Source organism: Blennius ocellaris (genome assembly GCF_963422515.1).
Source record: "Blennius ocellaris genome assembly, chromosome: 7".
Taxonomy (NCBI): Eukaryota; Metazoa; Chordata; class Actinopteri; order Blenniiformes; family Blenniidae; genus Blennius; species Blennius ocellaris.
This window is the reverse complement of record NC_137656.1, coordinates 27,167,448-27,237,910: the sequence shown is the minus strand read 5'-3', so window position 1 is coordinate 27,237,910 and position 70,463 is coordinate 27,167,448. Positions and strand designations below refer to the sequence as shown.

Sequence of the window (70,463 nt, the reverse complement as noted above, 5' to 3'; positions counted from 1 at the left end):
AACTGCAGGCTGTTGATGGCACTGCGAACGTCTCCTGAGCTTCCTGAACACATCTTCTCCAGCTGGGCCGGGTCGGGGGCGCTCAACCTCCCCCCACTCTGGCAGGAACACACAGACGAGGCATTGACACTCTGTGGGCCCAAACAACACCCGACCTGATGATGATCACCTTTCCTGCCTCCAGGGTGGAAATGCTGGCCAGGACCTTCATCATGGTGGTGGGGGCCACTGGGTTAAAGCTGGAACATGGGAGAACAGAAACAAGAGCTCTGAGTAATCTAGTACCACTGAACTACCCCCACTAGTCTAACAACAGTTGATCTTATTTCAGGGTGTGGTCGTGGGTGTCTGGTGAGACCTGATGCTATGGACACCCAGCTCGTCCTGGATCTCTCTGGGAAACAGGAAGCGAGAGCTGCTGTCTCCACTCAGACTGTCAGACACGATGAAGACCAGAGGACATCGACTGGTCCTCGCAAAGCGTCTGCGACGGAGCAGCCACAAGAACGGGGACAACTTGGCTTACTGCGCTCAACTCAACAAACTGTCTGCATTAAACTGCTGTGGGACAAAAGCCGCACCGAAAGGACAACTAGAACAAGAATGCAGGACCTGAAGAATGTAGAATGAAGGCGTGCAGCTCTCACCTCAGGATGTCATGCAGGGCAGCAGGCTGTCGGTAGAACTGGTTCGGGAAATCCTGCAAAGATGCAAGCAAGATTCAACTCAAGATTCTAAAGTCAGGACCAGTGGGGGCATGTAGATGTTAAACAGAAGTGGGCCCAGGATGGAGCCTTGGGTAACCCCTAGTGCTGATGGATCATGAAAAAAAAAACATAATCATGATTGTTTTGAGCAATATAGAAATCACGATTATGTCTTTGAATTTGGACATGTTTAAAAAAAAAAGACTCTCCTGTTAAATATATAAAAATATTTTGCAATGTAGTAGTAAAATATAAACTGTTGTACTGCACTCAACCTTTTTAAAACAATAAATAAATAAAATACAATAAGAGATAGGTATACTTCAACATAAATACTTTGATAAATTGTTCCAACATAAAATGTTGGAGGTGTAGAGCCAATGAGCGGGAGTCGGACGGGGTATGTTCAGCAAAGAATTCCAAACTTTATTCTCCATTCGAACACACTTCTCAGAAACGCTTTTCTTTTCTCTCTTTTTCTTCTCTCATATCTCCAACAGAGCGCACACACGGTGGAACAACGAAACTACTTCCACTCTACAAAATAAAGGTCCCCACCACCCCACACTAACTGGGTGAACTATGACCTTAACTGATCACCACAGTGGGGATCTTTATTTTGTAGAGAGGCGGGGTTTCCGGTCGGTAGTATTTTGGTGTACCAGTGTGTGGCACTGTGCTCTCATGTTGGGGAGAGAGAGCGAGAGAGAGCGAGAGCGAGAGAGAGATAAAGAGAGAGAGAGAGAGAGAAGTGTGGATTCATGGAGGATAAAGTTTAAAGTTCCTTGCTGAACCTCCCACTCCCATTCATCAGCTCTACAACATCATCATTTTTCCTCCTGCAGAGGAATTTTGACATCGTCTGGAGCCAAAATCATAATCACCATTAAAAGTCCACTAATTGAGCAGCAACAAAGGTTTGAAATTACAGGTTGACACAAAGAAGTCCGGTCGGTTCCAGAGGATGTGACAGTTTAGGTGTTTGTAGCAGAGCAACAGTGTCAGAGGAAGCAGTACGATCAGCAAAAACCAGGACTGAGGATGTCCTACTGTGTTCAGGGACATCTAACCAATCTCAGATCCATCCGGCAGCACACATCCTCTAACCTCATGTCACAACAGAGAACAGGGACATGAAAACTCCCCTTGGGCTACTGTGAACATGTGAAAAGAGAAAACAAGATACAGACACACCTCCACCAATATGAGCTTCCTGTGTGGAGCTGGTCCTTCTCCCGCCATGGTCAGACCGTTGTATTTGTTGGCTCTGAGGAGAAACTCCTGGAACTGAGCTGACTGTGAGCTGCTGTAGAAGCCATTCGTCCTCCATTCTAGTGAAGACAACAGTGACAGGAAGAGACACAAACAGAATAATGTTGCTGCAACAAGAAATCCACAGACATCCGCTGTTGGCATTTTAATGTGAAAAGATATATTCCCATAGCGGAATGTCTTCCTGGTTTACTCCACACTCGCTGGTTGGCTGGGATGAATGGCTTAGCTGGACTTCCTGGTGGCCATGTTTGAGTTTGAACCAATACCCACGACTCGCTTTGCTGAGCGATGACTCGCAAGTCATGACATCCAATGACTCACTCACGTGTTCCAGTCAGGCTCCAGTCAGCTCACATGACTATTCAAAAGATTTGGTCACCTCGGTACTCGGCAGTACATTCCTTTAATTCAAAATGTTCTGATGAACATGTGAAAAGCATAAAACAACTGACTGTACAGGAAGCAACTTTCACCTGCAGCAACCACATGGAGCAACTAAGCTGCTATCAACTAGCTGCTAGCGGCCGGCTGCTGGCTGCTAGCGGCTGGCTGAGGAGCCATGCTCAGGCTGGTTGGTCAGGACGAAGGTCGAAGAAGACACCGAGTTCTTCACCACGGGGAGCTCAAAGATCTGCTTCACTTCACTTCCTGAAGCTTTAAGGCTGCAGGAAGTTTCTGGAAGGCTGAACACACGGAACATTGACAATGCTAAATGCTAACCTGTTGAGTGCTGCAGGGAGCAAATGGCCTCCAACGTCAGCAGCTTCATCAGATAATGTAGCTTTAAGTTGCAGGTTACCAGCAGTTTTCAGGGTGAAATGTTGAGAGTCCAGTCAGTGTCATACCTTGGTCACTGCTGCTGTACGTCTCCAGGTTTGAAGGGTTGGTCCACTCCTGCACTCTCAGGCCCAGCTCCACACTCACAACACGCACTGTGGCAGTCTTCCCACAGCCTGATGGGCCGGTAAGGAGCAGCACGCCACCCTGTGGACGGGACGAGGACAAGGGATGAGGAGACGGGACGAGGACAAAAGATAAGGAGGCGGGACGAGGAAACAGGATGAGGAGGCAGAACGAGAAGATGGAAGAACAAGGTACAGGGAAACGGGATGAGGAGACAGGACAAGGAGACGAGGAGGCAAGACGACAAGGGAGGGGGAGACAGGACGAGGAGACGGGACGAGGAGGAGGGAGGAGGAGACAGGACCAGGAGACGGGTTAGAGGAGAGGAGTTGAGGAGACAAGATGACAAGGGATGAGCAGACGGGATGACAACAGATGAGGAGATGGGAGGACAAGAGATTAGGACGAGGGAGGAGGAGACGGGAAGACAAGGGACGAGGAGGAGGGATGAGGAGACAGGAAGAGGTGGGAGGACAAGGGATGATGAGGAGGGATGAGGAGACCGGGCAAGCAGACGAGGAGGCAAGACGACAAGGGAGGGGGAGACAGGACGAGGAGACGGGACGAGGAGGAGGGAGGAGACAGGATGAGGAGGAGACGGGAGGAGGAGGGAGGAGACAGGATGAGGAGGAGATGAGAGGAGAAGAGGCAGAGGGATGAGGAGACAGGACGAGGAGCCAGGAGGACAAGGGACGAGTAGGAAGGATGAGGAGACAGGAAGAGGAAGGAGGACAAGGGACGATGAGGAGAGATGAGGAGACCGGGCAAGGAGATGGGAGGACAAGGGATGAGGAAACAGGAGGACAAGAGACGAGGAGGCAAGACGACAAGGGAGGGGGAGCGGGACGAGGAGACGGGATGAGGAGGAGACAGGATGAGGAGGAGACGGGAGGAGAAGAGGAGGAGGAGACAGGATGAGGAGGAGACGGGAGGAGAAGAGGAGGAGGAGACAGGATGAGGAGGAGACAGGAGGAGAAGAGGAGGAGGGAGGGAGGAGGAGATGGGAGGAGAAGAGGAGGAGACGGGAGGAGGAGACAGGATGAGGAGGAGATGGAAGGAGAAGAGGAGGAGGGAGGAGAAGAGGAGGGAGGAGGAGACAGGATGAGGAGGAGACGGGAGGAGACGGGAGGAGAAGAGGAGGAGGGAGGGAGGAGGAGACAGGATGAGGAGGAGACGGGGGGAGAAGAGGAGGAGGGAGGGAGGAGGAGACAGGATGAGGAGGAGACGGGAGGAGAAGAGGAGGAGGGAGGGAGGAGGAGACAGGATGAGGAGGAGACGGGGGGAGAAGAGGAGGAGGGAGGGAGGAGGAGACAGGATGAGGAGGAGACGGGAGGAGAAGAGGAGGAGACGTGAGGAGGAGACAGGATGAGGAGGAGACGGGGGGAGAAGAGGAGGAGGGAGGGAGGAGGAGACAGGATGAGGAGGAGACGGGAGGAGAAGAGGAGGAGACGTGAGGAGGAGACAGGATGAGGAGGAGACGGGAGGAGAAGAGGAGGAGACGTGAGGAGGAGACAGGATGAGGAGGAGACGGGGGAGAAGAGGAGGAGGGAGGGAGGAGGAGACGGGAGGAGAAGAGGAGGAGACGGGAGGAGGAGACAGGATGAGGAGGAGACGGGGGGAGAAGAGGAGGAGGGAGGGAGGGAGGAGGAGACAGGATGAGGAGGAGACGGGAGGAGAAGAGGAGGAGACGTGAGGAGGAGACAGGATGAGGAGGAGACGGGGGAGAAGAGGAGGAGGGAGGGAGGAGGAGACGGGAGGAGAAGAGGAGGAGACGGGAGGAGGAGACAGGATGAGGAGGAGACGGGGGGAGAAGAGGAGGAGGGAGGGAGGAGGAGACGGGGGGAGAAGAGGAGGAGGGAGGAGGAGACAGGATGAGGAGGAGACCGGAGGAGAAGAGGAGGAGGGAGGGAGGAGGAGACAGGATGAGGGGGAGACGGGAGGAGAAGAGGAGGAGGGAGGGAGGAGGAGACAGGATGAGGAGGAGACGGGAGGAGAAGAGAAGGAGGAGAAGGAGGAGAGAGCTGACTTTCAGCTTGTGGCCTGCAGCCCAAACAGGACGAGGCTGGTCTCACCTTGGAGGAGCAGGTCAGTCTCAGCCAGTTGAGCACCTCCTCCACCTTCTTCTTGTGGACAGCCAGCTCCGCCTGAACACATTCAATCACACCTCTAGGACCCAGGGAAAAAAGTCACTGCTGGAAACATTCAAAAGAAGAAAACTGCAACAAGGCTAAATAGATTTGGAAAAAAAAACTGCTTAAAAAACTAAAAACCTTCAACCTTAAACAGTTAAATTAGCTGCAACTGCTCGAAATAGGGACAAATTTAAAAATGTTTGAAAACTGTTAAAACTGTTGAAAAAGCTTAAACTGCTTAAACCATTTGAAAAGAGTCAAAATGGATCAAATCATGAGAAAAGGTGAAATAGCTCAATCCACTAAACACCATAAGCCCAAACAAAATGCAGGAACTTTAAAAAAGCAGCCACAGTGGCTGAAAAAGCTCAACGCAGTGAGCTGATAGTGCAGTGAGCTGATAGTGCAGTGAGCTGATAGTGCAGTGAGCTGATAGTGCAGTGAGCTGATAGTGCAGTGAGCTGATAGTGCAGTGAGCTGATAGTGCAGTGAAACGTCGAAGCAGCTGGAACTGTAAGGACACGCTCTGCAGTCCTTTACGTTCACCAAGTGTTTCCATCAAGTCAAGTGGATGTGGCAGAATGTTCTCCAGCTCAACCTCGACAAGACAGAAACGATTGTTTTTGAAAGGTCAAAGGTCAGTGAAAGCTAAAAATCCAGCCAGAGATCTTGGAAGTGATTGGCTCAGACCCGAACCTGAACAGGAGTTGAAAGCTGTTCCTGCCTGTCAGCAGCTGAACCACAGAGCCACAGGAAGCTTGTTCAGGCAGTGTCAGTGTCTCTTCAGGTCTGAACAACAAATCAGTCAGGCAGCTTCAGCTGATCCACAATGTCTTTACAAACACCCAGAACCTGGACCACATCGCTCCGGTCCTCCAAACACTCCTCTGGCCTCCTGGGAGTCACACACACATTCGACAACCTTCCTGCTGCTCCACAGACCCCTGAAGGGGTTTGGACCAGCCGCAGCCCCAAAGCGCAGAACGTGCTTCATCACATTCACATTCATTTCCAGTCACCAGCGTGCCAGGAGGAACCACACTGATTGGGCGTCGAGACTTTGGGGCGGGGCTGCAGTCCCCTCCCCCTTTACACACACGGCCCTCAGCCAAAAGCAAACCAGTGAATCCTGATGAACAGAGATGTCCTCCTCCAATGGCGTCTCACCACAACCAGACCGTCTCCTGTGGTCAGTGACCTCTGACCCTAATCTTCACTGTGGTCAGTGACCTCTGACCCCAGGGCTTCACTGTGGTCATCTGACCCCGAGGCTTCACTGTGGTCAGTGACCTCTGACCCCAGGGCTTCACTGTGGTCATCTGACCCCGAGGCTTCACTATGGTCAGTGACCTCTGACCCCAGGGCTTCACTGTGGTCATCTGACCCTGAGGCTTCACTGTGGTCAGTGACCTCTGACCCCAGGGCTTCACTGTGGTCATCTGACCCCGAGGCTTCACTGTGGTCAGTGACCTCTGACCCCAGGGCTTCACTGTGGTCAGTGACCTCTGACCCCAGGGCTTCACTGTGGTCAGTGACCTCTGACCCCGAGGCTTTACTATGGTCAGTGACCTCTGACCCCAGGGCTTCACTGTGGTCAGTGACCTCTGACCCCAGGGCTTCACTGTGGTCATCTGACCCCGAGGCTTCACTGTGGTTAGTGACCTCTGACCCCAGGGCTTCACTGTGGTCATCTGACCCCGAGGCTTCACTGTGGTTAGTGACCTCTGACCCCGAGGCTTCACTATGGTCAGTGACCTCTGACCCCAGGGCTTCACTGTGGTCATCTGACCCTGAGGCTTCACTGTGGTCAGTGACCTCTGACCCCAGGGCTTCACTGTGGTCAGTGACCTCTGACCCCGAGGCTTTACTATGGTCAGTGACCTCTGACCCCAGGGCTTCAACATGGTTACAGCTGCAGTATCTTGCTGAAATAAATTCGTCATTCATGCACACAGAATGAACTTTGGTTACATAGTTGAGCAACAGTTAAAAGAAAGTTGAAGATGATGTAGCTTCCTCAGTACTCTTGGTGGGCAACGCTAAGCAGCCTGCAGGATACATAAACTGAGATAACGTCAACGTTTGTCAGCAGTGTTCCTCCAAACAGTGTTTCGTCTCATATTATCCAGAGAAAGGTGGGAGCACTCATGGATTATTGTGTATCGATCTTCCCTTAAGAGATCCTGATGGAGTATCAGACTAATAATATTGAAAAAAACCTACTTTAAACCTTGCTGCCAGTACAGATGTAAGTATTTTATAGTCTATTCAGGAATGTAATAGATCTTTGTTTGCTCAATAATCATTTGTCTTTTCCTTATTTTGGTATTAAATTAATTCTACCTTGTTTCATGGTCTATAATATATTATTGCCTCAAATAGAAACGTTTTAATTTCTTTTCAGAAATGTTTGTCGATATTTGCAGTTATTCCAGCTGAGCCTGGAGATCAGCCAGAGGCTGTTTTTGATGATATGTTGAATTCTTCAATTTTCAAATCATCTTCCTCACAAACATTTCTAAAGTTTCATCATTTATAGGAATCACATTCTTTATCTCATTAAAAAGTGATTCAGCATTTTGTTGAGACTAACAAGATGAATATGTCTTGCTAAAGAAATTCAAGACCTCCTTGGCTATACTTTGGGTCTAAACATTCTTCCCCATTCGTCATGGCAGCTTGAATTACATTTCTTTCTCTTCTGTGTTTTTATAACTTAATGGAATATGATGTTTTTTGTTCTCCCTCTTCAACCCACTTGGCTCTGGACCTTTTAAAAGCTCTCTTAAATTAAGTCATGACTTAAATTAAGTCATGACTTAACTGAAGCCATGACTTAACTGAAGCCATGACTTAACTTAAGTCACGACTTAACTGAAGCCATGACTTAACTGAAGCCATGACTTAACTGAAGCCATGACTTAACTTTAGTCATGACTTAACTGAAGCCATGACTTAACTGAAGCCATGACTTAACTTAAGTCACGACTTAACTTAAGTCATGACTTAACTGAAGCCATGACTTAACTTTAGTCATGACTTAACTGAAGCCATGACTTAACTGAAGCCATGACTTAACTTTAGTCATGACTTAACTGAAGCCATGACTTAACTGAAGCCATGACTTAACTGAAGCCATGACTTAACTTAAGTCACGACTTAACTTAAGTCATGACTTAACTGAAGCCATGACTTAACTTTAGTCATGACTTAAGTTAAGCCATGACTTAACTGAAGCCATGACTTAACTTAAGTCACGACTTAACTTAAGTCATGACGTATCTGAAGTCATGACTTAACTTAAGTCACGACTTAACTGAAGCCATGACGTCATTTCACCATTTAAATATGGCGGCGACCATGTAGAAGTATGTCAGCACCTCAACAACGCCATATTTTGCTACCACACTGGCGGGACTTCAATTCTGGAGAAGTGTGGCGGCACTGTGGATCATGCACAATCGCCTCTCACTGACAGTGGCGCTGCGATGGTGCTTCCGAACAAAATGGCGGCAATCACCAGAAGCGGCCACATTGTCGGCCATCTTGGATTCCCCACTGGCAGCCTCTCACGTTATGAGCCGTGTCATCCTGATTTTAAAGGTTGAACATGTTTTGAGGCTTCTGATGACTAAAAAAACTCTGAAATCAATCAATCCTGTGTGGCCTGACCAGTGAGCTGGGGCGGTACCGGTCCACCCAGGGCTGGTCCTGGTCCTGGTCCTGGTCTCTGGGGAGCTTCAGAGAGCTCTCAGCCTTCCTGCTCCTGGACTTCTTCTGCTCCCTCCTGGAGGACTCAGACCGGCTCATCTTCCTCTTCACAGGCACAGAAGAGTCTTCCTCCATCAGGTCCATGAAGGACGGCTCCACCCACTGGTGAGCCTGAAGAACCTTCACGAATGACATCAGACGAAAACACAAAGAAACTGAAGGATGCACTGTGATTCATTCATTTGCTTGTTTACGCTTTTTTTTTTCTTTTGCATCTGTTGTCCTCAAATCTTCCAATTGATTGCAAGAAATCCCACATTTGTCTGCACAGTCGACATTCTGTCGTTTTAGATCGACACAGCCTGAGTGAGTTACACACTGGATAATAACTCAAATAACGTTTGTCTCTGAGAAAAGAGAGTACCATAAGACAGTGCTGATGGGAAGAGTCATGACGAGTTAGGGGTATTTCTATATCTTATTAGTTGAAAGAAATTATATCATAGCCAAATTCTCACTTTAATGTATGACTTCTGAGGGTTTTTGAGAGTGAGAACAAGTAAACTCAGCTACAATAGGGACATTTGAGAAGTCCACGGGAAAGTGTGTTGGACTTTTTTAAGGTTTTTTCAAATTCTATAAATCCTACAAAACTGCAGTGGTCTTGAAGTTTAGCACGTTCCATCATGTAACCTGCCAATACTATCACTTTACCACAGTTAGAATTGGGGGCAGAAAGAAATGCTCCAGTTAATGTAGCATGAAGAGAAACAACTGACAAACCGGATCGTGTAATAAACATATTGACATGCAATTGTTGTTGTTAAAGTGGGAATAAAGCAGATACTTCAAAACTTTGGTTTAAAATGAAGAAAATGGGAGCCTGCATTATGATAGCAAGTAAAGTGAGATATTTATCTAAACGCAAGAAGAAATGTGCAGTGGTTCAATGAGTTTTAGACACTTGACTTCTTTTAAGTGTTTGTGCCTTTCGGTGTTGCTGTCATTTGCATTTGCAAAGAAAGTTCGTTCATGTGTGCGCATTTTGAATAATAAAAGATGTATCCATGTGAAGATGTAAAAGTCTAAATTGGTTCAGAAATCTGACGGTTTGTTCGCTTCACCTTGTCTGACCGCTTCATGTCAGAGGTTGAATCCTGCACATCACCGGCAGGATGAACTTAAATCAGCAACGCTCGCAAACAAAACACGACTTCAACTCCGCGAGTCCCCAAACACCGAATCCAGCTCCGTGTGCCGTCAACCACCCGCCCACTGCCGTAAACACCGTCGTAAACACTGCCGTAAAGCCGTGACGTCACGACGCCAGGCGGTAGCCGCATGCAATCGAGAACAAGAAAGCTCTCGTTTTATCAATTTCTTTCTTCTCCAGGTTTGTTTTTTTTCCACCTCACATAGAGATTAAAACGTGTAAATCGCTGTGAACGTTATGTGATAACATGACGCTGCTGTTTTAGGTCATTCGGGACTTTTAAACACACGTGTTGGATGCTAACAAGCTATGAAGATGAAGAAGAGACCCAACATTCTGTTAACAGGTGACGTATTGTCTGTCCCGTCCTGCGGTCTTCGGGGTGTCTCTGTCACACCCTGGGGTCTTCAGGGTGTCTCTGTCACGTCCTGGGGTCTTCAGAGTGTCTCTGTCACACCCTGGGGTCCTCAGAGTGTCTCTGTCACGTCCTGGGGTCTTCAGAGTGTCTCTGTCACGTCCTGGGGTCTTCAGGGTCTCTGTCACGTCCTGGGGTCTTCAGAGTGTCTCTGTCACATCCTGGGGCCTTCAGAGTGTCTCTGTCACGTCCTGGGGTCTTCAGGGTCTCTGTCATGTCCTGGGGTCTTCAGAGTGTCTCTGTCACATCCTGGGGTCTTCAGAGTGTCTCTGTCACGTCCTGGGGTCTTCAGAGTGTCTCTGTCACATCCTGGGGTCTTCAGTGTCTCTGTCACACCCTGGGGTCTTCAGACTGGACCTGATCCGGGTCTACGGAGGCAGATATACCTGGATTTGTGTCTGTGGAAGTGGACATGTTTGACTTTATGTGACTGAATCTTTGGTCAAACTGAGATTTGAAGTTGCACAATATTTGACAAATCTGTTGTCATGGTGACGTCAACATGTCACCATGACAACCATTCAACACTCTTGAGTTGTCGGTCATGATCTGATTTGGTGTCTCTTTCTCTTTACTGCTCCCATTTAAGCCACTTTGTGATACATTTGATTGAATAATTCTTTATTCTAACTTCCTGCATTGAACTTTTCTATTCACACATGAATGAAGGGTTCATTCTATTGGTTTAATGAGACATTTCTGAGTTATTGACAGCTTTCAATTATTTCTCACCTTTTCCAAAAAGAGGTGGGGGGGGGTTATACTCTGGTGGTTCTCGGAATCCTCTGCTGATGACATTGGGATTCAAGCTCCATGTTAGTTAACCTCAAAGGTTTTGGAGGACGAGAGCGTTGGTACTTCTAACACCTCGTCTGAACGCTGTGCAGTTTGAGCTGAGATGGATCATCCTGGTTCTTCTTCACTCTGAACTGAACTTTGTTCTCTTTGTCCTTCTCTCTTCATGCTGCATCATTTGTTCTACGTCTGGTGGTGCCTTCTTCTCTCTCCTCTCCATAGCCTCTACTTTTCTTCCTCTATGATTTCTCCACTCCATCCTTTCCACAAAAAGGACAAAAGAAAACGCTTGCTGACATTTTTTTCTCTCCCCGCTACTTCCACCTGAATCTGCGCCTGTGGACTGAGGGGTGCTTTGATACAGCACTTAAAGGGTTAACTCACCGGGAGCAGGCAGACCACACACACAAAACCCATCATCTCACTTTGCGAATCTGTGAGAGTGATAGGGATGTTTCCTGTCCTGCAGGGACCCCTGGTGTTGGGAAGACCACTCTGGGGAAGGAGCTGTCCCAGCAGACCGGCCTGTCCTACGTCAACATTGGAGACCTGGCTCAGGAAGGTAGGACGTCCTCTCATCCCTCTTCTTTCAGCTTTGAAATAATGTACTCACCACTGCAATCCTCTTTGTCCAGGACAACTCTACGACGGCTTTGATGACGAGTACCAGTGTCCCGTTTTGGACGAGGACAAAGTGAGTGGGACTCCTCTGGCATGAGACGGAAACGTCTGCCTCTTCGCATTCCACAGCCGTAGTCACAAACACAGCTGTACAAACCAAACTGAGCCTTTTCCTCCTTAACTGGTCCGTCCTCATCTGTGGGACGACATCAAGAAGACGGGAAGTTCATGGCATGAAAACAGACAAGTGCTTCTTTATACAAGAGAAACTGGTACTTATTCACCCAGCGCCTCACCGAGGGGTGATCCACACAGCTCCCTTTAGCCCCATCTCCACCGCACACAAGTGCCGGGGCGGAGCGGAGCGGTACGGAGCAGTTCGGAAGCACTTAACCCCGACCGAAATTTTGGGTCGTGTCTCCACTGCAGAGAGGAGCATGAAAAGTGGGCGGGGCTTATGAGCTCCGCAGAAATGTTATATGACATTATAACAGAAAAGAACGTCGTCAGATGTAGATCTTATGAATCCTCTGTTGTTGTTTAAATTCTCCACTTTGCACTTTAATTTTATTACATTTTTTGTAGTGGAAAAAAAAAAAGTTACTTTTTTCAGCAGTCATTTTTTGCAGTGGAGAGCTGCAGCCGCAACTTCCGTGTTTGTTGTGAGAGAGCCAGTCGCTCGGGCCACTTGCCGGGGACTTGGGGCGATGTGCCCCGCACTCGAGCGCTCGGGTGCGGGGCAAGTGGCCGGAGCGTTCCCCCCGGTTGGCTGAGGCACAGACACGGGAGTCTGAGGAGGTTCTCCACTCCTGCGCCTCCGTGTTCCGGCAGCACAGCGCTCTTTCACAACAAACACTAAAGTTGAGCAGCAAAGAAAAGAAAATGAAAATAAAAACAACCAGAGCACAGCTGACCACACTGACAGCAGAGGCTTCATCCAGCCAGCACATTAAAATATTGAGGGCGTGTAGTAAATCACTGACCAATCAGCAGACAGCAGCTCAACCTCAGACCCGTTCCGTGGTCCTGGTACCCCAACGGAAGGGGAGCGGAAAAGCGGTCGCCTTTGGAGCGGTTTAGACCGCATTCCATGTCGTGACACGCGAGCCGGAGCGGTTTAAACCCGTCTAGGCCGGTACTTTTTGTGCGGTGGAGACGGGGCTTTTGTTTCAGTCCCACCACACATTTCTTTACCTTTTTTTGGGGGGCTCCTTTCATTCCTGAGCCAAAAGTTACATGTGTTTTTACATGATGTGTCTCTGATGTGTCTGGGATCAGGTGGTGGACGAGCTGGAGGACAGGATGACAGAAGGCGGTGTGATCGTTGACTACCACGGCTGCGACCTGTTCCCGGAGCGCTGGTTCCACATCGTCTTCGTCCTCCGCACAGACAACACACAGCTGTACACTCGTCTGGAGAGCAGGCAGGTGCCAGCAGACCGTCCAATCAGTGAGGCTGCATGTGACCAGCTGACACAGTCCACTAGTAAACAAACACAAGCAGAAGCTTCAGTCGTCGCTTTCAGAAGATTGATGTGTTCGCCTGACTTTATTAAAACAAAAGGAATAACAGGTTTATTTTCAAGCAACACATCAATTCATCTTTCAAAGTATTTTAGAATTCTTTGAAAGAAATTTCAAAAACAAAATTGCAAAATAAACTCCTATTTTAAGCTCTTAGGTTTTCAGTCATTAATAAATATGATCATATATAAACATTAACAAACCTGGACACATTTGCTTAATTCAGAAAAAGTTTTGACGCCGTTTGTCTGATTTAAACATGCCTGTAATGGAGAAAGTTGAACCTGCAGCTTTTCAGACAATTATCTTCTTTTAAACAGTGAATTAGAACAGAAGTGACAGAGTTAATAATCAAACAGTGAATTAGAACAGAAGTGACAGAGTTAATAATGAACCTCACCACTTGTTGTCTTCATGTCAACATCTGGTAGAAACACCAGAACAAACCAGAACTTACTTTCAGCCAATCACTGAGCCAGGGGAGGTTCAAAGGTCACCCAGAGTCTCAGACATCAAATGATCTGATTGGTTTCATTTCACGTTCGTCACTCTGTGTTGATCAATGATTGGTGAAATTGTTACTAAGGCTCCGTTTCCACGACAACCAATACGAGTGTATCCCCTAAACCTTCTTCACTGTGGGGGGTCTGTTTCCACGACACTGGTGTTCTGATCCACTGTATCATGAAGTTTTAATCCCGGCTCCCAGGGTGGAAAGATTCTTTCACTGTCACTAGTCCCTCCTGCAGAGACTGATGGAGGCGGAGCCTGTTACTGCTCATCTCTCCCCTCCCTCTCCCTCCTTCTGCTCATCCACTTCTAAACCAACATGGCCGACCCGTAGTGGTTTGACTGGCACTCCTATTCTAGTTTTATCCTCCATATCAGTAGTTTATAGTTGAGACTCTCCCTGATAGCATCTCATTCCTCTTCAGTCACTAGAATGTCGGCTTCTCTACATTTTATTCACCTTTATAGCATTTTGTTCTCTGCACACGTCTGTGTGGTTTCTTTACAAGAACTAGCCACAGCGCCCTCCTGTGGCCCAGCAGACAAGCTACATGGTGTCAGTGTGTCCTGCTGCTGCAGTGGAAACACTCCTTGTTTTTAACGCATTAGGGGTTGTCACGTGAATCGTTGTCGTGGAAACGGGGCCTGAATCAGAACCTGCAGCGTGGCTGATTTAACATGTAAATTAACTTGAACGCACGCACACACACACACACACACACACACACACACACACACACACACACACACACACACACACACACACACACACACACACACACACACGTGCATTACGAGAGGGAGAAATCAAGAAATCTTCTCTTTTATTGAAGATCATCTACAGAAAATGAAGTGAATAATGTTTAGGGCTCTTTGTTAGTCTGTTGACATCAACATATTTTGACAGTATTACAGTTTATTCATATATTTAATTTTTTTTAAATCCTTCTTGCTTCCACCAGGGGGGGCAGCGCCCTCTATTGGCCAGCCACCAGTGGCGGCTGAATATCAATATGATGTGCAAAGTGTTTTTATATCGTGAACATTGCCCCTGGTGTCCACAGAGGCTACGCGGGGAAGAAACTGCAGGACAACGTGCAGTGTGAGATCTTCCAGACCATCTACGAGGAGGCCATGGAGGCCTACAGGGCGGAGATCGTCCACCAACTGCCCAGCAACACGCCCGAGGACCTGGAACGCAACCTGGACCAGATCGTACAGTGGACTGAACAGTGGATGAAGGACAACAACTAGCTCGGAGAATCCCACCTGGCCTGTTACAAACGGCGCCCAGCGAGAGCAGGACTCTGTCCAAGCTTTCACACGTTTTGATAAATAAAGGACTACTGGCAAAATGTCTTGAAGCCATTTTGGATGTTTAGCTAACACCTACAGTAATTGCTGCAGTCTCCCTGTTCTGCCCACTATTAGCTTAGCATTAGCCACCGTGATGCTATTTCTCCCATTCCCATTTCTGGGTGAACGTCTCATTTCAGAGCCTGAACCACGAGGAGCATTAGATGTGATTAGCATCAGCGGCGTTTACTCTGTTACCTTCTGTCTGAGGCCTGTGTGTTTCACAGATTATAGAGCATCTTCCCCCTATAACACCAGATTAAAGAGCATGTTCCTCTAACACCAGATTAAAGAGCATCTCCCTCTAACACCAGATTATAGAGCATCTTCCTCTAACACCAGATTATAGAGCATCTTCCTCTAACACCAGATCATTAAGCATCTCCCCCTAACACCAGATTATAGAGCATCTTCCTCCTCTAACACCAGATTATAGAGCGTCTTCCTCCTCTAACACCAAATTATAGAGCATCTTCCTCCACTAACATCAGAGTATAGAGCACCGTTCTCTAACACCAGATTATAGAGCATCTTCCTCCTTTAACACCAGATTATAGAGCATCTTCCTCCTTTAACATCAGATTATAGAGCGTCTTCCTCATCTAACACCAGATTATAGAGCATCCTCCTCCTCTAACACCAGATTATAGAGCATCTTCCTCCCCTAACACCAGATTATAGAGCACCGTTCTCCTCTAACACCAGATTATAGAGCATCTTCCTCCTTTAACATCAGATTATAGAGCATCTTCCTCCTCTAACACCAGATTATAGAGCATCTTCCTCCTCTAACACCAGATTATAGAGCGTCTTCCTCCTCTAACACCAAATTATAGAGCATCTTCCTCCTCTAACATCAGAGTATAGAGCACCGTTCTCTAACACCAGATTATAGAGCATCTTCCTCCTTTAACACCAGATTATAGAGCATCTTCCTCCTTTAACATCAGATTATAGAGCGTCTTCCTCATCTAACACCAGATTATAGAGCATCCTCCTCCTCTAACACCAGATTATAGAGCATCTTCCTCCCCTAACACCAGATTATAGAGCACCGTTCTCCTCTAACACCAGATTATAGAGCATCTTCCTCCTTTAACATCAGATTATAGAGCATCTTCCTCCTCTAACACCAGATTATAGAGCATCTTCCTCCTTTAACATCAGATTATAGAGCATCTTCCTCCTTTAACACCAAATTATAGAGCATCTTCCTCCTTTAACACCAGATTATAGAGCATCTTCCTCCTTTAACACCAGATTATAGAGCATCTTCCTCCTTTAACATCAGATTATAGAGCGTCTTCCTCATCTAACACCAGATTATAGAGCATCCTCCTCCTCTAACACCAGATTATAGAGCATCTTCCTCCCCTAACACCAGATTATAGAGCACCGTTCTCCTCTAACACCAGATTATAGAGCATCTTCCTCCTTTAACATCAGATTATAGAGCATCTTCCTCCTCTAACACCAGATTATAGAGCATCTTCCTCTTTTAACATCAGATTATAGAGCATCTTCCTCCTTTAACACCAAATTATAGAGCATCTTCCTCCTTTAACATCAGATTATAGAGCATCTTCCTCCTTTAACATCAGATTATAGCGCATCTTCCTCCTTTAACATCAGATTATAGAGCATCTTCCTCCTTTAACATCAGATTATAGAGCACCTTCCTCCTTTAACATCAGATTATAGAGCATCTTCCTCCTTTAACATCAGATTATAGAGCATCTTCCTCCTTTAACATCAGATTATAGAGCATCTTCCTCCTCTAACACCAGATTATAGAGCATCTTCCTCCTTTAACATCAGATTATAGAGCATCTTCCTCCTTTAACACCAAATTATAGAGCATCTTCCTCCTTTAACATCAGATTATAGAGCATCTTCCTCCTCTAACACCAGATTATAGAGCATATTCCTCCTTTAACATCAGATTATAGAGCATCTTCCTCCTTTAACACCAAATTATAGAGCATCTTCCTCCTTTAACATCAGATTATAGAGCATCTTCCTCCTCTAACACCAGATTATAGAGCATCTTCCTCCTTTAACATCAGATTATAGAGCATCTTCCTCCTCTAACACCAGATTATAGAGCATCTTCCTCCTTTAACATCAGATTATAGAGCATCTTCCTCCTTTAACACCAAATTATAGAGCATCTTCCTCCTTTAACATCAGATTATAGAGCATCTTCCTCCTTTAACATCAGATTATAGCGCATCTTCCTCCTTTAACATCAGATTATAGAGCATCTTCCTCCCTTAACATCAGATTATAGAGCATCTTCCTCCTTTAACATCAGATTATAGAGCACCTTCCTCCTTTAACATCAGATTATAGAGCATCTTCCTCCTTTAACATCAGATTATAGAGCACCTTCCTCCTTTAACATCAGATTATAGAGCATCTTCCTCCTTTAACATCAGATTATAGAGCACCTTCCTCCTTTAACATCAGATTATAGAGCATCTTCCTCCTTTAACATCAGATTATAGAGCACCTTCCTCACACTAAACAACATTTTGCACTTGCCAAAACGAGTTCCTTTCAGAATAACAAATTTGTGTTTAATTAACATAATTATTTGAATGACCCTGGTATGTAAAGATAGTTCAGGTGTGACGCTGCACGAGCAGCGTTTGCTCGGGGCAGTGGCGTCAGGGCGTGGGACGGCACACCTGTGTGGAGGTGAGGATCAGGGCGCGGGATGATCAGTTCTTCAGACACCGAGGAGCCGTTCAGGTGAGTTTTATGAACGACTGAGGTCCGAAACAGGAGCTGTCACACGGTGAGACGCCACTTTTAGTCAAGCTGCATCGCTGCTTGACCACAAGTGTCTGACGTAGAGGGGAAATCCTGCGAGCCACAGGCAGCGAGATGACGTAACACGTCGCATTGAGCATTTCTGCGTGAAATCTGAGATAAAATGTATTGTATGCTGTATTAGTGTCCTCATCTCATTTTATTTTGAGCTAAAATGATTGGATATTGTCATTGGTAACATTCATCAAACACATTTAACACCAGCGAAATATACCATACTGGTATTGTAGTATTTAATGTGTCAGACTTTTTGTACATTTTGACTGTTCCGGGTCAAATTTCTCCACCAGCTGTTAAGTTTCCATGCTGTTGTGCTTGCTAATAACATAAATATATATGTTACATCAGAAATGAGCTAAAAAATACTTTTCTCCAGTTGTGTGAAACATTTATTGGATTCTTCATTCATTTATTAATATCTGAGATTATTAATATCTGCTATTTTAGTTGTTCTAATTATTAAATGTGAATTTCTGTCAAGCGCCGAGAACAGTGTGATAATTCGGAATCATCAGGTTTTTTGATCGAATTTTCATTGTCACATAAAAAAACCCCATGAACATATATTGAAAGCAGAGAGCTGCTCACAGATAGTCCAGTGTAATTACATAGTTACATTTCCTACATATTATTTCACAACGTTACCAGGCATGGTTGTCCACTGTGATGCCAACTCTTATACAACCCCTGGCAAAAATGATGTAATCTCCAGTCCTGGAGGTTTTTCTGTTTTGTAGAAAACAAGCACATCACAGACATGCCACAAAACTAAAGTAATTTAAAATGACAACTTCCTGGCTTTAAGAAACACTAAAAAAAATCAAGAAAAAAGTTGTAGTTGTCAATAACAATTGCTTTTTTCGATCAAGCAGAGGGAAAAATGATAGAATCACTCAATTCTGAAGAATCAATGATCAATCAATCAATCAATCAAATTTTATTTGTATAGTCCTTTACAATAACCCAGTGGTACCCAAAGTGCTTTACAACAAAGCTATAAAAACAATACATTAAGAAATAAATACAAGAATAATACATAAAAACAATAAATAAAACACAGGTGCTGACTGTGGGAGGAGCGACGGTGCTGCAGGTTGGTGAAGCCTTCCAGAGATTCATAAAAACAGAGCATACAGACTAAATACACTGCCCTAGGCAGAGTTAAAAGCCAACCTAAAAAAAATGATGGAATCACACTGTAAATTTCCATTGCCAAAAGCAACACTGCATCAGATGAAATGTGCTCATTTGTCTGCACTTAAAAAGGAGAGCTCACACCATGGAGAGCTGCTGCACCACATGGATTAACAGGAACCATGGCTCACAGTCAGCTGTCTAAAATCTGGCCCCACAGGAAGAAGGTGGTGGGTTCAAACCCAGCTTGGGGCCTTTCTCTATGAAGTTTGCATGTTCTCTCTGTGTGTGGGTTTCCTCCAGGTACTCTGGTTTCCTCCCACATCCCCCAAAACATGCACCGGGGATCCCTGAGCGAGTTGCCATTTTAAATTACTTTAGTTTTGAAGCATGTCTGTGAGCTGCTTTTTTTCTACAAAGTTAAACTGAATGAACTTCTAGGACCGAAGATTCCATCATTTTAGCCAGGGGTTGTATACTGCATCGTAAACATAAAACAAACACACTCTGGACTGTGTCTAGACAGTCCAGACTCTGTCTGGGCTGTCTGGACTCCATCTGGACAGTCCGGACTGTGTCTAGAAAGTGTCTGAACTCCATCTGGACTATGTCTGGACTGTGTCTAGAAAGTGTCTGAACTCCATCTGGACTATGTCTGGACTGTGTCTAGAAAGTGTCTGAACTCCATCTGGACTATGTGTGGACTGTGTCTAGAAAGTGTCTGAACTCCATCTGGACAGTCCGGACTGTGTCTAGAAAGTGTCTGAACTCCATCTGGACTATGTCTGGACTGTGTCTAGAAAGTGTCTGAACTCCATCTGGACTATGTGTGGACTGTGTCTAGAAAGTGTCTGAACTCCATCTGGACTATGTGTGGACTGTGTCTAGAAAGTGTCTGAACTCCATCTGGACTATGTGTGGACTGTGTCTAGAAAGTGTCTGAACTCCATCTGGACTATGTGTGGACTGTGTCTAGAAAGTGTCTGAACTCCATCTGGACTATGTCTGGACTGTGTCTAGAAAGTGTCTGAACTCCATCTGGACTATGTCTGGACTGTGTCTAGAAAGTGTCTGAACTCCATCTGGACTATGTGTGGACTGTGTCTAGAAAGTGTCTGAACTCCATCTGGACTATGTGTGGACTGTGTCTAGAAAGTGTCTGAACTCCATCTGGACTGTGTCTAGACAGTCTGGACTATCTAGATTGTGTCTAGACTGTGTCTGGAGAGTCTGGACTCTGTCTGAACTGTGTGTGGACTTTCTGTCCACCCTGTTGGCCTTGTAGACGGTATTTTGGATCATCAGACTGACTTTAGGAATCCCTGTAAGAGATGGATGGTATTGTGGGTCCGACATATTGTAAGTAAAGATCCCAGACTCAAGAATACATCCCACCTTGAGTGAGATTACAAGTCATAAGTTCACTTGGATTGTCGTCTCTGAATATATTGTGTCCTGCAGTGTCCCCACTGAGCCAAAACTGGTGTCCTCCAGGGACACAATTGGGCACAAAAAGCCACAATTAAAGTTCTTTGTATGAATTCCCAGGATGTTACATGGACATTTTGTCTGGAAGTCATATGAACGTCAATGGGGGAAAAAACACTCCACCAGGAAAACAAATCAACATTGAAACTTCTGAAATACTTTAACAGGCATCAACAAACCAATAACTGACACCAAACACACATGACCATCAGAATTATAAAAAGGTCCAGACAAGTACCATCATGTACTACACAGTGCTGAATACTACATACTACACCAATAATACACCATCCCTGGAGTATCCTCTCGCATCCAGGAGTATCTCACCTGGAGTATCTTCTAGTATCCAAGAGTATCTCACCAGGAGTATCTTCTAGTATCCAAGAGTATCTCACCTGGAGTATCTTCTAGTATCCAAGAGCCTGGAGTATCTTCTAGTCTCCAAGAACCTGGAGTATCTTCTAGTATCCAAGAACCTGGAGTATCTTCTAGCATCCAAAAGTATCTCACCTGGAGTATCTTCTAGTATCCAGGAGTATCTTCCAGTATCCAAAAGTATCTCACCTGGAGTATCTTCTAGTATCCAGGAGTATCTTCTAGTATCCAAGAGTATCTCACCTGGAGTATCTTCTAGTATCCAGGAGTATCTCACCTGGAGTATCTTCTAGTATCCAGGAGTATCTCATCTGAGGTATCTCCAGCACTGACCCGCTACATCACCTCTTCACCCTGAGCCACCGAAGAACCCCCAGAAACCGAACCACTATTTATTGGTCACCCCGATGAAGACCATGGTCAAGATCATGTTGAAGACCATGATCAAGACCATGATCAAGACCATGGTCAAGATCATGTTGAAGACCATGGTCAAAACAATGATGAAGACCAGGGGGCAGCTGCTGAATACCTGATACCAGATTGTGGATATCTGCAGATACCGATATTATTCTGATATCAGAGCTCTTTTTTCTTTATTGTTATCATTATTATTATAGTTGCTTTTATATAAGGCAGTAATAAACTCTTCTCTACAGTAAAGTAATAAATGTAGGAATGTTTACATGTATTCTCTCAAAAGACAACTTGAGGTTAGTAGAAGGTCAGAAAAACAAGCAGTACAAAGTATTTTAGTTCCATGTGGACAATGTGGGGGTCTGAATGATGTCATCATCTCATAATAAACTAGTTCTATCTTTAAAAGCTCACAATCACTTCATTAATCCCTGGAGAAATTATTTATCAATGCAGTAGCCACACAATGTTTCCAGCTCTAACGCAGCTCCAACCATTGGGACTATTTTCAGGGATATTTTTCTATCTATCTATCTATCTATCTATCTATCTATCTATCTATCTATCTATCTATCTATCTATCTATCTATCTATCTATCTATCAATCTATTCACTCACTCACTCACTCACTCACTCACTCACTCACTCACTCACTCACTCACTCACTTACTCACTCACGTGTAGGAGTCTACCCGTATGGGAGTCTGAGTCTATTTGTATATCTCTATGAGTCTATTTGTATATCTCTATGAGTCTACTGCTCCTCGTCTACATGTCACGTGCTCCTCGGTGCTTGCAGTTCCCAGCCGTAGGACAGAACGCTCCATAACACCACTCCAGTTCCGGGTCTCCTCCAGCAGGGGGCGGGTCTTCTCTTAAAGCTCCGTCATTACGGCTCGCTTGTCGGAAGTACGGCGTCTCTCCGCCGCGGCCACGCGGCTTCGGACGTAAATGGACTGACGTGTGGGGACACCATGGGTAAGAAGACGTTCAATGTCGCTCTCTTCCTCGCTGTGTGCTGTGGGACCCCCCGCAGGGCTGTTACCGACGGGAAGCCCCCCTCTCCCGGTGACAGCCGGCCGGGCGTGGTGACGTAATGGAATGTTAGTTGACGACGTCGGTGTGAGAGAGATGAATGGAGCCGACTTGACCACGTGTGGAGGACGAGACACCACTAGGAGTGAGATTGTGGAGGATTAGAGACCACCAGGAATGAGATTGTGGAGGACTAGAGACCACCAGGAGTGAGACTGTCGAGGACAAGAGACCACTAAGAGTGAGACTGTTAGGATGCTTCCTCATAGTCCCTCCTATCTCGTTTCCGTAACCCCGTGGATGACGTCACGGGGTTAAAGAGTTAAGGAAAAGTGTTAGGAGGCTTCCTAAAGGAATTGAGGAAGGATGTTAGGAGACTTTCTAGGCTCCATCAGGTTTATGGAAGCGTCAGTACAGACATTGTGAGACCTCTGGTCGAGTCTGGCACTGGTATGATGATTCTGATCCATGAAGCCTTGTCTGCTTTACTGTTGCTGGAATGACTCCACAGTGTTTCCCTGCCGCTGCTCTGGTCGCTGCAAACTATGAAATGGATTTCCTGAAGGGAGGTGGGTCTCAATGAGACGTGGAGTAATGAGCCAGGAAATCCATTCCAGTTTGCAGCCAGCCAGCAGGCTAACGAAGTAGCACTGTGCTATCCAACTGTTCATGACAACATGTTGCTGTTTGGATGGATTTTACACTCAAAACACCACAAAGCAACGCAGTGTAGGGATTTCTTACCTCATAAGGATCACTATTTATGTTGTGGTTGGCTATCGATAAAGATTAATAATGATCAAATATAGTGATTGATTATGTTATTGAAATTTAATCTGATCTGTATCAGATACCTCGGAGCTCCACCTGTCTAAACAGGAAATGATAGCCAATTCAGTTTTATCAGTCTCATAAGATATACTAAACAGTTAATCAGGAATTTGAATTAATAGTTAAATTAATTACAATTACCAGAATTAACAATATAGACTGAAGGATTTCGGAGTTCTTGACACAGAAGAGGTCGACATTTCATTCACCTTTGTGCTCATTAATAACACAGCATGTATGATTCCAAATTTTATATTTATTTACAATGAAAACAAATAAACACAGATTCTAACTACTGATGTATACAGCTTGGTGTGTGTAGGTGTGTGTGGGTGTGTCGAGAGAGAAAGAGAGAGAGGTGGAGGGAGTGTGTGTGTGTGTGTGTGTGTATGAGACGTGTGATGGAACTACAAAACAAGATGGCGGATCACAAGAAACTACATTCAAATGGAGGTTATCAGAGAGCAGGAAGTCTGTCCTGGGTCTCGACCATGTGCTGGAGAACAATGGAACATGGAAGCTAGTCTTTAGCATCTGCTTCCTGTGTATCTCTGTTAAAGGACCATTTCTAGAATGACTTTATGTGAGTATGACTTGCTTTGTAAAACGTCAGGAGTCGTCAGATGGTGTTCAGTTACGGTGTGATGTTGTCTTTGATGTGATATGTGTAGGATTGTGAGTTAACTAGTTAGTAAAGCAAAGATTAGCATGCAGACCCTGTGTCTGTGGCAGAGCTAACGTTGGTTTACAAGTTGATAACGGCTCCTAATATCATTATCAATAGAACTCAATCACTGTAACAGAATCAACACATCTTCATGAAGTTAAACAGTTCTATAGCATCAGGTGGGTGCAGTGGATGCAGAGGATGCAGTGGGTACAGTAGATGAAGGAGATACAGTGGATGCAGGAGATACAGTGGGTGCATCGGATGCAGTGGATACAGTGGATGCAGGAGATATAGTGGGTGCAGTGGGTACAGTGGATGCAGTGGATGGAGGAGGTACAGTGGATATAGGAGATGCAGTGGTCGCAGGAGATGCAGTGGGTTGTCCATGATTGACAGGAGTCTGTCCAGTGCCTGTCACTCAGACACAGATGTTAGACTGTCCAGTTCTGTGCCCACCACACAAATCACCTGCAGAAGCTGGGACCACTCCGACACACCTGACCACACCTACACGTCCCGTCTGAACATACCTGGAAAACATGCATTCTGATTGGACAATGTCGCGTAATTCCTTGAATGACGTAGTCAGGGAAACTCCTCGTCGTCTGCCAATTTGAATTTTTCACTTCCGTCAACATTCAGATGGGTACATATTAAAAACTCGAATTCAACACATAAAAAAAACTTAAACTAAAACAACGTATTTTTGATTATTTTGAGTTAAGTAAAAAGGCATAAGCAACGTAATTTGTGTGTTACCGATACCTATGTATTGTATTGCTCAGGCAGCTCGACGCAGTCTTCTCTCTTTTATCCAGCACTTTATTAGCAAGAACAGGACATGCTTATCGCTACAACACATGCTCAACTCCCCAAAACTCCCGGCAACCCCCTCTCTCCTTACGTTTCCGCTAACACCGCCCCATCCCATACCCACGAACAGTAACACATTAAACACAGTCATTACACTGCCCCCCCCCCCCCCTTTATGAAACCCCTCGCCCTCGACGGGACATGAAATAGTCCCCAAACCGACGGGGTCTCCGCCTCTGTCTCTGTGGCCTGTGAAGAACTGGCCTCGGTTCATTTTCAGCCGTCACCAGAGGCTGACTGAGTATCACAGGAGGGGAGGCAGAGGGAACTGCATCTGCTGAGTGTTCTGGGCTTTGCGGCGGGGTAGAACTTTGTTCAAATGAAGGGAGGGCCCCTCCTTTATAGGGTGCCAGTCTATCTCGATGGAGGGCTATTTTCCGGCCCCTGGGGGGAACCTGAACCCGGTAAACCACCTCCCCCACCCGCTCAAGAACTCTGCACGGGCCATCCCAATGACTGTCCAGCTTTGGGCAGCGTCCTTTCTTTCATTTGGGTGTGTAGACCCCAACCAGTTCACCGGCCTTGAAGCTTCTGCCTTTGCTCCTCAGGTCGTAGCTCCGCTTTTGCCTCAAACCAGCTTTCTCCAGCTGGTCCCTGGCAAACGTGTGAGCTGACTCCAGGCGGTCCTGCAGCTTCCTCGCATACTCCAGCCCTGGTGGATCCCCAACAGTGTCAGGTGGTCGTCCAAAAGCCAGCTCAGCTGGCATCCGAATCTCCCGCGCCAACATCAGCATGGCAGGGGTACAGTTCGCGGAGCTCTGGACAGCAGAGCGATAGGCCATCAAGACCAGAGGAATATGTCTGTCCCAGTCACGCTGGTGGGCTGCGGTGAGGATAGCTAGCTGTTGCTGCATCGTGCGATTAAAGCGCTCCACCAAACCGTCACTCTGTGGGTGCAACGGTGTTGTGCGTGTTTTTTGAACATTCAGCCGGTCGCACAGGGCAGCAAAGACCCTGGACTCAAAGTTCCATCCCTGGTTGCTGTGGATGATGTCGGGTGTTCCAAACCGGCTGAACATGCCCTCCAACAGCGCATCAGCCACTGTTTCAGCTTCCTGATCTGGGAGAGCATAGGCCTCTGGCCACTTAGTAAAGTAGTCCATTGCACACAGCACATATTTATTTCCTCTGTCCGAAACAGGAAATGGGCCCATAATGTCCACCGCTACCCTCTCCATGGGTTCCCCCACTGCTTGCTGCTGTAGAGGGGCACATGACTGGTCCTGTGGGCCTTTGTAGGCTGCGCATTCATCGCAGCGCCAACAGAAGTCCTCCACATCACGGCGGTGCTGCCCCCAGTAAAACCCCTGCTGCAGCCGTCGAAGTGTCTTCGTGCTCCCAAAGTGTCCTGAACCTGTGCTCCCATGGCAGGCCTGGAGTACTGCCTCTCTGAGGGTTTTAGGGACAACCACCTGACACCTCTCCTCCCCGGTGGCTGGTTCCTTCCATGCCCGCTGAATCACGTCATCCAGCACGCGCAGTGTGCTGAACTTACTCCACAGGCTCTTCACTGTTCCAGACAGGCCCATCCCTGCTTCCCAGGGTGGTCTCTGGCCATTCCGGACCCACTGCCGGACAGGTTTCAGCTCCTTGTCATCCTCCTGGTGAGAGGACCAATCTGCAGCCCACACAACCTCCAAAGAGCAGCATGTCTGTTCAGGAGCAGGGTTTTCTCCCCGGAGCTCCATTTCTCTGGCGTCCCTGCGGTCGCAGTACCCACAGCCAGTCAGTGTACAAGGGCGCCGGGACAGGGCGTCAGCGTTGGCGTGTTGGGCCCCGGGGCGATGCACCACAGCGAAGTGAAAAGACTGCAGCTCCTCCAGCCATCTCGCCACCTGGCCCTCCGGCTCCCTGAAGGACATCAACCACTGAAGGGCTGCGTGGTCCGTCCTGATGGTGAAGGGCACGCTGCAGAGATAGTACTTGAAGTGCCGGGCAGCCAGGACAACAGCCAGTAGCTCGCGTCTGGTCACACAATAGCGTCTTTCACTCCTGTTGAAGATACGACTGAAGTAAGCCACCACCCGCTCCCTGTCGGGACCCACCTGTCCCATCACTGCTCCCATTCCAACGTCGCTTGCATCTGTATCCAGCATGAATGGCAAGGTGGGGTCCGGCGTGGCTTCAGAGCAGCAAATGCCTCCTGGCAGTCTGCTGACCATGTGAAAGGCTGGTTGTTTTGAAGGAGGCGGAAAAGGGGGGAGCTCCAATGCAGGAAAAACCCTTGACAAACCTACGATAGTAGGAAGCCAGTCCAAGAAAACTTTTGAGCTGCTTCTGGTTGCATGGGATTGGCCAGTCCCTGATGGCCTGGATCTTCTCCTGCAGAGTGCTGATGCCATCTCCGTCCACTTTGTGTCCCAGAAACTCCACCTCCCGCTGCATGAAGTGGCACTTCTCTGGGTGCAGCTTTAATCCAGCAGCTGCAATCCTCCCGAGCACCAGCCTCAGAGAGTCCAGCGCGCTCTAAATGACCTCCCGTGAACGAGGACATCATCCAGGTACACCAAACACTCCTGTCGAGGCACTTTGGTGAGAACACTGTCCATGAGCCTCTTAAAAGTCCCGGGCGCATTACACAGTCCAAAACTGAGGACTTTGACATGCCAGTGCCCCCTGTTGGTGCTGAATGCGGTCTTTGGTCTTGATTGTTGGGAGACGGGTATGCCAGTACCCACTGCGCAGGTCAAGCAATGAGAACCATGAAGAACCGGACACCAAATCAAGGGTCTCATCAACACGAGGAAGGGGGTAAATGTCCTTCTTTGTCACCTTATTGAGGGGTCGATAATCCACACAAAACCTCCACTTGGTGCCTTTCTTTTTGGGGACCATGACAACAGCTGATGACCAAGGGCTGTCCGATGGCTCAATTATCCCCGCCTCCAGCATGGCTTGGACCTCACTGTCGGCAGCCTCCTGACGCACGAAGGGCAACCGGCGAGGCCGGACCTTGATGGGCCGTGCATCCCCAGTGTCAATGTGGTGTTCCACCAGGTGTGTGAGTCCAACCACATTTTCATTTAGGGCGAAAATGTTCTTAAATTCCCACAACACTTCCCACAGTTCTGTCTGCTGCTGACCATCCAGACCGGCACAGCTCCTTTGCCAGATGCTGCGGACAGCCTCCATTCGCTCAGCTGGAATATTCACCTGCTGCAGGGGAGGGGTTTTGACATCTGGAGGAGACACAGCTGGAATGGGGCCCGGAGGTGGACTGGACTGGGTGTCGGCCAGGTGTGGGTCAACCAACTCAGGGTGTGTAGCCGCACATAAAATGGGCATCACTGGGGGGGCCTGATTGAAGGGCGGGATCATTTGGATGGCTTGCCCACCAGGCAGGATGAGAACACCCGCCCCGAGGTCCAGTATGCACTCCAGGCTTCTGAGAAAGTCCAAACCCAGAACACATGGGTCTTTCACTTCAGCTACCCATGCTGAAAAAGTCACTGCCACCCTCCCAACAGTGAAGACAAATGTTCCTCTGCCTTTTATTTCAGCTGTCTGGCCAGTCACCGTCCGCAGCTTAACTGAAGTCGATTCCAAGACGGTCCCCTCTGGAACAACGTCGGGCCTCAGCAGGGTGGCAGTGGATCCCGTATCCACGAGGGCTGGGCAGGAGACTTCTCCAACCACAACGGCAACATGGCAGTGGTGACCTGCCTCTGTCCAGCCCACAGCCTCTACTGCGTCAGCATGTGGCTCCCGGTGAATGGATGATGGGGTCCGTGTGATCCGGGTTACACGGACCCCCTCCCATTTCCCTGCTGATCTTTAGCCCCCGAGTGTGTGTCCTGGCTGACCACACCCCCAGCACACAGCAGAAAGGTTGCGCTGTATGCCACTCTCTCGGGGTCCTACTGACAAGTTTTTCACTGCATGCACCAACTCGTCTGCCCACGCTGGTCTCTGCCCTGGCAGCTCCTGTGCAGCAGCGGCCATTTTGGGAGTGGAAGCTGCTGGCGTTAAGGCACAGGTGGCTATCTCCCTCTCCAGGGCCAGGTCAAGCGCCTCGCTCAACGTTGCAGGGTGAGCGAGCTGCACATGCAGGCGTAGCTCCACAGGTGTCAGTGCATGTATGAATTGGTCACATACAAGTTCATTGAGGACTGTGCTTGGCATTCCACAGTAGGCACGTCTGCCCAGGCTCTCAATCTCGTGTGCCAGGGATCGCAGGTGCTCACCTGGGCGTCTGACACGGTGCTTAAATTCACATCGCAGAGTCTTTTAGATTGAACAGTCCGAAACGCCTCTGCAGCGCTCCCACCAGCATGGAGTAGTCCTCTCTGTCCTCCGGGCTCAGGAGCAGGAGGCAGTCAGCTGCTTCCTCAGTCAGTGAAAGTGCAAGCTGCACGGCTTTAATTTTTTCAGACCATCCTGCTGCGGTTGCTAACAGTTCAAACTGGGCTCGATAAGCTTCCCAGCTCCCTTTCCTGGAGAACAGCGGCGCTGGGGTTTCAGGCGCTCCGGGGCCACCATGTCATCGTCCGGCATGTTTATTGCACACTCGGCGCCTTCCGTCTTTACCTGCCGTCGGGTACCTGAGCCGGAGGACATTTTCAACCTCCGATCCAAACAGCGGCTCGTGCGGTGGGCGGATCTCGAGCTTCTGACACCAATGTAATGCTCAGGCAGCTAGACGCAGTCTTCTCTCTTTTATCCAGCACTTTATTAGCAAGAACAGGACATGCTCATCCTACAACACATGCTCAACTCCCCAAAACTCCTGGCAACCCCCTCTCTCCTTCCGTTTCCGCTAACACCGCCCCCTCCCATACCCACGAACAGTAACACATTAAACACAGTCATTACAGTATATTTACAGGCACTGTTCGAAAAAATCTGCAATATGTACGGTATTTGTTTATGTTACCATGCTGATTAAAGTAAACGTTAAAAAAATCCTCTGGTGTAATATCTTTCTGTGTAAATATCTCATTTTATAAACGTGTTTTTGGTTCTCTGTTGAGACTTAAAAGTGAAAAGAATAGATGTTGCGCTTTAGCTTTCTGTTGGACGGGTGACGTGACTTCCAGCACCTGACGTGTCGCAGGTGCTGGAAGTCACGTCACCCGCTCTACTCTTTTCACTTTTATGTCTTAATAGAGAGAACAAAAACACGTTTACAATAGTAAGAAGACACAAACGTTTTTGAGCTAATATCTCATATTACAACGTGGGACACATGCGGCTTAAAGTCCGGTGCGGCTTGTACAAGAACAAAATGTATTTTCTTTCCAAAATTAGAGCATGCGGCTTTTAATCAGGTACACTCTGTCGTCTGGAATTTACAGTAATTTAATTGAAATCCTGCACTGACCTCAATGACGCCTTCTCTCTGCTGCCATCAGGCAAAAGATACAGAACCCCACGAGCCCATAAAAACATCTACAAGAAATCATTCATTCCATCTGCAGTCGCTATACTAAATAGTGCTGGTAGTGCTGTACTTTATGTTTTAGATCTGTTATTCTTTAATGATGTTGGGTGGCTTTTTACTGAATGAGTCTTATGAGCTGTTTTGAAAGACAAATTTCTGCTCTGTTGACCAGACAATAAAGTTCTATTCTATTCTATGTTTAACACAAATATTTCAACTCTGCATTTCACATTTAATGAATGAATTATACGCAATCGTTTATGACCTTTGGATTCAATTTTTGAAATTGTATTTTACCTTGATTCTGGTTTTTCTGATTGATCCTGAAACCATTCTCTTGATTTCCTGACTTTATTTCTATCAGGAGAAACTGTTTGGAGACTATATGACCTGCAGGACTGGAACTGGGTTCTATGTTGGAGAGCAGGCTGATGGACCGTGTCCTGTTGTCCCCCTCAGAGACCTGCAGTCATGCCTCAGCCCAGGATGATGCTGGTGGTGACCGGAGACGACTTTGGCTACTGTCCCAGGAGGACGCGAGGCATCGTGGACTGCTTCTTGTCCGGAGGCATTTCAAACGTGTCGCTGCTGGTGAATGGCTCGGCAGCTGAGGAGGCGGCACAGCTGGCGAAAAGGTACTGCGGTCCTGGTTCAGCCTGGAAAATACTACATCTAGTGAAAAGGTACTGTGGTCCTGGTTCGGCCTGGAAAATACTACATCTAGTGAAAAGGTACTGTGGTCCTGGTTCAGCCTGGAAAATACTACATCTAGTGAATAGGTACTGCGGTCCTGGTTCAGCCTGGAAAATACTACATCTAGTGAAAAGGTACTGCGGTCCTGGTTCAGCCTGGAAAATACTACATCTAGTGAAAAGGTACTGCGGTCCTGGTTCAGCCTGGAAAATACTACATCTAGTGAAAAGGTACTGCGGTCCTGGTTCAGCCTGGAAAATACTACATCTAGCGAAAAGGTACTGCGGTCCTGGTTCAGCCTGGAAAATACTACATCTAGTGAAAAGGTACTGCGGTCCTGGTTCAGCCTGGAAAATACATCTAGTGAAAAGGTACTGCGGTCCTGGTTCAGCCTGGAAAATACTACATCTAGTGAATAGGTACTGCGGTCCTGGTTCAGCCTGGAAAATACTACATCTAGTGAAAAGGTACTGCGGTCCTGGTTCAGCCTGGAAAATACTACATCTAGCAAAAAGGTACTGCGGTCCTGGTTCAGCCTGGAAAATACTACATCTAGTGAATAGGTACTGCGGTCCTGGTTCAGCCTGGAAAATACTACATCTAGTGAAAAGGTACTGCGGTCCTGGTTCAGCCTGGAAAATACTACATCTAGTGAAAAGGTACTGCGGTCCTGGTTCAGCCTGGAAAATACTACATCTAGTGAAAAGGTACTGCGGTCCTGGTTCAGCCTGGAAAATACTACATCTAGCGAAAAGGTACTGTGGTCCTGGTTCAGCCTGGAAAATACTACATCTAGTGAATAGGTACTGCGGTCCTGGTTCAGCCTGGAAAATACTACATCTAGTGAAAAGGTACTGTGGTCCTGGTTCGGCCTGGAAAATACTACATCTAGCGAAAAGGTACTGTGGTCCTGGTTCAGCCTGGAAAATACTACATCTAGTGAAAAGGTACTGCGGTCCTGGTTCGGCCTGGAAAATACTACATCTAGTGAATAGGTACTGCGGTCCTGGTTCGGCCTGGAAAATACTACATCTAGTGAAAAGGTACTGCGGTCCTGGTTCGGCCTGGAAAATACTACATCTAGTGAAAAGGTACTGCGGTCCTGGTTCAGCCTGGAAAATACTACATCTAGTGAAAAGGTACTGCGGTCCTGGTTCGGCCTGGAAAATACTACATCTAGTGAAAAGGTACTGCGGTCCTGGTTCGGCCTGGAAAATACTACATCTAGTGAAAAGGTACTGCGGTCCTGGTTCAGCCTGGAAAATACTACATCTAGTGAAAAGGTACTGCGGTCCTGGTTCAGCCTGGAAAATACTACATCTAGCGAAAAGGTACTGTGGTCCTGGTTCAGCCTGGAAAATACTACATCTAGTGAATAGGTACTGCGGTCCTGGTTCAGCCTGGAAAATACTACATCTAGTGAAAAGGTACTGTGGTCCTGGTTCGGCCTGGAAAATACTACATCTAGCGAAAAGGTACTGTGGTCCTGGTTCAGCCTGGAAAATACTACATCTAGTGAAAAGGTACTGCGGTCCTGGTTCGGCCTGGAAAATACTACATCTAGTGAATAGGTACTGCGGTCCTGGTTCGGCCTGGAAAATACTACATCTAGTGAAAAGGTACTGCGGTCCTGGTTCGGCCTGGAAAATACTACATCTAGTGAAAAGGTACTGCGGTCCTGGTTCAGCCTGGAAAATACTACATCTAGTGAAAAGGTACTGCGGTCCTGGTTCGGCCTGGAAAATACTACATCTAGTGAAAAGGTACCATGGTGCTGGTTCAGGCTTGAAAACACTTTTTTTTTTTTTTTTATCAAACTTTTATTTTGTGGGCTTTGTTAAAACATCACGTATACAACACATTTGAGGGCAAGGATATTTTCAATTATACAATGAAATATCGTAATCATCAGACCGGAGCAGGCTTGGGTAGTACCGGATGACATGTTTTGTTACGTAATTAGGATACAAAAAAACTTTTAACTGTAATCCGTTACAGTACATAAAAAAATGTGTAATGTCATTACATGTATATTGGATAAAAACTGGGATTACTGAGCAGGATTACAAACTATAACTGCAGCGATCACATGCACCGCACGCTGGCATTCCAACACTTCCCGACGCTTTCAGGCTGACCGGCACTGACGGGTTGCCATGGATACTGCAGCCAGCTGCTCTCATCACTGTGTTTTAAAGTGGGAGGAGTCTCTTAACCTCTCTGTACAATGCTAATGACGCCTCCCAGCAGTGAAAGTGACGTGAACGTCCAGGAAGTCGACGTCTCACCTGAAGAAACATCTGGTGGAATAAAACCTGCTCACTTTACTGAAACACACCTGGACTCTGTCAACTAGTTTTATTAGCTCATAACCTGCTAGTAACCTGTCAATACCAGTACTGGTGCTGATGGTAGGAAGACGTTCTCAATAGGTTTAGAGGATCTCATGTTTTAGGGATTAATTAAGGTGACACGTGCCATAACTATTTTTTCTAAGTCTGCTGGTTGACTGAGTAGCGTTCAGCTATGATCAATCAGTGATTCATGCTGGATGGACCCCAAGGTGTTTGCTGGTGAAGTAATCCAAAAGTAACTAAAAGTACTGTGGTATGTTTTTTATTTTAGTACTTCGAGTAAGTTACTGATTACATTTTTTGGACAAGTAACTTGTAATTGTAATGGATTACAGTTTTCAAGGAACCTTCCCAACCCTGGACAGGAGCAATGCACAAGTTACGCAAGAATATTCAGTTTAATATACTCAGTCCTGAAGAGTTTTTGACGTTATCCCATTTGTCCCAGTATTCCTCTCCCTTTTCCTTTTGTCGTCGTTGCGTAAAAGTCAAAGTCTCCATCCTGTCAATCAGGTCGATGATGTTTTGAAGCAGTTTCCCGCTGGTGGCTTCTTCTGCAGCAGCATTTGGTTATTGCCTTTTTTATGCCTCCTTTACTCAAACCTTTCAGAAGATTTCGCAAGTACATTGATATGAAAGAGACACCCAGTACAATACCCAGGATTTCTGATATTAGTCATTCTACCTCCTTCCAAAATAGTTAGAAATGTGTGTAGGGATGGGCCCGTTCAAATCCAGTACTGGTATCGGGTTCCGATATCAACGTAGTTCACGCTTCGATAATTTCCGATCCAACCTGTGGAGATTTCCACAAGCGTTTCCCTGCTGCTGCTCTGCTCACTGGCTGCAAACTGTGGACTGGATTTCCTGAAGGGAGGCGGGAGTCAATGAGGTGATTCACACCTCTGTGAAGCTGCGTCCTCCTCCACGCTAAACTCCCTGATGGTTGGAGCTGCGTTCGAGCTGGAAACATTGTGTTGGTGCTGCGCTGATAAAGAATTTCTCCAGGGATTAATAAAGTGATTGTGAGCTTTTAAAGATAGAACTAGTTTATTATGAGATGATGACGTCACGCAGACCCCCACATTGTCCACATGGAACTAAAATACTTTGTACTGCTTCTTTTTCTCACCTTCTACTAACCTCAAGTTGTCTTTTGAGAGAATACATGTAAACATTCCTACATTTATTACTTTACTGTAGAGAGGAGTTTATTACTGCCTCGTATAAAAGCAACAATAATGATAATATTATTAAAGCAAATGGCTTTAATTTAATAATATCTCCGGCAACAACGGCAGATATCCACATTCAAGTATCGGGATCAAATCGGAAGTGAAAAAAATGTGGACCGGTGCGTCCCTAAATTTAGGCAAGCCCAGAATATATGGAAGCAGTCTAGAAACTGTTCCACTCCCTCTGGTTTGGGGAAATAAAGTAATAATAAAATCCTGCCGCAGTAAAGAGCTTGTTGTTAAAGATATGTTTTTCCAGAGTTGTAGCCATTCATCTTCTGGAATTCCTATCTTTGCTTCTTTCTCCCAGCGAGTTCTAAATGTTAGACATAAAACTTTTTTATAACGTCCCAATCATTTCTTTTGGGCTTTCACATTCATATTCTTTGTGAAATATTAGATGAATTTTCTTTCAGTCCATGAGTCTTAATTCCTTTTATCAAGAAAAATACAGATCTGTAAATATCGACAACAGCCTTCCTTAGCCAAATCATATTTCTGACAGAAATCCTCCAAACTACTGAGTGCTGCCACTGAGGGGTGTGGTTTCTGGTTTAGTCCATGGTTTAATATTTCTGATCCAGCAGAGCAGGGAGGAAGTGTGGAGGAACGCAGGACAAATCAACAGCTGCGTTTCTCTCTGGAGTTCATATTTTAAACCTCGTCAGATAAACTAGCCCGTGGGTTTTGTAGCTGCCATGTTTCCTGCAGCTCGTCCAAACAACCCGAACAAACTGTAGAGGAAAGTCCTTCAGAGACAATTCAACGACTTTCTATCTGGCTTCATAGCTGGACGACCCCCCCGCCCAGCCCCCCCAACAATCCCCGTCCATTCCTGCCCTCTCCCCATCCATAATACATCCCCTCTCCAGTCCATACCTCCCCTGTCCCATCCATACCTCCCCCCTCCGCGTCCATATAGAGGCCTGTAACTCAGAACAACGTGTGTTTGTTTGTGTTCTGTTCAGACACAACATCCCCATGGGGCTCCACGCCAACCTGTCCGAGGGCCGTCCAGTGTGTCCCAGCCTCCAGCAGACCTCCACGCTCACCACCCAGCACGGCTTCTTCCACGGGAAGACGGGCTTCCGCCAAGCGTTGGAGCGAGGCCAGCTCGGCATGGCGCAGGTAGCAGCCGCCACCGCACACCCCAACACACACTAACTCTTCTGTTCAGGCTAGTTCTCTGCTCTTTTGGCCATCGGTCAGGCTTCTTCATGCTTACAGTACGGTGGCCCTGAAGTGCAAACCACAACAACAAATCATTAAACACAACAACAAATTCAAAAACACAACACAAATTCAAAAACACAACTGCAAATTCAAAAACACAACACAAATTCAAAAACACAACTGCAAATTCAAAAACACAACACAAATGAAAACACAACACAAATTCAAAAACACAACAGCAAATTCAAAAACACAACTGCAAATTCAAAAACACAACACAAATTCAAAAACACAACTGCAAATTCAAAAACACAACACAAATGAAAACACAACACAAATTCAAAAACACAACAGCAAATCATTAAACACAACAACAAATTCAAAAACACAAGACAAATGAAAAAACACAACTGCAAATTCAAAAACACAACTGTAAATTGAAAAACACAACACAAATGAAAAAACAACACACATTCAAAAACACAACACACAAGGCTGAACTGCACCGTCGTCCAATCAGAGATATCACCTGCTGCTCTTCCATTAAAGTTAATGTTGTTGTGTTTTTCAATTTGTTGTTGTGTTTTTTCATTTGTGTTGTGTTTTTCAATTTGTTGTTGTGTTTTTTCATTTGTGTTGTTTTTTTCATTTGTGTTGTGTTTTTCATTTTGTTGTTGTGTTTTTTCATTTGTTATTGTGTTTTTTCATTTGTTGGTGTTTTTTCATTTGTGTTGTGTTTTTTCATTTGTTGTTGTTTTTTCATTTGTGTTGTTTTTCAATTTGTTGTGTTTTTTCATTTGTGTTGTTTTTCAATTTGCACTTGTGTTTTTTCATTTGCTGTTGTGTTTTTCAATTTGCAGTTGTGTTTTTCAATTTGTTGTTGTGTTTAGTGATTTGTTGTTGTGGTTTGCACTTCAGGGCCACCGTCTTACACTAACTGTCTGTAGGAAACACACATGGGGCTCAGTCCATCCATCGCCTATAGCTCGAGGCCTGTTCAGGGCTGCAGGGCACTGGAGCCAGTCACAGTTTACTGTAGACAATGGTAGGATACACCTGCACAGGTACACAGGGTTCAGTATCAGGACCTCAACACTTTATATATTCATGACTTATGTACAGTGGAAATAGTTTAATTTGCTTATAATTTAAATATATCTTTTCAAGTAGAAATTTTCCAACTTGAATAAACAAGATAAATACAAGACTCAAAGAAATGAGCCACAATTTGTGTAAAATAATATTGAAGCTCAATAAAACTTGCACAAATGTACAGGTTGAGTTAGTGGTGGCTCATAATGAAGCAATACATGAAATCAAATGATTGAAGGTGACAATATGTGAAGAAAAAGGCTGGAAATGAGAAATGCAAACTGCCAAAAGAAATGAGAGCATTGGATCAGAAATCACAGAATTCTGTTAGTTTTTCTGTAGTTGTCGTGTGCAGAATTCTAGAGAGAATTCTTTAAAAACTCTACATCTATTCAGTGTTACATCCAAGACACGTGAAGTTTATAATCCCACTAAATTGAAGCAACAGCAAAATAAATTCCGTTACTGGATAATATTGCAAACAAATGCAAGAGAAGAGACGAGAAACAGGTTTTAATGGTGATGATAATTAGAAAACGTGGTTTTAATGTGACATTTTTGTCCTCCGATGACTTGTGACGGGACAGACTTTTTAAATCTGATGACACACAAAAACCAGATTCTGTGTCCGGATATCGGGTCGTCGAGGCCCCTGCCGCCGACTGCCACCCAATCCACACTGCACCTGACCCCTACAGTTGCCTCTGTGGGTGGTGGCTCACAGGAGGAAGAGGAGGAGGGGCCTACATCGTCCCTTCGGGCTGAGCCTGGCCGGGTCCCGTGGGCAAGCGCCCAGCCACCAGGCGCCCAGCCACCAGGCGCTCACATACGAGCCCCAACCCCAGGCCTGGCTCCAGGGTGGGCCCCCGGCTGCGCCTTATATCTCGCTTCTCTTTCGGTGTTTGTCCATAGGGGGTGTTGAACTGCTTTTAGTCTGACTCGTCACCCAGGACCTGTTTGCCTTGGGGGAGACCCTACTGGGGGGCATAAAATCCCCTGACATCGCTCCTAGGATCATTCAGTTACTCAAACTCCCCCACCAGGATAAGATAGCAGTTCAAGGGGGAATGCTTTTGCAGATGATGTGGTTCTGTTGGCTCCTTTGAACCAGGACCTTCAGCATGCACTGGCATGGTTCACAGCTGAGTGTGAATAAATTAGGATGAGGATCAGCACCTATAAATACCCGGCCATGGTTCTCGATCAGAAAAAGGTGGCTTGCCCCCTTCAGGTCGGTGGAGTGCCCTTGTCCCAAGTTGAGGAGTTCCAATATCTCAGGGTCTTGTTCATGAGTGGGGTGAAGATGGAGCGTGAGATCGACAGGCAGATATGCGGTCGTTGTATCAGTCCGTCGTGGTGAAGAAGGAGCTGAGCCAAAAGATGAAACTCTCAATTTACCGGTCGATCTTCATTCCTCCCCTCACCTATGGTCATGAGCTTTTGGTCATGACTGAAAGAAGGAGATCCCTGCTGCAAGCGGCTTAAATGAGCTTCTTCCGTAGGTGGCTGGGCGTACCCTTAGAGATAGGGTGAGGAGCTCAGTCACTCTTAGAGATAGGGTGAGGAGCTCAGTCACCCTTAGAGATAGGGTGAGGAGCTCAGTCACCCTTAGAGATAGGGTGAGGAGCTCAGTCACCCTTAGAGATAGGGTGAGGAGCTCAGCCACCCTTAGAGATAGGGTGAGGAGCTCAGTCACTCTTAGAGATAGAGTGAGGAGCTCAGTCACCAGGGAGGAGCTCGGAGTAGAGCCGCTGCTCCTCCACATCCAGAGGAGCCAGCTGAGGTGGTTCGGGCACCTGTTTCGGATGGACGCCTCCCCAGGGAGGTGTTCCGGGCATGTCCCTCCGGTAGGAGGCCTCGGGGCAGACCCAGGACACGCTGGAGGGACTATGTCTCTCGGCTGGCCTGGGAACACCTTGGGGTGCCACCGGAAGACCTGGAGGAAGAGTCTGGGTGAGGGAAGTCTGGGCAACTCTGCTCAGACTGCTGCCTCCGTGACACAACCCTGAATAAGCGGCAGGATGGATGGATGACCATACAAAAATCAACAATGCAGTACAGTCAGCATTGTGGTAAATTTTTTGACATATTCATGGCTTATCAACAAAAAAACCTATAATAAATCTGAGCATCATTTAATCAAAGTGGCACTTACAGGGTTAAAATCTAGTAACTGGTCTTTTAAACGTGTGAACCATGTAACTGAAGATAATGAAATGATTTTATGAAGTTTCTCTTCTTCAGTGGAGTGAAAGGAGGAAGAGAAATAACCAAAGAGTGAGCACAGAATGTCCTCGGCTCAACTGACAAATGTAAATTCAAATGTAAAACCTGAACTGGACTTCCACGTCTCGCACCAATATTGAAATATCAGGTAGGAGTCAACACCCATCAGACTCATCAGACCGTGGAGCAAAGTGTCTGTTTGGTCCTGCTTCTGCGCTTCTGACCAGAGCCAGAACTAGAACTAGAACCAGAACCAGAGCCAGAACTAGAACCAGAGCCAGAGCCAGAGCCAGAACTAGAACCAGGTCCACTCAGCCCTGCTTCTCCTCCAGGTGGAGGTGGAGCTCAGAGCTCAAGTCCAGACGTTCGTGGAGCTGACGGGTCACCTGCCAGAGCACATGGACGGACACCAGCATGTCCACGTGCTGCCAGGTGGGGCGCTCACACACACACACACACACACACACACACACACACACACACACACACACACACAAAAATGGGCCTTTAGATTAGAGGGGGGATGGGGCTTGTTGTCTTATGTGCCGTGTGTGTGTGTGTGTGTGTGTGTGTGTGTGTGTGTGTGTGTGTGTGTGTGTGTGTGTGTGTGTGTGTGTGTGTGTGTGTGTGTGTGTGTGTGTGTGTGTGTGTGTGTGTGTGTGTGTGTGTGTGTGTGTGTGTGTGTGTGTGTGTGTGTGTGTGTGTGTGTGTGTGTGTGTGTGTGTGTGTGTGTGTCCAGAGGTGCGTGAGGTGTTTGCTCAGGTGCTGGCGGAGCTCAGGATTCCCTACACTCGGGTCCCGGTGGAAGCAGGCCTCCACTCCTGCACATGGCTGCCTGCTCACCTGCACAGATTCTACACACAGGTGGAGAAGGACGCTGTGGACTCCATCCCTGTCTTTAAGCGCTATGGAATCAGGTGTGTGTGTGTGTGTGCACATGAAGTTGATATTGAGCTGCGTGTTCACACAGACCTGACCCCCTGCGATTTTGACCAGTAGCAGCCAGACAGAGTGGTGCTAATGAGGGTGGGGGGGGGTCCAGGGTGTGGTTCAGAAACACGGGCAGAACATCCCAGTTGGTCTTTTTAATCCGGCCGGAACAGAGCTGATCCAATGGAATCCTAATTCTGATGGCACTCAGTCGACCTTGTCCTGTAATACCTGGCGCTCCACCAGGGGGTGTAATAATAGTGTAGAACAGGGGTCGGCAACCTTTGATGCTCTAAGAGCCGTTTGGACCCGTCTTGCTCTGAACACAACACCCTAAGAGCCGCACGCATTTTATTTTGACACTCCCACCAGCAGACCATGCCAGGACGACACTACACACAAAACCTTCTTCACTGCTGGTTGACAACTTACAACTAATAAACTAAACTACATGAACTAAGCAACAAAAACACAACACAACACAATTATTACCAACACTACAAACCTAATATAACCCCCAATAATTACATTTAAAACACCACAAACAGAAACTCCCATAATGCATTGCAGGTCTCAGCTCCTTTATTGCTACACTTTATTAAAATGGAAGATAAATGTGGGAGATGTGGATTGTTAGAACCATGAGTGTGATGGTGTGTCTTTAATGTCCTGTAGTTGTTGTGTAATTCACTATTATTTGCCGTCACTCTCAACAAGTCTGCAATGAACCTCCTGGAACTGTCGGCGCTCCACAGCGCAGCAGTTTTACTGTGAAAGGTACAGGAAGCTCCCACCTTCAGACACCAGTTGAGCCGCTGTCATGACCTGCAGCCGCAATTCTACGTTCTTCATGCCATTATTGTTGTAATGACGTTACATCGCTGCGTCGTTGACAACCCTACATTGTACCACTCTTTGTAGGGACTGCGCTCTGGGTGGCCTTGCCTCCTTACGTCCCTCCAGGATGAACTGCAGTGGGACCGAGGCTCAAGGAGCCGCAATGGAGGGACCAAAGAGCCGCGGGTTGCCGACCCCTGGTGTAGAAGAGGCAGGGTTTACATATAAGTTGTATTTACTCCCACTTCAAGCAGCCTGACTATACAGTTCTTACTGATTCAGTTTAATTGGTGAAAAAACGTTGGTTGATTTAGCACTGTTGATCTTAGTATTTGAATCTGAGCCGGTTCAAAATCTAAAATGAAATAAAATAAAACAAATCACCCACAGATCCTAGAGGAGTGACGACGTTGTGAGGATTACAAAAGAAAACTAACGCCAGACTTTGATGTCCTGGAAAAACAAAGGCGACTTCCTACAAGAAGTGAATATAAGTATGAACACTGTAACGCCTTCCTTCACTTCATGTTTGATAAGTATGATCTGGAGCTGGCCCATCCTGCCTCTCACTTTTTGACAGTTCACGTGGAACCTGAGACAAAGAGTTGAGCGAGCGCTGCTCTCCAGTCACAAAGACAACCACCGCAGAGGAAAGGCTCAATGTTCACACAAATGTTTCCCTGAAGGCTGCTGCTCCGTTATGATTCTGGGGTTTTATGTGGAGGAGACAAGACGGAGAGGCGAGAGATCAGTGAACCTAACAACCTTATTGACAAAGTTTCAGCATCCAAGCCTCCGTCAAGTTAAAAATGATAAATCATGCATGAAGGCAGTGAAATGATGCAAAGAGACATTTTACTGTTTTGCATGGTTACAAATATCGACGCTAAAATTGTAGAATCGATTGTTTCAACTGAGGATTCGTGACATGTTGTTGAACTAAACCAGCGTGTGCTGTAATTTGCTACCAGCCTCATTCCTCTTCAGGACTTTGTTGTTAGCCGCATGTAGCCTGAGCCGCTAATGTTGGCGTCTCGCCCTCCGATGTCTGCAGGTGGCCGGACGTGTACCTGGGACTCACCACCATGGGCCACCACATGTCGGCCTCCAGCCTGCAGAGGGCGCTGGCACACGGCCTGGAGGCGGGGCAGGCGGGCCACGCCACCACCGGGGCGGCCTCCAGCCCACCGCCGGTCACGGCCGAGCTCATGGTCCACCCGGGTTACCCCAGTCTGCCCCAGGAGGGCGGCTGCGGCGCCGGGCCCGATGACTTCTCTCAGTCCAGCGAGCGACAGCACGAGCTGACCGTGCTCACCGAGCCGGCCGTACTGAGGCTGTACGGCCAGCAGGGGGTGCAGCTGTGCGCCTTCAGAGACCTCTGAGGACACACACACACACACACACACACACACACACACACACACACACACACACACACACACACACACACACACACACACACACACACACACACACACACACACACACACACACACACACACACACACACACACACACACACACACACACAGTGTCTCACCCGCAGACGATGAGTCACAAAGTTGAAATCTGAGCTGAAACAGAAATAACTGTAAACCATCCATCCACCGTCCATTAACATGAATTCGTCATATGATCTGGAACAATTGTGGCATTTCCTCATGGTGACGTGCTTCACAAACTTTTAGCAGAGCAGCGTCTCAACAATTTGTCTGGTTTCAACAGATTTGAGTTGTCAGATTGTGAAAAGGGTGGCCATTTTTCAGCGTCAGACTTTTAATGGTCATTTCTCCTGACGTCGACTGAATTCTGAAGTCTGTTGGTCAGTTTGACTCGATTCTGAAAATGAACCCTTTTCGTTGTGTCTTCTAACGGTCCTCCGTTAAAGTGTTTTGTTCCTTTGGCAGCGTGGCCGTGGTGCTGACCAGCTCCCTGTCCTGACCTCTGACCTGCCTGTGTGGCTCTAGATCAAGCATCGTTCATATTTTGGAATGAAAATGGAAAAGTGGTCAAAATGACTAAAATTGTGAAAAACTAGTGAAATACTTTAATCAGATTAAATGGTTCAACCTGCTAAAATTGTTGTAAACTAATGTAAATTGTCAAAATGGATAAAATCGCTACAAATGACAAGATATTAAACTGTTAAAATTGCAACAATATATATATATATATATATATATATATATCTTAAACGGTAACTGGACTTCACTTTTAAACAGCGTGAGCAGCCCCACGGTGCTTTACATCGTGAATCACATTCACACAGCAGGAGGCTGTCGCCCCACTGGGGGTTAAATATGAAATGATTGGAAGTTAGTTATTCAACATATAGTTTTTACTTTTAGAGGAGATACTTTATCTCCATTTTAGAGGCTGCAGAGGATTTTATTTTGGAGGAAAGTAGCAGAGCCATCCACAAAGCTTCACGTCAGTCACATTCACACATTGACACTGCAATGGAGGCGGCTGCTGGGCAAAGAGCTCGACCATCCATTGGATTTCAGTGTCTTGCTCATGGACACCTCGTGTATGTAGGTGGAGATGGGAATCAAACCTTGAGAGGCAAAACGCTCTGCCAGCTGAGCCATGGCTGTTCTGGATCCAACGACTGAAACTCTGAGTAGGAGGGACTGATGGACCAGAAACCTTCTCTTGAGTGGGGTACCTCAGGGCTCTGTACCAGAACCACAGCTTTTTAATTCACAGTTTAGGTGTTGTCCTTTATTTCTTTGTCTGGATACCTGAAGCAACGTTTGTCAATCAGAGGCTCAGTAGTTTTTCAGCCGTTAATCTGAACACGTTCAAAGTCTTTGGTCCTAAACAGTTTGTTTCCAACGACAACGGCAAAGAAAACGTCCTCTTTGTATTTTTGCATGAAAGTTGCTCTTTCACATTGATTCTCTGGGGATTTCAGTGTTTGTACGGACCACTGCGTCCAGAGATCACTGCTAGCAAAGTAGCATTAGCATCAAAGCTATGTGCTGGCTGTCAGGAGTTGAAGACTTCAAAATATCCACAATTAAATGAGTTGGAAATACTTACAGTTCTTTAAAATGTTTCATTTGTTTAGAAATGTAACTTTTAAAAAATATACAAATGCACTAAAAACCAAAGGCTTTATTAGTGGGCTGCAGTTCTCCAGTACTACAGTACGTACTCTGACTACCAACCCCTACGGTAGATACCGGGAGTTTATAGCATCACGGACCATTCTTACTATAGTGAAGCTTCTCTGGATTGTATTTTCTTGGTCTGTCTGAAGGTCTGAGGCTCCGGTTTAGAGTTTTTTCTTTCCACATGTTAACAGTAATGAAAAGTAAGTTGTTGGTTAATAAAGGTGTTCATGAGGTTTTTATGCTAACAGCTTTGTTTCCTGCATCAGTCTGCGAAGACATGGAAAACTTCGGATTTTTGTCCAGGACACCACGCTGAACGACCTGCACACGTTTTCATGCTCATCATCGTCTAAAGTTGATGAACAGCAGTCATTTAAAATAATGATCAGAATGTCTGGAAACCGTTTGGAAGAACTAAAGCGGAGTGGTTTGTAACTGACCAGCTGTGATACCGCTTTGTGCCACCAGATGGAGCAGTGGCTCACTGTCAGTGATCTGTTCCTCGATAAAGAAGCAAAAACGTGAAACACTGCCACCCGGTGCACAAAAGTGGCATGACAAGCAGCTGCCATAATGGCTTGAAGAGCAGAACCTAGAAGTTAGTCTGTGAGTCAGCACAAGTTTATTAATCTCAGGTTTTGACATCATCTGTAATATTTATGTATGGGTGACTGATCAAACTTTGTATGAACAAACAAACAAACTATATTGGAAATCAATAAATGAGGTAAAACTTCTCTGCAGTTTTTTTTCTCATGAAAGAAGAAACCAGACTAAATACTGCCTGCTTCTAAAGCTGTGTCGTCAAGACTTCTACAGTTGTGATATGTTATCAAAACTTCTACAGCTATGTCATCAAAACTTCTACAGCTATATATCATCAAAACTTCTACAGTTGTGATATGTTATCAAAACTTCTACAGCTATATATCATCAAAACTTCTACAGTTGTGATATGTTATCAAAACTTCTACAGCTATGTCATCAAAACTTCTACAGTTGTGATATGTTATCAAAACTTCGTCTACAGATTTGATATGTCGTCAAAACTTCTTCTACAGTTGTGATATGTCGTCAAAACTTCTACAGTTGTGATATGTTATCAAAACTTCTACAGCTATATATCATCAAAACTTCTACAGTTGTGCTATGTTATCAAAACTTCTACAGTTGTGATATGTTATCAAAACTTCGTCTACAGATTTGATATGTCGTCAAAACTTCTTCTACAGTTGTGATATGTCATCAAAACTTCTACAGTTGTGATATGTTATCAAAACTTCTACAGCTATGTCATCAAAACTTCTACAGTTGTGATATGTTATCAAAACTTCTACAGCTATGTCATCAAAACTTCTACAGTTGTGATATGTTATCAAAACTTCTACAGCTATGTCATCAAAACTTCTACAGTTGTGATATGTTATCAAAACTTTGTCTACAGATTTGATATGTCGTCAAAACTTCTTCTACAGTTGTGATATGTCGTCAAAACTTCTACAGTTGTGATGTTATCAAAACTTCTACAGCAATATGTTGTCAAAACTTCTACAGTTGTGATATGTTATCAAAACTTCGTCTACAGTTTTGATATGTCATCAAAACTTCTTCTACAGTTGTGATATGTCGTCAAAACTTCTACAGTTGTGATATGTCGTCAAAACTTCTCCAGCGTCTGTCTCTGTAACGTCGTGCCTGCAGATGGTGGAACTACTGAACTCCATGGCAGAACAGCCTGAATGAAGCTCCACCTGGAACTTCTCTGAATCAGAAGTGAAGGCCAGGCTTACCTCACCGCCTCCCTTGTTAGAAAGCAAGCCCAGGTAGCCTCACTAAGGTGTTTAGCCAATAACAATCCAGATCATCCCTCCCTTTGCCCCGCCCACAAGCAGGCTGAGCTCAGTTTTGTTCTGTCTCTACCAGTGCAGGTAAACTAACATGGTGAAGATACGAGCTAAACACAGCAGAAGCTCCGTCATTAATTGTATCACGGAGCAGAGGAGTGGATTTGTACTGCCTTGGTCTGAGCCTGTGAGGAGCCAGTGGATTCATTTTATTTTTAATGTAAATCTGCAAGACTTCCCAAGGTTTTATATGTCGCTCCCAGCACTTCAGGAGGAGAGTTTTCAGAACATCGGCCAGAACGACTCAGGATTAACTGCTAAACTTCTAATAAAGCAAATGTGGGAACTGTAACTAAAATATTCTGATTTATATGCTTTTATAGTACTTTTCAAAGCACCGTGTTTCTGTGGCTAAACTGTGACTCTGAGTCACAAAACAAGCGTATCATTATCGTGACCAGAACCTGCCGAACAAGACGATGTAACACGTGGGGGAAATTCCATGAGACATGACCTTTTTGATGAGAATAAACAAAGGAGTCTTATTTTTTTGACCCACGATTTCAGGCTACATTTATCATCGAGTCAGGTGGAGCAAAATCGTGCGGCTGCATCAAACTGCACCTCCTAGTGTCTAAAGTTTACATCTTACTGCTCCCAAACCCACACAGACGACAACTTTTCCTCTTCAGAAACGTTAATTTTATCCAAATATTTGCCCGAAAACTGGATTCAGAGGACATCACTAACAACTGCAGGTGGCCAGAACACTGCTGTGCAATTCAATACCCAGGATAGCTCAACAACTCCTGGGTTGTTTCATCAGTGTTGCATCATTCTCAGCCTCGGATACTTGTTTATGGGCTGACCTGCTATCATGTGCTACATCAACAAGCTCCCATGCTTATTTTGACTTTGTGGATGAGCTAACATGCTAATACGTGGTTTAAGGACTCACTAACATGCATTGTGACATTAACAAGCTAACAGGCTAATGAGTGCTTTGTGGACTGGATAACATGCTCATGTGCACTATGACGTAATGCTAAGCTCCAATACTATATAATGCTAATGCTAAGCAAGTTAGCTTTGCAGATTAGCATATGAGATAAGACCACATTCCAGGTCAGGTACACCTGGGGCGTAACCTGTGTGATTTTCAGGTGGAAGAGGTAGACCGCAGCCCAGCATGCAAATTAGCATGCTAACAAAGTTTGTTCGATTGAGCAGAAATTTGGTGGGTGGCTAATGGGGGGGGGGGGGGGGGGGGCTAGGGTTATGAATCACAAGCTAATTAGCTGGTTCCCACCCACTTTTGACCCCATACTTTTCAAAATAAAAGTCATGTTTGGTTAAAACCTTCAAAATTGATAATTGATCAGTATTTAAAGGGGCCAGAGACCATGATTGGGCCCATCCCGACGGGCCAGAGTCCCGGGCACGAGGTCGCAATCAATGCTGCTTGCAGCTTTAATTGTGAGGTGATCTTTTAATTTTGTTCTATGATTAAATTGGGGTTCAGGATATTCTCCTGTCTGCTACCAATTATGATCATGAGTAGAGGATAATTAAATTGTATGATCTTACTGTGGCATGCACATAGATAAGTGCAGAGTCACTCAGGCTGGTCTGAACAGTCATTTGTTTGCTGTTAAAACAGCAAATTTCTTTAAAGAAAATATTCTTTAGCAGCTGATGAACATATTCAGACACAAAATATGTTTTACTAACATTCTGAAACATTCTGCTGCAGCAGCAGAGTCACAACTTCTTCAGGAGTCTCTCCTTCTGGATCACATTCTCATTGTTATGAGTTTGTTTCTCTTTAACTTAGCAACAGATAGAATGTAAACAATAGCACATAGGAGAGGAGGAAGCACTTCCTCCGCTTTCCAAGATGGGCATGTGGGCGGAGCCAGTCCAGGTCCCTGAAACCAGAAGATTCCGAATGTGGCTCTCTGATAAAATATTCAACTGGTTGGAAATCAAGGACAAGCTGGATTTGGAGCAAAACACTTTCAATACCATGTTTGTGGACCAGTAGGAACCATGTGAAAGTGTTGAAAAGTTGTGTTGTCGTCTCCATTTTGTTTTTTGCCTTTATTTTCCAAAGCCAACTTTTTTTCTGCTGTTTTGCAACTTTTATTAAACTCATGTTTTTGAGTCAAGATTTTAAGTTTCTTCCATTACATTAAAGGTAAAACTTTAAAGGACCCATATTATACTAAATCAACTTTTCTGTGATTTAAACATAAAAGTGCTATTCGGGGTTCATATACATCACCAAAGTGTTGTTTTCATTGATTCCCTCAAGCTTGAGTTCACAGCGATCTTTCTCTGTTCTAACTGGTGGGGGAGCTCAACACCTTGATTCTATTTGATGACGCAGCACCACCTTGCTGACGTCACAGAGCTGGAGAAGCCCCGCCTCCAGGAAGATTGACATGAGGAGAAACCAAAACAAGACACGCCCACGAATGTGCCAAGGAGCCTCTTCTCTGCTCTCTCAGTCTCTGCTGCTTCACATTGAACGCTGCTGGTTTTGTTGTGTCGATAACTGTTTTCACCATCATGTCCACTTGGAGAAAATGTGTTTTCACCATCATGTCCACTGGAGAAAATGTGTTTTCACCATCATGTCCACTTGGAGAAAATGTGTTTTCACCATCATGTCCACTTGGAGAAAATGTGTTTTCACCTTCATGTCCACTGGAGAAAATGTGTTTTCACCTTCATGTCCACTGGAGAAAATGTGTTTTCACCATCATGTCCACTGGAGAAAATGTGTTTTCACCATCATGTCCACTTGGAGAAAATGTGTTTTCACCTTCATGTCCACTGGAGAAAATGTGTTTTCACCTTCATGTCCACTGGAGAAAATGTGTTTTCACCATCATGTCCACTGGAGAAAATGTGTTTTCACCTTCATGTCCACTGGAGAAAATGTGTTTTCACCATCATGTCCACTGGAGAAAATGTGTTTTCACCATCATGTCCACTTGGAGAAAATGTGTTTTCACCTTCATGTCCACTGGAGAAAATGTGTTTTCACCTTCATGTCCACTGGAGAAAATGTGTTTTCACCTTCATGTCCACTGGAGAAAATGTGTTTTCGGGTGCAAGTATGTGTCCACACCATTTGTCTTGCTGAAAGAAGCAGCACAGCGGTGAATGTAGCTGGACTTTTTTCCCGCGGACCTGCCTCAGAAATCCGCCGGTGCGAGCGACTCTTCACCAAAGAAGCTTCCAGAACTACGGTACTTTGAAACTGGACTTCCTCAGAAGCTCATCTTGAAACCTGCTGCTATTCCCACAATAAAAGACTAACGAGGCGCCGAGATCTGTAAGTACATTACTACGAGCGTGAGCTGCTGGCTACGTCACCGAGGGGGTGGGAGGAGGCTGTGGGCTGAGCTGCAGTCTCCGTGAGGGCGGAGTAGGTGGAGGAGCTGAGAACCACCCGTTTCATGTGAGGTGACGTCAGCTCAATCCAAGAAATAGCTAGAATTTCACAAGTTTTGAGTGGTTTACTGTATCACCCAGATTATTATCCCACATGAGCAGAGGATGGACTGTGAAACATGAAATATAGACAAATACGGGTCCTTTAAACTAGTTTTACCTTTAAAGTAAGAAATTGTTCATTATGACAAACTCAAACTGCATCCAGTTGCTCCTTTTCCCGCCATCAGTAGCTTCTTCCTGGTTCACCCAGACGTCCAGCAGGAGGCGCTGTGCTTTCTTGCTGGCAGACGTTCACGTCCTCTTCAGGAGACAGACTGGATTCGAGAGACGTGGCGTCTCTGCCTCTGGCTTCTAGTTGTCGCTACACATTGGGACACAAACCTTCTTGTTCTGGTGTTGGACCGAGGACATCCTGTCCACTTCAGCGTCTGGTCGGCTTGGTCCAGCAGGAGACAACGCTGGGGTCATTCTAGAACACAGCCCGTCCTCTGGGCCAGAAGACACTGCCCCAGTCTTGTTGGACCAGGCATCCAGCCAGTTTGCTTCTTCACCTTCAGGTCTTCTGTCTTGTCCAAATTCCCTGAACCTTCCTCTGACCCTCTATCTCAACTTGTTCAGGTTTGGTTCCAGCAGACCTGGAAGAACCGCATCTCCAAGTCCTGATGATGGGACCGGACCAGCTGGTAGACCAGCAGGTGAACTACCAGGTGGACCAACAGGTGGACCACCAGGAAGACCAGCAGGTGGACTACCAGGAGGACCAACAGGTGGACTACCAGGAAGATGACCAGCAGGACTACCAGGGGGACCAGCAGGTGGACTACCAGGAGGACCAACAAGTAGACTGCCAGGTGGACTACCAGGTGGACCAACAAGTAGACTGCCAGGTGGACTACCAGGTGGACCAACAAGTAGACTACCAGGTGGACCAACAAGTAGACTACCAGGTGGACTACCAGGAAGATGACCAGCAGGACTACCAGGAGGACCAGCAGGTGGACTACCAGGAGGACCAACAAGTAGACTACCAGGTGGACTACCAGGTGGACCAGCAGGACTACCAGGTGGACCAACAGGTGGACTACCAGGAGGACCAACAGGTGGACTACCAGGAAGATGACCAGCAGGACTACCAGGAGGACCAGCAGGTGGACTACCAGGAGGACCAACAAGTAGACTACCAGGTGGACTACCAGGTGGACCAGCAGGACTACCAGGTGGACCAACAGGTGGACTACCAGGAAGATGACCAGCAGGACTACCAGGAGAACCAGCAGGTGGACTACCAGGAGGACCAGCAGGTGGACTACCAGGAGAACCAGCAGGTGGACTACCAGGAGGACCAGCAGGTGGACTACCAGGAGGACCAGGAGGAGGACCAGCAGGACCGGGGTCAGCCCACAGGTGTGTAGCAGACAGACAGTGAGGCCAAATGGTCAGCCATCTTTATTATGAAACAATACTGGGAGCGATGGAGGAGCGGTTACATGGTGGGTTGGTTGGACCCCTGCAGTCCCTCTAGAGTCCAGTCTGCCCTCCGTCCAACACGTCCAACACGTCACACTAACACTGACTTTACTCTAGAGCGTCCATTTAACGACGAGCTTTCCACACTGTGGAGGGACTCGTTCTTCTAGGCTGCCCTCAGTCCAGCAGTGAAGTGGAAATATGGAGGAGGAACTTCCTGTTGCACTGAGGACAGAAGACAGACGCTACCATAGGAAGGCTGGATGCTAGAGTCAAACATGGACTAGATGTTGGCTGAACAGGGACTCTAGCAGCCAGGCTGTCCACACCAGGAGCCACCCTGTAGTCTGTCTTTAATCAGAGGAAAAGAAAGTCTCTCCTGCTTTTGGCTCTAGTGTCTCGTCGTCGGCCTGAAGCGTTCGCTTTAGACACACTAGTGGCTTCAGTATCTAGTCTGTCCACAGTCCCACAACCAAACTGCTTTTCCTCAACTCTGTCCTATTTGCCGTCTGCCTGTCAAGAGTGAGGACAGACTCCACCCCTCGGACTTCAGACTCCACCCCCTACCCCTCAGACTTCAGACTCCACCCCCTACCCCTCAGACTTCAGACTCCACCCCCTACCCCTCAGACTCGTCATGCTCGCTGCTAAGCTGTGTGGACTTTCTGATGGTGATGAGGATTGGACAAAATTGCACCTTGAAAATGAGGAAATAAATACCAGCCATGTGTCAGTCAGCTGGAGTAGAAGTGGCCTGGGGGGAGGGGAGGGGGGGGGAGGTAATTAGACTGACGTTTGGAGTGTTTGGACGTGGGTTTTTCTGGAGTTTGGTGACACTGGGTGGGGGCACTGGGGGCTGCTTCACCCAGTTACAGTGCAAATCTCTACAAGCAGAGGAGTCGAGTTGGGGGGTGGGGGGGGTCCAGGTCCTAGCTACAGTGCCTGGCCGCTGTTTTCAGGAGGTTTGAATGATGGAGGAAAGAAAAAACCTTGAGACAATTACACGGAAGGAGGAATAGAAAGTAAACACAGAACTTGTGAACATCTTCATTTCTGCTTTTTCCACTTTAAGAAAGAGTAGAAAGTTAACAAAGGTTTGGAGGTTGATGGCTGAGGAGAGGGGAGGCCGTCTGATCCACAGAGTCCTGGATAAGGTGGGGGGGGTGGGGGGGTGGGGGTGGGTGCCTGGATCAGCTGGGCGACTCCACTGCTGCAAGGGCGAAGAAGAGGAGGGGGAGGAGTGAGATGAGAGCAGGGGTAGAGAGAGAGAGGGGGGGGGGGGGGGGTGGTTATGAGGGGATCAGAGAGAGGGCTACGAGCTGGCCAGGTGATCAGTCCATTGGCCGCTTTTCTCCGTGTTTCTTCGTAAACTCTTCAGCATTCTTCAAGAATTTTTTACGGTCCTTTGAGTATTCCTCTGCTAGGTCGGCCCTCAGGGGGTGCTCCGGCTGGGGGTCGTTCACCAGGGCGATGAGCGACTGAATTACTGCAACACACACACACACACACATTTAGGGAGAAGCCATGGGTCCTGGGGGAAACCCTGCCCTATCTACAACGGAGTCATCACATGTTCCCATGTCACAGGAGTTTAGACATTAGAACGTAGTTTACCTGGTCAGCCAGCAGAGGGCGCTCTGGCATTCACCATGTTGACCTGCTGAGTCGCCACTACAGAAAGCTAGTGTCTGCATGTTGATTTGCTCCACAAAATAAAAAACATGTTTTCGTCTCTCTAGCAAATCTGTGAAGATCACATGTTGTTCAATTTGACTCACTTTCACCTGCTCCCACTCTTGGCTTGCTCTGACCACTGTGGACTTTGTTGTAATAAACGCTGACGTGTGGCTCACAGTATCTCTAGCTGGACACTAAAGTGACGTCTGTGCTTTACGAGCCAGAGGAGCACTTCAGCACGGACTTTGAGCTGGGTTTCTCTTTATGGCTGCCTGCAGCTTGGATCAACAATCAGTCATTTTCTCGAAAAGTGGGTCAGCTGGAAGCTCCTCAGTGCAGGACGAATGAGAAAAACACTAAATGGAATCAAGCATGTGAACCAAACTGAAGAGCTGGGTTTATATTCAGTACTGTGACTTGCTCTAACTCCACATTTAGTGGCAGATCTAACAACACCTGTGGGTGTGGTTGGATTATTGATTTCCATTTTTTTCTTTTTTTATAGAAAAAAACGAGTTTTAAACACAGCCTCCATGGTTGGGTGGCAAACAGGTGAGCAGAAAGAGTGCAGCAGGTGGTCAGTGAGTGCTGGCAGCTCCTGCAGGTCAGACCAGACCAAATCAAGCGTCTAGAGCGACGGCAGGTCAGGGAGACACAAACACCACTTTAGATGGAACAACAGACAGAAACCAGTGGAAGTAGGATCTGACGCTCAGTTGAGAGCTCCACCCTCTGCCTCGCCCTTTGACTCTAACTGAGCTGGTATAGTGTGGAAGGCCGGAGCTGAGGGGGAGACACCCCACCCAGGAGGAGACTAGAATGACGAGAGCATGGAGAGAAGAGACGAGAAAGACTAGAGCATGGAGAGAAGAGAAGGAGACTAGAAAGACGAGAGCATGGAGAGAAGAGACGAGAAAGACGAGAGCATGGAGAGAAGAGAAGGAGACTAGAAAGACGAGAGCATGGAGAGAAGAGACGAGAAAGACGAGAGCATGGAGAGAAGAGACGAGAAAGACTAGAGCATGGAGAGAAGAGAAGGAGACTAGAAAGACGAGAGCATGGAGAGAAGAGACGAGAAAGACGAGAGCATGGAGAGAAGAGAAGGAGACGAGAAAGACGAGAGCATGGAGAGAAGAGACGAGAAAGACGAGAGCATGGAGAGAAGAGAAGGAGACGAGAAAGACGAGAGCATGGAGAGAAGAGAAGGAGACGAGAAAGACGAGAGCATGGAGAGAAGAGACGAGAAAGACTAGAGCATGGAGAGAGGAGACGAGAAAGACTAGAGCATGGAGAGAGGAGAAGGAGACTAGAAAGACGAGAGCATGGAGAGAAGAGACGAGAAAGACCAGAGCATGGAGAGAGGAGAAGGAGACTAGAAAGATGAGAGCATGGAGAGAAGAGACGAGAAAGACCAGAGCATGGAGAGAGGAGAAGGAGACGAGAAAGACGAGAGCATGGAGAGAGGAGAAGGAGACTAGAAAGATGAGAGCATGGAGAGAAGAGACGAGAAAGACGAGAGCATGGAGAGAGGAGACGAGAAAGACTAGAGCATGGAGAGAGGAGAAGGAGACTAGAAAGACGAGAGCATGGAGAGAAGAGACGAGAAAGACCAGAGCATGGAGAGAGGAGAAGGAGACGAGAAAGACGAGAGCATGGAGAGAGGAGAAGGAGACGAGAAAGACCAGAGCATGGAGAGAGGAGAAGGAGACGAGAAAGACCAGAGCATGGAGAGAGGAGAAGGAGACTAGAAAGATGAGAGCATGGAGAGAAGAGAAGGAGACTAGAAAGATGAGAGCATGGAGAGAAGAGACGAGAAAGACGAGAGCATGGAGAGAAGAGACGAGAAAGACTAGAGCATGGAGAGAGGAGACGAGAAAGACTAGAGCATGGAGAGAGGAGAAGGAGACTAGAAAGACGAGAGCATGGAGAGAAGAGAAGGAGACTAGAAAGATGAGAGCATGGAGAGAAGAGACGAGAAAGACGAGAGCATGGAGAGAAGAGAAGGAGACTAGAAAGACGAGAGCATGGAGAGAAGAGAAGGAGACGAGAAAGACGAGAGCATGGAGAGAAGAGAAGGAGACGAGAAAGACGAGAGCATGGAGAGAAGAGAAGGAGACGAGAAAGACGAGAGCATGGAGAGAAGAGAAGGAGACTAGAAAGACGAGAGCATGGAGAGAAGAGACGAGAAAGACTAGAGCATGGAGAGAAGAGAAGGAGACTAGAAAGACGAGAGCATGGAGAGAAGAGACGAGAAAGACTAGAGCATGGAGAGAAGAGAAGGAGACTAGAAAGACGAGAGCATGGAGAGAAGAGACGAGAAAGACTAGAGCATGGAGAGAAGAGGAGACGAGAAAGACTAGAGCATGGAGAGAAGAGACTAGAAAGACGAGCATGGAGAGAAGAGAAGGAGACGAGAAAGACGAGAGCATGGAGAGAAGAGGAGACGAGAAAGACTAGAGCATGGAGAGAAGAGAAGGAGACTAGAAAGACGAGAGCATGGAGAGAAGAGACGAGAAAGACTAGAGCATGGAGAGAAGAGAAGGAGACTAGAAAGACGAGAGCATGGAGAGAAGAGAAGGAGACTAGAAAGACTAGAGCATAGAGAGAAGAGACGAGAAAGACTAGAGCATGGAGAGAAGAGAAGGAGACTAGAAAGACTAGAGCATGGAGAGAAGAGAAGGAGACTAGAAAGACGAGAGCATGGAGAGAAGAGGAGACGAGAAAGACTAGAGCATGGAGAGAAGAGACTAGAAAGACGAGCAAGACGAGAGCATGGAGAGAAGAGAAGGAGACTAGAAAGACGAGAGCATGGAGAGAAGAGACTAGAAAGACGAGAGCATGGAGAGAAGAGACTAGAAAGACGAGAGCATGGAGAGAAGAGACTAGAAAGACGAGAGCATGGAGAGAAGAGACTAGAAAGACGAGCATGGAGAGAAGAGAAGGAGACGAGAAAGACTAGAGCATGGAGAGAAGAGAAGGAGACTAGAAAGACGAGCATGGAGAGAAGAGAAGGAGACGAGAAAGACTAGAGCATGGAGAGAAGAGAAGGAGACTAGAAAGACGAGCATGGAGAGAAGAGAAGGAGACGAGAAAGACTAGAGCATGGAGAGAAGAGAAGGAGACTAGAAAGACGAGCATGGAGAGAAGAGAAGGAGACGAGAAAGACTAGCAGGCTGTAAACTCTGAGCTGCAGGTGAGGCATCTTAGTGATCAGTAATGAAAGGTATTGATCTTGTTCACAGGAAGTGGCTGACAGTGATGGAGCACCACGACTGAGGACCGTCTGGTATGGAGGGCATCAGACACCTTCCACCATTGTCATTGGTCCTCTTTCTGTGTTGACTGTTCCTCTACATCTTCCTCCGTCATGAGGACCTGCAGTCACTAACATCTCGTCCATCTTTGGTCCCAGCAAGAGACCCAAAGTGACTGCAGAGAACTGTGTGTATGTTAGCATGCTAGCTGCTGCTAACTTGAGCTAGACAATCTGGCTGGCAGGTCATTGATTAGTCTGGACTTTCACCTTCAACTTCAACCTTTGGTCTACATTTTACTCTGATCGTCGGAGCGTCTTGGAAGTTTCAGATCTGGTTTTCTGATTGAGTATGAGACTTTGTTCTGTGCTTTCGTTGGCATTAGAAGAAGTTTGACCCAGTTGGACCCACCTTGGTCAGTTTTGGTGGCAGGCTTCCAGTTCTCGGCACTGATCACAGGCAAGCAGACCTGGCCCTTCTCGTCAATGTTGGGGTGATAGATCTTTGTTTTGAATGTGATCTTGGGAGGCTTGAAGGGGTACTCGGTGGGGAAAAGGATTTCGATCCTGAATGCACCTTTGTCATAAGGAGGGTTGTCCTGAAAGCAAAAGGCGAGAGTCAGTGGAGCAGAGCAGGACTGGTTCTACAGACCAAGAAACAATCCATCAGGGTTCTACTACTTACAGGAACAATGAGTCCTTGCCATGACAATAGGTTCGACTCTTCAACTTGAATGTTTCTGAAGTTTTTCATTCCAGACTTACGAATTTCCTCAAGTTCCTGAGAAAACAAACACAAATAAAATGTGGTCACATTTTGAGCCAAAAGGAATACAAACCTTTACCTGGTCACTTTAGTTTTGAATGAAGTGTGGAACCAAAGATACCGAAAAGAAGCTTTGATGGTTTCCAGTTAGACTCCAACCTCATTTTCATGGTTAAGTTAAAGTGCCCATGACACCATATGGCACGTTCATTTAATAATTTCTCCCTTATAAAATAACAGTCAAAGGTGTATTTGCCTTCATTGGATGCCCCCTGGAATTTACTTTTTAGAATGTTGCACTGTTGACAAGCTAACCCTCTCTAATGATCTAATAGAGTATGTCTACACAGACATACTCTATTAGATCATTATCATGTCTAGACAAGAGGCTCTACAAAGTGAAGGATCTACTAGCATATGTCTATGCTGTGGGCTCGTGGAGCAGAGCCACACAGCGGCACTGAGGGTGGTGATGGAGGCTGGGGGTGTAGCTCAGGAGGAGGTGATGGAGGCCGGGGGTGTAGCTCAGGAGGAGGTGATAGATGGGGAGCATGTTACTGCTGGAGCCTGGTACTGCTGGAGCATGTTACTGCTGGAGCCTGGTGCTGCTGGAGCATGGTGCTGCTGGAGCCTGGTGCTGCTGGAGCCTGGTGCTGGTGAAGCCTGGTACTGCTGGAGCCTGGTGCTGCTGGAGCCTGGTGCTGCTGGAGCCTGGTACTGCTGGAGCCTGTTACTGCTGGAGCCTGGTACTGCTGGAGCATGGTACTGCTGGAGCATGGTACTGCTGGAGCCTGGTACTGCTGGAGCCTGGTACTGCTGGAGCCTGGTACTGCTGGAGCCTGGTACTGCTAGAGCCTGGTACTGCTAGAGCCTGGTACTGCTAGAGCGTGGTACTGCTAGAGCCTGGTACTGCTAGAGCCTGGTACTGCTAGAGCCTGGTACTCCTCTGACGTCACAGCAAGATGGAGGAGGTTGAGAATCATGACTTAATTTCACTTGTTATTTGTAGGTTTGTATTTGCGGATGACAAAAACATTATATAATAAGAATACTTTGACTTTGCATTGCTTTTTTTCTAAATTGTTTTGGCGTCATAAGGCTTTAAGGATCGTCTTCATTGCAGTTGATTGACTCACCCGTGGAAAAACTATTTCTGAAACCATAGTTTGCACCAGTAACATTTTATTCAGAAAGCTGTGTCCCTGCTTGGACTGAGATGTTTCCAAATTCTGAAAACTGTTTTTTAAGAGACAAAACAAACAGAAGACGCGCTGTGAAAGTTGACTGTGTTCAATCAGGACACATGAAAACATTGTGTCTTGATTGCGCTGTGACTGGGACAGACAAACATCGTCTTGTTGACCTAATGTCAGCTCTTACGACGTCTGAACGGACTTTCCTCTGAACTCACACAGACGTGGGCTACTTAGCATTCCTTGAAACCAGTCAGGCCATTATTAATAGAACCCCCCCCCCACTTTTTAAGTTTTCACAGATGAAAAGCCCAATAGGAATCTTTTCATGTCCAGAAATGTGCCGGATGCTAAAAGTGACTCCACATCGGTAGTGATGTGCAGACCAACGGCTCAGGGTTGCCTTCACACGTAAGCTACTCGTACTAAGTATCGGCGTGATATCTGTATTGTTACTACACACTGCGTGATTGTGATGAGCACTTGTTCTGACGGTGGCTGAAAACATGTGGTCTTCAGTCTTACAGCCAGAGTTGCTTATTGTTTGTGTGACCCAAACACCGGAGATTTTCACTACCAGCTTCTCACTTTACTGTAATTGGACCATTGACCCAATCTCCCCACAATCAGCAGAAACACCAAGAAAATGACGGCAAGGGAGGTAAAATGATGGACCAGGAGTACATTCCCCATTGACTTGTTTCCTGGATATAAATTTTACTAGACTATTGGCTCCATCCTGTCTGCTTCATGTATGTCTTGAAGACAGTTATACAGTATATAAGCATGAATATATTGGCTAACGCTAGTTTTCACTTGGGGCAGAGTGAAGATATTGTGCAGTCATATTTATGAAACCTTATAAGATTACTGATTACTTAAAAAAAAAAGTCAACCAATATTAGAAGAAATCGACATAATGAAGCAAATTAGTAATGTAGAAGTAATTTGATTTAGCAGGATAGTGTTAAAGGTTTTCAGAAAACCTGAGGAAATAGACTAACAAGAGCAGAGGACAAAAACGTGCATTAATGCTCGGGATGGGACCAATTCCATCCACTATCGGTATCGGGTTCCGATATGAACATAATTCACGGATCGTACATTTCCGATCCAACCTGCGGAGGTTTCTCATCCATGAAGATCAGTAGAAGCCACTGAATCTGTGCTTCTACTGAAATGAGTCTACGTGTGTTTCTGTTCCGGCTGGTCTGCTCTGCTCACTGCAAAATGTGGAATGGATTTCCTGAAGGGAGGCGGGTCTCAATGAGATGTGGAGATATGAGTCAGAAGATCCATTCCACAGTTTGCAGCCAGCTTAGCATGCTAGGGAAGTAGCGCTATCCATGCTATTTGACTTTTCATGACAACATGTTGCTGGACGGATTTTACTCTCAAAACACCACAAAGTATCGACGTCAATGTTTGTAAAGTTGTTGTACAGCAAGTCAGATACTCTGCCGCGAGACACTACCATTTTAAAACTCCAGCTCACTGAGGAGAACAGCTCGTTCCTCCGCTGTAGCAGGAGATTCACACCTCTGTGAAGCTGCGTCCTACTCCACGCTAAACTCCCTGAAAATAGTCCCAATGGTTAGAGCTGGAAACATTGTGTTGCTGCTGCGTTGCTAAATACTTTCTCCAGAGATGAATAAAGTGATTGTGAGCTTTTAAAGATAGAAGTAGTTTATAATGAGATGATGTCGTCACGCAGACCCCCACATTGTCCAAGTGGAACTAAAATACTTTGTTCGGCTTCCTTTTCTGACCTTCTACTAACCTCAAGTTGTCTTTTGAGAGAATACATGTAAACATTCCTACATTTATTACTTTACTGTAGAGAGGAGTTTATTACTGCCTCATATAAAATCAACTATACTCATAATAATAAAAAAGCAAACACAGCTCTGTATCAGAATAATACCAGTATTGGCAGATATTCAAATTTGGGTATTGGGCTCGGAAGTAAACAACCTGGATTGGTGCTTCCCAAATTAATGCATATTTTGATACACTTACAGAAAACATAATGAATCTAGCGGAATACAGTGCTGTGTAAATGTATTCTGCCCCCTTCTCAGATTCTTATTTTTTTATTATTTCCCCGACTTAAATATTTAAGAGCATCAAGCAAATTTAAATATTAGACAAAGAAAACCAAAGTAAACACAAAATGACATTTGTAAATGATGACACTAAGGAACCAGGACAACAGCTAAACTACCCCAAGAATCCAGCTATAGTGTCGATCTTATCCAGTTCTTGCATGGCCAGCATCCTCAGCGGACACGTCACCCATTGAGCATGTTTGGACTTAGACGACAGCGTGTTCCACTTCCTGCCAATACCTAGCAACTTGGCAGCCATTGAAGAGGAGTGGACCAACATTCCACAAACAACAACCTGATCAACTATGTGATGGTGTGTTGCACTGCGTGAGGCAAATTGTTGTCACGCCAGATGAGACTGGTTTTCTGACCCCCGCAGTAAAGCAAAACTGCACTTTTCAGAGTGGCCTTTTATTGGCACACCTGTGCAATATTCATGCTGTCTAATCAGCATCTTCATATGCCTCACCTGTGAGGTGGATGGATTATCTGGGCAAACGAGAAGTGCTCACTAACATACATTTAGACATATTGTACTAGCCAATTAGAAGCAGAGTAGGGTGGGTTCCTGAGACGTATTTGTCCAATTAGGTGCAGCACATTACTCCGAGTCAAGCTACATGCTACACGTTAAAGAGCTCTGGGGCTCACACATCAGCAATTCTACATGCCAAATAGCTCCAGTGCTCACACATCAATGATGCTACATGCTAAAGAGCTGCAGGGCTCACACAACAGCGATGCTACATGCTAAAGAGCTCTGGGGCTTACACAACAACAATGCTACCTGCTAAAGTGCTGCAAGGCTCACACACCAGCGATGCTACATGCTAAAGTGCTCCGGGCCTCACACACGAGTGACGCTACATGCTAAAGAGCGATGCTCTATGCTACACGTGAATAAAGAATGACCGATGCACTCAGCAGCGAGCTGAGCATGTAGCGGCACACTGGAGTGCATAGATGCCACACACTGCCTCCCAAAACGTGGTGGACATGCTGCACCTGCCTCCGGCACTGTCCTATCACAACAGTGCAAAAGGAGCAGGATTAACCAGCCGTGAGCACAGCGCACTCAGTGGTGTGGAGAGAAATTACATGAAACCAGGTGAACCATTTGAGATGGTGACCAATAATGAATAGGCGGGCTGCTAGCAAAATAAGGAATAAGGAACTTTATTGTCATTGCAGTAAACAATGAAACTTCATTGGTGACAACCAGTCAGTAGCAGCAAGGGTTAACTATAACAGTGGAATAAATAGAATAATAATCAGAAAGTAAGAACAGTATCGACAGACTCAACTAAAAACAAAAGCCGTCGGGGAGGTTTCATTGTCGATTTTGTTGACTATTCACAGCGGCTTTAATTAATATTTCTTCTTGATCTGAGAATAACGTGAGCCCTGGTTTTCGAACTGTTGGATGGAGTTACCCAGCGAGTCGCGTTTAAATCTTCATCAGGACATTTTAAAACATACAACGATCACATTTCTCTTAGTTTCTTCTAAACCCAGGAGGAAAGAGCCGTGCGACACGCTGACATGGAAGCTTCTCGGTTTTCTGGCATTTGTGAGCTTGAATGTGTAATATTGTTTTAGAAGGACAAGTAAAGTCAGTCAGTAATCTTGAATGTCTCAAAATTTGTAGAACCAGTCAGATGTCCACAATGTTAGGAGGTGTGAAAGTAGGGACGCACCGATCCACGTTTTTTCACTTCCGATCTGATCCCGATACCTGAATTTGGCCATCTGCTGATGCGGATAGTATTCCGATAACAGAGCTCTGTTTGCTTCATTATTATTGATTTTATATGAGGCAGTAATAAACTCATCTCTACAGTAAAGTAATAAATGTAGGAATGTTTACACGTATTCTCTCAAAAGACAACTTGAGGTTAATGGAAGGTGAGAAAAAGAAGCAGTACAAAGTATTTTAGTTCCATGTGGACAATGTGGGGGTCTGAATGATGTCATCATCTCATAATAAACTAGTTCTATCTTTAAAACCTCACAATCACTATTAATCCCTGGAGAAATTCTTTATCAGCGCAGCAGCAACACAATGTTTCCAGCTCTAACGCAGCTCCAACCATTGGGACTATTTTCAGGGAGTTTAGCGTGGAGGAGGACGCAGCTTCACAGAGGTGTGAATCTCCTGCTGACAGCCTGGAGGAGCTGCTGTTCATTGTTTTGATGTCAGAGCTGTTCTCCTGGAGAGCTGGAGTTTTAAAACGCTGACATCTGGCAGCAGAGCGCCGCCTGCTGCTTTGACAACAACCACATTGCTGCTTTGCAAACATGGAATGTTGCTGTGTTTCTTTGTAAACATTGCACATTGCTGTCTCTTTGTGGTGTTTTGAGTGTAAAATACTTCCAAACAGCAACATGTTGTCATGAACAGTTGGATAGCACAGTGCTACTTCCCTAGCCTGCTGGTTGGCTGCAAACTGCGGAATGGATTTCCAGACTGATTACTGCATGTCTCATTGAGACCCGACTTCCCTTCAGGAAATCCAGTCCACAGTTTGCAGCCAGCAAGCAGAGCAGCAGCAGGGAAATGCACAGATGAGGCTCATGGACCAGAAATCCGTGAATTATGTTCATATCGGAACCAGATACCGAATCGACCCCATCCCAATGTCAAAGTTGTCAAATCAGTCAAAGGTTGTAGAATTTATTAGCTCCCATGAATGTAACACAATTCTAGAAGGTGTCCTAGTTTGTCCTAGATTGAGAGTTGTGAAACAGTCAGCATTTTGAAACATATCAATTTCTCTAGAACTGGTCTAGGATGTGTCAAAGTTTTTTTTAATGCATCAGATTTATTGAATTAGCTCCATGAGTCAAGCAATGTTCTTAGAATAAACTTCTACATGTTCAGGTTATAAAATCAGATTACTAAAATCAGTCTGCATTCTAGAATCTATCAATATTGGCGAGTGCGAGAGTGTTTTGAGAACCTGTCAGATTTCCAGAATTTGTACGTTTCTCAAATTAAAAGTTCTGCAATGTGTTAGTTCATATACAGTATCATGTCAATGTTATCAGACTGTCAGTGCTGTACAACCTGTATTAATTTCTAGAACCCAAAGTCTCCCCATGTGCCAGAGTCCTAGAAAGTGTCAGATTGTAGAACCATTCAAAGTTTCAAAAACGTATCCCGACTCTCGACGGCATTGCAACTGGATAATTTGTAAAAAGTGCTTGAACTGGCAAAGTTCTACAATGTCTTCAAGTATTCTAACCAATCATCCGTCATTCCCCATGAGCTGGGGGAGTCCAGTATAAAGGTCTCATGCTGGAGAACAGAAGAGAAGCATCCTGCTGCCATGAGCTCAACTCATACAGAGATAAACTGATGGTTGAGCTCAACTTGCTCAGCAGCACCTTGGACCGCATGTGTTCTTCACACTGGGTCACCTGAGGATTTGTTTGGTCCGCACCTTCAACAAAGACTGACAAAAACAAGCGAAACTGAATGTCCAGACAAGAGAACCCCTGTCAGCAACACGTTCACAAAAGGTCCACAGACCTGGATCAATGTGCTTCAAACACACCGAACTGTCGGGTCCGTCGGTCCCACCGGAAACTGGCGCTGCAGTGAGACCAGAACCCGGCTTGGGGATCGACCAGAACCCGGTTTGGGGTCGATCACAACCCGGTTCGGGGAACGACCCTCCTCGCTGCCTCGCTAGCGGGGATGTGAAGGATAGCCGGTTAGCCGATTAGCAGACGCCTTCTGTCGGGGAAATCTTCACGCAGCCGCCGTTAATCTCATCAACCTGCCACACAGCCTCCTGTTCTCGGTGTCGGTGGGAAAGAAACCCAAACCGGACTCGTCTCTGTGTCCGGGAGGCTCTTGTCTGCTCTCCGGGAGGCTGTGTCGGGACTCCGGCCTGATTCGCCGGTCGCTTCACCGTCTAACGGAAACAACAGCTCGGCTCGGCGGACAGTAGTGACCTCTCCGGGAGTGCACGGCCGCGCGGGCCACACGGTTCTGTCCGCGCGCCACCATAACGCCCAGCACCCGTTTAAATAGTCAGCTCACCGCGCGCCCGCCCGTCTCAACGCGTGTGTGCCCTGCAGGAAAAACGAGAAAATAACGGGACCGGAGATTTACCTTGGCCAGCCTTCTGCTCGCCGCCATCTTGAAACTACTGTGTGTTCCCAGAATCCACCGCGCGGGGAATATGGGCCCGGTCCGGTTCGGGGTGCGACCGAGAGCGGCCATTACTGTTTATCACAGAACCACCATACTCGACCGTCGTTCACCAAAACACTGTCCCAGAACCCTCAGAAATCACACAAACATGTATCTGAGCCTGTTTAATCTCAAAGCCCTCCGTGGGGGGAGTAGGGGCCTGGGGTAAGGCTGGGGTAGGGCTGCCACCTCACTGGTGGTTCACGGATCCTGGGTTCGGCTGGCTGGTCAACTCTAGCTTTTCACTGTGTGTGGAACAATTTTGACTATTTGACTTGAACCTACATTTTAATAGATGCATTTTTTTTATATGAACACATTAAAAAGCAAATTATTTAGCAATTTATTTTTGTTGCAAAATTTCAAAAATAAATTAAAAATCTGTATTTTTCTTTAATTGAAACACGTCTTGCTTCCTACATCTTCCTTTAGCAGTACTCTGTCTGGCTTAAATTACAACAGAATAAATACAGATTTACTTAAAATTGTAGAAATTAATATAAAACAGTAGAAAGTAGAACATTCCTGTGATATTACACATTAAGTGCAATAAGTCATTCAGTGTTTTACTCAGTAAAACTGAGTAAGACATTTCATCATTTAAGGCTGACAATTAGCTCACATATAATTAATTCAGCAGAACATTTGTTCTGCACATCAGTAATAATAATAGCTAGTATTTATATAATGCTTTTATTCGAGGTGATTGCAGGTTACAGAAACCATTATTCATTCACATCGGTGGTAGTGAGCTATGTTCTAGCCACATCTGCATTCTGGGGCATGCTGACGTGGCTGCCATTTTGTGCCAACCACCAACATTCATATGAGGCAATGTGCCTTGCCCAAGGACACAGTGGCTATGAGTTGGATTGAGTGGGATTTGAATCGCCGAACCCCCAGATATTGGACGACCAACTCTACCAATAAGCCTGGATGTTGGAGGAACTGGAACCTCTCTGCTGTTCTCTTGGTCTGTTTCCTTCTCCTGAGGTTCTGTGGTGAGGTTCTGCAGTGAGGTTCTGTAGTGAGGTTCTGCAGTGAGGTACTGTAGTGAGGTTCTGTAGTGAGGTTCTGCAGTGAGGTACTGTAGTGAAGTTCTGTAGTGAGGTTCTGCAGTGAGGTACTGTAGTGAGGTTCTGTAGTGAGGTTCTGCAGTGAGGTACTGTAGTGAGGTACTGTAGTGAGGTTCTGTAGTGAGGTTCTGCAGTGAGGTACTGTAGTGAGGTTCTGTATTGAGGTTCTGCAGTGAGGTACTGTAGTGAGGTTCTGCAGTGACATACTGTAGTGAGGTACTGTAGTGAGGTTCTGTAGTGAGAACCGTACGTTGGTTATATATATATCCAAAAAAATAAATAAATAAATATATATATATATATATATATATATATATATATATATATATATATATATATATATATATATATAAAACTTTCACAAATACATAAAACAAATACACGAAACGGCATGAACATCGTTTGATTTTCTATAGTCAATCCACAAGGGGGCAGTATACAAGGGAGTACAATAAGCTCTCAAGAGAGTAATTTTCACATTTTCAGAGCACATAGAAGATTTCTATGGAGTCAAAAGGTTTATTCATTTGAAAAAAAAAATGATTAAAAATATTTTTAAACCTAAAGTTCAAGGTTTGATCTTTAATTTTGAAAAATAAAAAACACTGTATTCAAAATCAAAATAAGTGTATGAAAATTGTTTTCACTTTACATATAATTCAGCTCTGGAATTCTTTTGATAAAATCCTTTATTTTCATTTTTCACTCTTAAATTTTTTTTTTTTTTAATGTAGGTGTTATTTTTCAGTTGCAGGTTTAATGTTTTCAGATTAGGATCAATTTTTTTTTTTTCACATTCAAATCCAGTTTTCACATTTCACTTTTTTTTTGCACTTTCAAAATCAACTTTGATGGTGAGTGACAGGGTTGCATATTGTGTTGCCTTCAGGAACAGTAGGTACTTTTGGATAATGTAACTCAATACTCCCTATACACTGTATTCACCCGCTAGCTGTAAATAAGGTTATACTGAGGAGGCAGATCACTTTTACAGGCCAGTTTGGACAATTCTTGGCAATTGTCAATATATACAAACAGTTAAATATCACAAGTTATTAATTTTAACATCCAAACTTAAAGAAACAATATTTCCTATTTCCACTAGACTGTTAATGTATGGAATCACAGGAGTGCCAAAATTAAAAGGAAATTAATGTGGAAATATGAAAATATACAAAGGTAGTCATATTCTTTTTCTATCTTTTCTTTGCTTATTCCAAGTCAAACCTTCTCCTGTGTTGTCTTTTTCTTTTCCTTTGTTCCTTTGCTTTTTGTCATTACATTTTCTGGATGAGTCGTCTGGAAAAGACCAAAGCAATATAATGCAAATCAGCAACGCTGTGGGCGGGGCTAATCAGCAAGGCTGTGGGCGGGGCTTCCTGTTCAGGGTCACTCCTCCTGATCACACCCACCGTTCCGACTTTAATTTATATTTCATTTTACACATTTCTTATTTATTGTACAATATTATAAAGATAATTTGTTTGTTTTGGTAACAAAAGTATTATGTTGCCCTTTTTTTATTTGGGTTGGTTGGTAGTTGAAAGAAAAAATAGATACCATTGGCAATGAACTCCGAATTTGATTAAATTTTGTGTGTGTGTGTGTGGGGGGGGGGGGGGGGTTGCCATGGACCCCCCTTTGTTTATGGGTGCCTTTGAGGCTTCCTTTGCCACTCACCACATTAATTAATTTAAATTTAAATTACATTAGTTTATTTCTCCCAGCTTTACTCATCTTCCAATTTTTTTAAGACTTTCCCTCCGACCCAATGATTCTTCTATGAGACTTCCACAGGATAGAACTTTACCTCAGCTTGAAAATGAGATCTTGGTTGTGTTGCTACATGGACTAGGAAGCAGGCTACGACTGTTTTTCTGGATTTTCTAGCCTGAGCTCTTTATGTTTAGTACAAGCTGGAGAGCTTCCGAAGATGGCGGCGCTTTAGACATGTCATTGAGGCATCTAGTGTTTTATTTCTTTGTGTACCACAGGACAGCAATGACAGTTCATAAAGTTAAAAAAAATTTAAATGAGCAAAAAGGTAACTCGGTGTACTTGAATACACCATGAAGTCCAGTCTCAGCGATTTTACATGGACAGCATGTCACATAGATACCGTGGTCAAGTAACGGTACTTTGGGTTTGATAAACGCAGTATCGCCCGACCACATCTCCTCCTGGCTGCTCCAAAACACAGCCTGTGATTCAGTCTGGGAGAAGCAGCATCACCTGCGGGACCAGAGGCTCGGGAACCTGCAGGAGGCTGATTATCACAGTCCCAAAGTCACGGGACAAATACTTTTTGATTTCCATGCATCATATCTTCGAACCAAAAGCTAATTAAAAAGTGCAAAAGTGAAAAGAAACAGACAAAGAGACATAACTCACCCTTCAGCAGTGGCAGCTTGTCACGTCTTGGTCTGGCTGAAGACCCAGAAAAAAAACAAAAAACGTATATTGTAATTTTTTTTCTCGTTGTCTCGGTAAAGCAGATCCCATTTTCTCGAGATAATGAGATCTCAAGTAAACCACTGAAGTTATCTCGTTATCTCGGAAACACAGAGGGTAAAAAAATGGTTAACCATGTCCTTTTAGGGCTTCCGTAGTTTCTGTATATCTCTGTTCTTGTAGATCCAATTAATTAGGAATGATGATTGGAGCAGTAGGAAGTCTTCTTACAAGCATTGGGAACTTTGCTGTCAGCCTCGATACAGACAAACTGATTGGCTGTGGGACAGCAATGCCTCTCCTCTGATTGGCTGTTGGACAGATGTCCTCTCCTTTGATTGGCTTTGGGACAGAAGTCTGTCTCCTCTGATTGGTTGTGGGACAGCAATCCCTCTCCTCTGGTTGGTTGTGGGACAGCAATCTCTCTCCTCTGATTGGTTATGGGACAGCAATCCCCTCATCTGATTGGTTGTGGGACAGCAATCCCTCTCCTCTGATTGGTTATGGGACAGCAATCCCCTCATCTGATTGGTTATGGGACAGCAATGCCTCTCCTCTGATTGGTTGTGGGACAGCAATCCATCTCCTCTGATTGGTTATGGGACAGCAATCTCTCTCCTCTGATTGGTTGTGGGACAGCAATCCCTCTCCTCTGGTTGGTTATGGGACAGAAATCCCCTCATCTGATTGGTTGTGGGACAGCAATCCCTCTCCTCTGATTGGTTGTGGGACAGCAATCCCCTCATCTGATTGGTTGTGGGACAGCAATCTCTCTCTTGATTGGCTATGAAATCCATCAATCTCAGATAAGCACCACCTTTTTCTCGATAGAGTGAACGCAGATCTTTATCATCAGATATCTCATCTGAGAGCCGTCATGTGTGATTTGTAGTTGAAGGAAACAATGTGTGACTTGTGTGTAAGAACTTCACATAGATACAGGAGCACAAATATGTTGTTCGTCAGATTTAGTGCAACATGTTTTTTATTTTTATTTTTAATCTGTGACTTGTAAAACAGGATTTATGGTCCTGTAGTTAAGAAGTTGTGACTTGTAAGTGTGGTGTTGTATATGAGGAGAGAAAAAAACTTCTACATGTATACAAAACAATTGTAAAGGTATACAAAATAATTCTACACGTATACAAAACCGTTCTACAGGTACACAACTCACAGTACACAACTACAGATTCACTTTTACAAGTGCTCAAACCCTTTTCACCAATAAAACCTCCATATCTTTGCGCCTTGCCACTGAGGCAGGCACAATAATAAAAACGTTCTTTATGCTCGCTGTCGTGACGTTCCGGCGCACGCAGCCATGACGCTACGCTATCCGGAAGTGGTCTCGCTGGGCGGGCATGAGCGGAACTCCAAGATGGCGGAGGATTGGGAGTTTCAGGTAAGCTAGAAGATAACCATAGATATTTAATCCTAGTTCTTCATGATTGCAACATATAACACGGATTCGCAATGATTAAACTGGTTAATATCTGACTATGTGAGCCGAGAGCTGGAACAACAGCTGCCGGTCGGAATACGCGTAAATGCATCCATCGCTGATCCTTCAGTGTTTAGACCCAGTGCTAACAGTTTCTGACCCGCTATTCGCTAACACGTCTGAAACAGCAAGATATTTACTCTAGTAGTCTTCTTATCAATGTTTTCTGTCACTGCGCATGGATATGCGTGTGGTTACACATGTGAAGGAGTCTGAAAGTGAATGTTTCAGATTTTTGTGAAATAATCGATCAGCGTAGAGCTAATATCGCGAGAATACAGCATCGCGTTAACGCGAGATGAAACAATAAATAAACAACTCGCTGTGTTATGTTCAACAACGTACTGCTGGTTTGATTATAACTATTGCTTCGGAGTTTGTATGTAGTAAATTAGATATCAAAGTTGCAGAATTTTGATTTTGATTGAGTCCAAGCTGCGTCTGACAGCTGTCGTAAAACACAGCAAGTAGTGAAGCATTTTAACACACTTTTATTTTCCTTCAAGTCACAATTTGTTGTGATTTCTTGCTCCATGTCGATTATAATGTGCATCAACTTGTCAGACCTCCTCTGGATTTATAACTCGGAGAATTAAATGTAAAGGTCTTTTATTTTGAAGCCTCCTGGTTTTGTGTGTGTGACAGTAAATGTGTCAGCCTGTGCTTGGTTATATAATGTGACCTGATAAGTTAGAGATCAGACAGCCTTTCAGCTATATATTCTCTAGAAGTAAGATTGGAAACTAACTTCTGGCTAACTTGTGTGTTTTTGTAATATCACATTGTCCTTGTTACAATTGCATGGCGACCATGTTTTTGACGTCTTTCTGCTGCAACACACTTGAATAAGTAATTGTGAAATTCTGCAACCACTCATAAATTAGGCCTGACCAATATACATGTTTTAGGGCCTGATACCAATTCCAATATTAGGGGAATAAAAAACTCAGATATGTGGTATATCTGCTGGCTAAATCTCTGCATTTGTATTTTATTCAGTCGGTCTACAACACTTTATCTGTTGTAGACCGACTGACAAAGCCCACAGCATCAGTCCCTCCTGCACTGCTGTCCATCAAGTCATATAATGGCTCTGAAGCCTTTTTCACAGATAATATATGAAGAATAAGACAAACCGCATGTGGCTCCACTCCAGGAAATTGTTCTGCCCGTCTTCAACATTTTAACCTTCTTGATCACACACTTTTGGCAGAAACTGTTTTACAGTTAAAAACCACAACATGCTGCTTGATCGTCTGCCTACAAATTTATGACAAATGTTTTTCATTGTGTAGCTCCCAACTGTACGGCACACAGTGAATAATTGGTTCAGTTCAGGCTGTACAAACTGCAGTCATTTAAACCCCCTCTTAAGAAGCCTAAACTGGATGCTCCAGCAGTAAGTTACTACGGGCCCATATCAAATCGTATTTTTTTGGTAAAACTCATTGAAAGTGTTTTCTTTATTTACAGTGTGATGATGCAAAGCTGAGTTTTCAATCCACTTCAGTCTTGATTTTGACCACACCGCAGCACTGAGACGGCGTTTAATAAAGTCTTAAATGACATACGTCTGAGCAATGACGTCGCCAAAACCACCGT

General features: G+C 45.7%; 5 protein-coding genes across 7 annotated transcripts in view; 3 read left to right on the top strand and 2 right to left on the bottom strand.

The window, feature by feature from the left end:
* The window catches only part of rad17 (RAD17 checkpoint clamp loader component), a 17,480-nt gene extending 7,492 nt beyond the window's left edge, over window positions 1–9,988 (bottom strand). Inside the window, exons 1-9 of the mRNA XM_080499405.1 lie at window positions 9,853–9,988; window positions 8,690–8,908; window positions 4,958–5,029; window positions 2,828–2,966; window positions 1,902–2,038; window positions 648–700; window positions 359–484; window positions 170–239; window positions 1–98 (exon numbers count right to left, since the gene is read on the bottom strand). The exon at window positions 1–98 is cut by the window's left edge and continues 14 nt beyond it. Coding sequence (XP_080355531.1) covers window positions 1–98; window positions 170–239; window positions 359–484; window positions 648–700; window positions 1,902–2,038; window positions 2,828–2,966; window positions 4,958–5,029; window positions 8,690–8,908; window positions 9,853–9,870 — 932 coding nt within the window. The 5' untranslated portion in view covers window positions 9,871–9,988. The remainder of the gene's footprint in view (window positions 99–169; window positions 240–358; window positions 485–647; window positions 701–1,901; window positions 2,039–2,827; window positions 2,967–4,957; window positions 5,030–8,689; window positions 8,909–9,852) is intronic.
* A 46-nt stretch (window positions 9,989–10,034) lies between these two features.
* ak6 (adenylate kinase 6) lies at window positions 10,035–15,151 on the top strand. 2 transcript variants are annotated; one of them, XM_080499553.1, is made up of 6 exons: window positions 10,035–10,121; window positions 10,207–10,287; window positions 11,621–11,713; window positions 11,787–11,845; window positions 13,051–13,196; window positions 14,871–15,151. In XM_080499553.1, the coding sequence occupies exons 2-6, from the start codon at window positions 10,251–10,253 to the stop codon at window positions 15,058–15,060; spliced, it is 525 nt and encodes a 174-aa protein (XP_080355679.1). In that variant the 5' UTR covers window positions 10,035–10,121; window positions 10,207–10,250; the 3' UTR covers window positions 15,061–15,151. The 2 variants fall into 2 exon arrangements, with proteins under 2 accessions (XP_080355679.1, XP_080355680.1); XM_080499554.1 differs by lacking the exon at window positions 10,035–10,121 and having other exon boundaries at window positions 10,152–10,287.
* Window positions 15,152–22,257: 7,106 nt separating this feature from the next.
* ydjc (YdjC chitooligosaccharide deacetylase homolog) lies at window positions 22,258–43,857 on the top strand. 2 transcript variants are annotated; one of them, XM_080499399.1, is made up of 6 exons: window positions 22,258–22,389; window positions 30,660–30,835; window positions 35,451–35,610; window positions 39,306–39,405; window positions 39,713–39,890; window positions 41,795–43,857. In XM_080499399.1, exons 2-6 carry the CDS (start codon window positions 30,672–30,674, stop codon window positions 42,120–42,122), a joined length of 930 nt encoding a protein of 309 aa, XP_080355525.1. In that variant the 5' UTR covers window positions 22,258–22,389; window positions 30,660–30,671; the 3' UTR covers window positions 42,123–43,857. The 2 variants fall into 2 exon arrangements, with proteins under 2 accessions (XP_080355525.1, XP_080355526.1); XM_080499400.1 differs by having other exon boundaries at window positions 22,296–22,389; window positions 30,565–30,835.
* A 6,744-nt stretch (window positions 43,858–50,601) lies between these two features.
* LOC308132537 (ubiquitin-conjugating enzyme E2 L3) lies at window positions 50,602–63,809 on the bottom strand. The gene is made up of 4 exons (XM_080499677.1): window positions 63,753–63,809; window positions 56,251–56,346; window positions 55,978–56,164; window positions 50,602–52,121 (listed from the first exon to the last, which is right to left on the bottom strand). The coding sequence occupies exons 1-4, from the start codon at window positions 63,777–63,779 to the stop codon at window positions 51,967–51,969; spliced, it is 465 nt and encodes a 154-aa protein (XP_080355803.1). The 5' UTR covers window positions 63,780–63,809; the 3' UTR covers window positions 50,602–51,966.
* A 4,910-nt stretch (window positions 63,810–68,719) lies between these two features.
* The window catches only part of pias2 (protein inhibitor of activated STAT, 2), a gene marked incomplete at its 3' end in the record, with an annotated part of 17,326 nt that continues 15,582 nt past the window's right edge, over window positions 68,720–70,463 (top strand). The window contains exon 1 of the mRNA XM_080498811.1: window positions 68,720–68,762. The remainder of the gene's footprint in view (window positions 68,763–70,463) is intronic.

Excerpts from the sequence above, each read along its gene's own strand:
- ydjc (XM_080499399.1), top strand. The coding sequence starts at position 30,672 with ATGCCTCAGCCCAGGATGATGCTGGTGGTGACCGGAGACGACTTTGGC. Across the intron at positions 30,836-35,450 it reads GCGGCACAGCTGGCGAAAAG|ACACAACATCCCCATGGGGC; the intron begins GTACTGCGGTCC and ends TGTTCTGTTCAG. Across the intron at positions 35,611-39,305 it reads GCCAGCTCGGCATGGCGCAG|GTGGAGGTGGAGCTCAGAGC; the intron begins GTAGCAGCCGCC and ends CTTCTCCTCCAG.
- ak6 (XM_080499553.1), top strand. The coding sequence starts at position 10,251 with ATGAAGATGAAGAAGAGACCCAACATTCTGTTAACAG. Across the intron at positions 10,288-11,620 it reads ACCCAACATTCTGTTAACAG|GGACCCCTGGTGTTGGGAAG; the intron begins GTGACGTATTGT and ends CCTGTCCTGCAG. Across the intron at positions 11,714-11,786 it reads TGGAGACCTGGCTCAGGAAG|GACAACTCTACGACGGCTTT; the intron begins GTAGGACGTCCT and ends CTCTTTGTCCAG.
- LOC308132537 (XM_080499677.1), bottom strand. The coding sequence starts at position 63,779 with ATGGCGGCGAGCAGAAGGCTGGCCAAG. Across the intron at positions 56,165-56,250 it reads GGCAAGGACTCATTGTTCCT|GACAACCCTCCTTATGACAA; the intron begins GTAAGTAGTAGA and ends TTTTGCTTTCAG. Across the intron at positions 52,122-55,977 it reads TGCCACCAAAACTGACCAAG|TAATTCAGTCGCTCATCGCC; the intron begins GTGGGTCCAACT and ends TGTGTGTTGCAG.